Source organism: Neovison vison, chromosome 1, assembly GCF_020171115.1.
Source record: "Neovison vison isolate M4711 chromosome 1, ASM_NN_V1, whole genome shotgun sequence".
NCBI lineage: Eukaryota > Metazoa > Chordata > Mammalia > Carnivora > Mustelidae > Neogale > Neogale vison.
The window spans coordinates 216,430,695-216,502,783 of record NC_058091.1 but is presented as its reverse complement, the minus strand read 5'-3'; positions in this window follow the sequence as shown (position 1 = coordinate 216,502,783).

Below are 72,089 nucleotides of genomic sequence, written 5' to 3'. Positions count from 1 at the left end.
CCGTTCTTCAGTTGATGTACATTGGGCTTTCCGTTTGGGGGCTACTGTGAGTAGTTATATGCCTTAAGTTTTAAGAAAGTATCTTATCAGGTCTCGCCCTAAGTGCTAAGTAATTAGGATTTCAGAATGATCACCTCTGATCTCAGTTCTTCTCACAAAGCAGAGCTGGCTGCTGGGCTTAGACCTGCCCCTCTTGCTGCATGAGCGCTCAGCCTCACGTTGGTCAGTGAAGCTTTCCTGCAGAGACTGTGGGTTCACCTGATCCATGCCTCTGTACCCTGGGAAATTCCTTTGATTTAGAACTTCCAGGTGGGGCACCTGGGTGGCTCAGTCAGTTAAGCGTCTGCCTTCAGCTCAGGTCATGATTTCTAGGAGTCCTGGGATGAGCCCCACTTTAGACTCCCTGCTCAGCAGGGAGTCTACTTCTCTCCTTGTCTTTCCCCAGCTCATGCTTGCTCTCTTGCTCAAATGAATAATTAAAATCTTTATAAATAAATAACAAAACTTCCTGGCATACCTGGGTTAGCAGGTGAAGTCAGTGAGTACTGGGAAGCCTATAGGGCTACTTTATTTCAGAGAGCTACTGCATTAAGAGTCCTGGATGGGAAGGAATATGGGCCAGCTTATGCCCTGACATGCAACCAAAAATATTGGGGGAACCCAGTGTCTTCTGGTGGCCAAGAGTCCTGCTGGTCTCTGCCCCATTGGGCAGACTGTGTTACAACCAAAAGTCTTTGAGACAATTGGGAACATTATAATTAATGGTCTGGATCACTCAAATTTCATGACACAGTTGGAAGATGGGGATCTTGGGATCCATAGATTACATTTTGAGGTAAGATTCTGTGACCACAGAGGGGCCTGGTTGGCTCAGTGGGTTAAAGCCTCTGCCTTCGGCTTAGGTCATGATCCCAGGGGATGATCCCTGGGATCGAGCTCCACATCGGGCTCTCTGCTCCGCAGGGAGCCTGCTTCCTCCCCTCTCTCTCTGCCTTTCTCTCTGCCTACTTGTGATTTCTCTCTCTGTGTCAAATAAATAAAATCTTAAAAAAAATTTTTTTTCTAAAAAAAAAAAGATTCTGTGACCACAAATTCAGTGTTCTTTGCAGTGAACATTTCAGGGAAGGCTTGGCTGTAGGCAACCTTGAATGCCCAGCATTTTAAAGTACATATTTTATGGTGTGACATAGCTTGTAAGTAAGAACTACAGAAATAAAGTGTGTTCTAAATGTCATTTGTCTTTGGGAAATATCCAGTTACATAACCTGGCTGTGTTTGGAAAAGCAGAGCAAAAAAGGAAAAAAGGCAAAAAAGAACAACAGAGCTAGAGAACCTAATAATAGCAGATTATGGGGAAATAAGGCTCTAGGATGCCTGATAACAGTCTCAATAATGGACACAACTACCTGAAACAGAAATACATATTTTAAATTACTGAGGTTTCATAAATTAACTTTTCTTCCCTGATCTCCAGGTGTTTTCACAAAAGTGATAAAGGGATACAAGATTTCTAATGGCATTTAAAAAATGTCTAATGGTTTTAAATATTTTTTTTCTCACTCTTAACATATGATCATTTTAGCAAAATTGGGTGTATAAAGAATAAAATAAAAAAGCACCCATTATCCTGTGATTCAGTTAGCTTCTGTTAACATTTTGGTATGCTTACCACCATAGTCTTGGTTCTCCTCTATAACTGAGTTCATCCTGGCTGATAGTAGTTTAATCCCTCTTTAAAAATTTGCTTTTATATGTGAATATGTTCACATACTATTTAATTAGACTTGAAAAGCAGCATCTATGTCTATCATGTGGATGTGTCAAATTTATTTAACTTCTTCCCAACCCCATATTTTGGGTGACAATATTACTTACCTTTCTGCACTCTGTGTTCTACTTTATAATTTAAACATAAGAAAATTACTCCCATTAGTTAGTATAGAATGTAGCTGTATGCCTTCTTTCCTGTGTTCTCTGAAGGAGTCAGAATTGTGATCCGTGGCTTTTTCTTTAGCAAACATGTCTGCTCTCAAACGTGTTGAGAAGCCATCTACTAGAGTTCTCAGTTAAAAAGCCCATGAACTTGCTACTCAGAATCAAGATGTCAGCCATGAGGGGGTCAGAGTTTGGTATTCTGAGGGACCGGATGCAATACCTCGGTGATCCTGCCCCTCTCAAGCCTGCACATCTCTCCCAGGAGACACCAAATGCTGCCTCATCCTGTTGACGGCGTGGCATAGAATGAATGGGGTAATGCATTACCGACAATGACACTATCATATTCTCATTTAAGCTTCTCTCACCCAACACCCAAAAGATCCACTTCCTTCCTACCACCCATGGACCCAACATTTGAAACTGACACCCAGATTTGAAGTGGTTCCAGGGAGTCACAGGCAGGTCAGTGACCCTGCACCTGCCCCTGACAGAGAAAAGAAACTCACTTCCCAGGAAGGTGGAATGGGTCTCTGTCTAAGATGGGAAGGGGGCACAACTCCATTCAGGCAGCCTCAAATCATGCTAATTTGCTGCCCACAACACATCGTTCAGAGGATGTAGGCAAGTCTCAGTGCATCTATCCAGTGGTTTACGCGCTGTAGTCTCCTCAGGGGAGGAGACGAGTTGGAAGTCTCTCATTCTTCACATATGCCTCCACACACCCTAGGGTTTAGCCTCTACCTGGCCATGATATGTACCCTTGACATGTGGACAGAGAGCAGTAAGAGTTAAACTACTTTTCCAGCAGAAGCCGGTGGTATCTCAGGCGTCTGCATCCTTTTTTTTGCTGTAGAGAGCTGGATCACTTCAGCCCCCCAGCTACTAGTTCCCTATCGCTTCCTTTCAGGTTTCTCTACTCAGCCATCAGCACTGGCCTCTTCTCAGCCTCCCCACAGGATTGCTAATGTTTGTGCAGGAACATTCCTTCCACCTGGAGTCATCTCTCTGCATCTTTCCTCTTTGTTTCATTTCTGTTCATAGCAGGGCGCCATAATTTTCTCCCTTTCTGTTAATAAAAATTAAGCAATCAATTTCCTTCCCCTCCATTACACTTAATTCCCTCTGTAACTCAATTATTATTGCAACTCTGGCAACTGCATTCGGAGGCAGATGGCAGGAAAGACACGTTGCCAAAATAAAGGGCATTGTTTGCAGAGGAACACTATTTACATGAAGGTGATGACACTCCCTTTCCAAGGATAGATTATTTTTTCTAAAATCAAATTTATGTAACCCTATTAATGTAATAAGTTTATGCAAGTGCTGCCAAGGTTAATATAAGCAAATGTAACAAACTAGCAACCATTAAAAATACTTGATATATATTATTTCCTGATTCAGGCGTTGTAGGACCTTAGAATAAACATCTTACATGACTTTTTATTGCAAGAACAAGAAATACAATGAATGCATTGCCTTTATTGAGTGTTAAAGTATCTGATTTGTAATGGTGTTCCCAACTCTATGTATTGTAGTTGTCACAGTGGAGAGCAAGAGTTGATAGTACGGTCCTTTGTAATGATACTCGAGAAGATTTGTTGTGGCCAGGAATGGCATAAGGGTCCCAGCTCAAATGCAAACTTCAAATGACTGATTGATTGTTCGGTTGCTGATGCTTGCCTACACTGGGATGAGAGGGAGATGAGAGAAGATGACAGGCACTCTTTTTTTTTTTTTTTCCAATTTATTTATTTTCAGAAAAACAGTATTCATTATTTTTTCACCACACCCAGTGCTCCATGCAAGCTGTGCCCTCTATAATACCCACCACCTGGTACCCCAACCTCCCACCCCTCCGCCACTTCAAACCCCTCAGATTGTTTTTCAGAGTCCATAGTCTCTCATGGTTCATCTCCCCTTCCAATTTACCCAAAAGCACATACCCTCCCCAATGTCCATAAGCCTACCCCCCTTCTCCCAACCCCCCTCCCCCCAGCAACCCACAGTTTGTTTCGTGAGATTAAGAGTCACTTATGGTTTGTCTCCCTCCCTATCCCATCTTGTTTCATGGATTCTTCTCCTACCCACTTAAGCCCCCATGTTGCATCACCACTCCCTCATATCAGGGAGATCATATGATAGTTGTCTTTCTCTGCTTGACTTATTTCGCTAAGCATGATACGCTCTAGTTCCATCCATGTTGTCACAAATGGCAAGATTTCGTTTCTTTTGATGGCTGCATAGTATTCCATTGTGTATATATACCACATCTTCTTGATCCATTCATCTGTTGATGGACATCTAGGTTCTTTCCATAGTTTGGCTATTGTGGACATTGCTGCTATAAACATTCGGGTGCACGTGCCCCTTTGGATCACTACGTTTGTATCTTTAGGGTAAATACCCAGTAGTGCAATTGCTGGGTCATAGGGCAGTTCTATTTTCAACATTTTGAGGAACCTCCATGCTGTTTTCCAGAGTGGTTGCACCAGCTTGCATTCCCACCAACAGTGTAGGAGGGTTCCCCTTTCTCCACATCCTCGCCAGCATCTGTCATTTCCTGACTTGTTGATTTTAGCCATTCTGACTGGTGTGAGGTGATATCTCATTGTGGTTTTGATTTGTATTTCCCTGATGCCGAGTTATATGGAGCACTTTTTCATGTGTCTGTTGGCCATCTGGATGTCTTCTTTGCAGAAACGTCTGTTCATGTCCTCTGCCCATTTCTTGATTGGATTATTTGTTCTTTGGGTGTTGAGTTTGTTAAGTTCTTTATAGATTTTGGACACTAGTCCTTTATCTGATATGTCGTTTGCAAATATCTTCTCCCATTCTGTCAGTTGTCTTTTGGTTTTGTTAACTGTTTCCTTTGCTGTGCAAAAGCTTTTGATGTTGATGAAATCCCAAAAGTTCATTTTTGCCTTTGCTTCCCTTGCCTTTGGCGATGTTCCTAGGAAGATGTTGCTGCGGCTGAGGTCGAAGAGGTTGCTGCCTGTGTTCTCCTCAAGGATTTTGATGGATTCCTTTCTCACATTGAGGTCCTTAATCCATTTTGAATCTATTTTTGTGTGTGGTGTAAGGAAATGGTCCAATTTCATTTTTCTGCACGTGGCTGTCCAATTTTCCCAACACCATTTATTGAAGAGGCTGTCTTTTTTCCATTGGACATTCTTTCCTGCTTTGTCGAAGATTAGTTGACCATAGAGTTGAGGGTCTATTTCTGGGCTCTCTATTCTATTCCATTGGTCTATGTGGATGACAGGCACTCTTTGTCATACTTCTGATTCCTGGGGATGCCCAGAAAGAGGGGAAGCAAGATTGTCCTCAGGTCGTCCTTTCCTAAGGTGAGGCCCTGGTGGGTTTCAGTGGGCTCTTTCTGCATTGTCTTGGGTTTGACTATAGAATAGAGATGCTGTTTTCTATAAGCCAGCAATAAAACCAATCTTCTTATTTCATAACCACACTACATTTATAACACTTTCTGCCCTGCAAAAATACTTCCATCTTTCCTTGCCTCTGCCTTTCTGGGTCACTGCTTCTAGCAACTTAGTTCTTCCAGAACACAGGGGAGCCCCTGAACAACAGATCTCAGAACCAGGACTTAGCAGTGTAGAAGACTGTATTCGGGAGAACCTGGACATCTGTGTCCCATTAATTCCCAGAGTGGATGTCCTGAGCTTATCAGGACACATGAGGCTGGAATGTCTGGCCAGGATTTTCCTTCTCTTAAAATAACTTGGATAAGAATTACCTAAGTGATTAATGGACAGCAATGTAAAAAGAGTACATTTTCTTTGTTTTAGTACAGTAGGAAAACATATTTATTGTTGAAACACCAGAAAACATAAGTAAGCATAATAAAAACCATAAAATCACCCATAATTTTACTTCATGAACAGTCATCAATGTTGTATTGTATCCCAATAATTTTGTAATGTATAGATGCTCTTAAAAATGAAAGCAGCCATATATATTCCATTGCAACTTATTTTTTTTCCTTTAGTAGTATATTATTGTTATTGTTTACATTTTACCAAATATCCTTCAGCCTCATTTGGAATAGCTACAAAGTACTCTATTACATGGATATACCATAATGTATGTTAACCAGTTTCCTATGGTTATACATTGAGAGTAAGTGATTAAGCCCACTATAGCTGGCTTTCTTATTGCTATGACTTCAGATATACCTGCAGTTGTTACTTTAGGATAGATTATTAGAGGTGGAACAACTGAGTCTAAAGTTACTCAAAATTGTAAGGATTTGGTATCTACTGTCAAACTGACTTCCTTTAAGGCTATATGATACTTCGTAAATTATAATTTTTCAAGGCTGCGTAATCTAATTTTTATTTTCAGTATCTGAGAAGACACTACCTGTACATGTGTTTTGCATATGTTCCATTCAGCTCTGTGGCTAGACATCATAGGCACTGGTGTTCCTTAAGAGCAGTCACAATTAGGACTCCCTTTAGTGCACCAGTTTTTCAAGCTCACCGGTTATTTTTGCAAAGTATTCCTCACTTATACAACTATTAATATACTTAGCATTACAAATCAGTGCCCCTAGGCTTGCAATGGGATTCAGATGTCTCTCCACTTAGATTCATTTTCCTAATTTATTTGAAGAATTTTACTCAATATTCATAAAGCCAAATGTTCCAATAGTTTATTTGCCAGTCTATTATGGCCCTGTCATTGTATGTGAGGCCCTTGTGTCTGAAGCAGGACTGGTGGCCACACCCCAGCTCTGAGAGGCACAATACAGGTAACGTTCCTTTGGCTCCACTCCCAAAACCACAGCACACAGATGGCAGAGAACAAAAGGTCTGCATGGCCCACCACGTTTCAGCTGTCCCTCTAGCCTTCTCCCCAAGCCTCCTGGGTCTGTGCCTTCCCTGCTCTCTACTCCCCTCCAGAGAGTGCATTTACCACTCTCATGGACAAAGGGCCATGCTGAAAACACCCCAAGTGTTGGTCCAATATGGTCAAGCTGAAAGGGGAGAGATTTATTGTCCTTCAGTCCTCTCATTAGACTTTGTCCTTGCCCTCCTCTTTGAATGTCAGAGAAATAAAGTCCATCTAGGTGCCAACAAATCCTTCTGATAGAACGGTTGCTATAGCAACTTTATAGAGACAATTAAACAGCAAACCATTCAGTCAGAAGGTGTTGGCTCGGAAACTGCTCTGCGTGGCGCACCACCTTCCTTTGAAACTAGATTGTTCTCTGTGACCCAGCGTCTATTTTGTGTTACTGTGTTTCAGGCACAATCCTTTGTTTAGGCATTTGATTTACGATAGAATTAGGACTCCCACAGTGGGGAAGAAGGGGTGTGGTGGAGAAGAGCTGAGAGACTGGAAAAATATGACAAATATAGGAGGATGATTTTTTTAAAAGGGGGTGAAACTTAAATAGAAGCAATTCATTCAAAACCAGGTGCAGAAGAATAATGTCAATTCTGTGCTCTGTGAGATGGTAAAACAAAATCAGCTCTATCTAATGTATGGGGTTGGCTTAAAACAAACCTCACATTATTATCCTCACAATATAATCCCTGCTTTGTAAGCCATGACATTTAACCGGGTAATTAAATAATAATTGATTAAGCCTGCAAGGCATAAAACCAGGCAGAAAGGCACACTCCCCTGAGGTGATTTTTATCAAATATTGACTTACTCTTCAGTATTAATGAGGGGAATTTAATGTTATATTTTATATTTACATACTAACCTTGTTTGAAAGGCTCTTTGTAATTTATAGGTTCTCAAGTTACACATATGACTTGAATTAAAGCACAAAGGAAAGAACCAGGGGATAGAGTGTGTGCAAATATGGGGTAAGGGTGGGGGGACCAGTCTTTACCGCAATTAATCCTGCATTGGCAGGGGTCTCTCACCTATCATGGTCTTCATAAATGTGTTCAAAAGACTCTGAGTCTTCCACAGAGACATATACTACATGCTGGGCAGAAATGGAGCTCCCTTGTCTTTCGTTCGTTCTTTCTTTTTTTAAAGATTTTATTTATTTATTTGTCAGAGAGAGAGAGATCACAAGCAGGCAGAGGGAGGCAGAGAGAGAAAGAGGGAAGCAGGCTTCCCGCTAAGCAGAGAGCCCGATGCAGGGCTTGATCCCAGGACCCTGGAATCATGACCTGAGCCGAAAGCAGAGGCTTTAACCCACTGAGCCACCCAGGCACCCCTGGAGCTCCCTTTTCAAGCAACCTCCTTTGCTTTTGTTGGCTTTCTGGGAGGGCATGGTGTCCCAGCCCCACTGGCGTGCTGGTAAATGGTTAGCAATTGGCTCTCTGGAAAAAAATGTATGTGTGTGTAGAAACATAGGTAAATTTATTCTAAATTTGACTGATATGAAAGATATGTAGAATATCATTTAAGAAGAAGAATAAATGTATAATATCCTGGTTTTCTAAATTCCATTGAGCCAATTGATTCTCACAGAATGCTTTTTGGTTTGTATTTATTTTATTTTTTTAATCTTACTTTTTTTTTTAGAGACAGCGAGGACGAGAGAGAGTCAGAGAGGGTACAAGTGTGGGAGGGAGGGTCAGAGAGAGAGGGGAAGAGAGAGAATCTTAAGCAGGCTCCATGCTTGGTGCAGAGCCAGAAGTAGGGCTTGATTTCACCATCCACAGACTGTGACCTGAGCCAAAGTCTAGAGTCAGATTCTTAATTGACTGAGCCACCCTGAGCCACCCGGGGCACCCACACAAAAAAGGTGCTTTTTGTTTTTTGCTAAAGTTTCATATCTGTGAACCTCTAGCTGTAACCAATTTTCAATTGCTTGCAATTAACATATAATAGTTTCCACAGAATTTTTGACAGTTATCTTCATTCCTGTGGACTCTGATGAAAGTGAAACCAGAAAGACACATTGAACTTCACTCTGCTCGGTGATGTGAGAGCCTTCTTTGCTGAGTCATGGCTTTCCAGCATAGGGGGGTATATCCCTTCAGTGTTAATGTGTATTCACAATGTAATAGCTACAGATATAGTGCACTTTTAAATTTAATTTACATGATTAACACTTTTCATGTTAATTGTTTAAGCAATTAACAAAGAAGCAAGTTAAGGTTTGATCTGTAGCCTTTGCAGTTTCTGCTCTTGTCCTGGCAGACTGGAAGCTAGCAACATGGATGCCCCTTAACACAAGGGTTCAAAGATGTTCAGTGGCACACCATGGTTCGTATTTCCACCACGCAAATACAAAAGCATGGAGTAACCTCAAGAACATAGCTATCGTAGAAGATAGCAAGGCAATTAGGAAATGAGTTTTGAGAATATATTTTTTACCTTTGCTTTTAATAAACTCATTAAGTAATCCTTTAATTGTAATAACTGCTACATTGAATGGTTGTCTCACAATTTCTGGAAATGTTGCAGTTAGCCTCTGGGAGCTGGTAAGAACTGGTTGGCTCAGTCATTGAGCCTCTGCCTTCAGCTCAGGTCATGATCTCAGGGTCTTGGGATTGAGCCCCTCATTGGGCTCTCTGCTCAGCGGAGAGTCTGCTTCTCCCTCTCCCTCTGTGCGCTCTCTCTCTCTCTGTCTCTGTTAATAAATAAACAAAATCTTAAAAGAAAAAAAAAAAGAACTTATTTCAGTATAGCAGTGTTCTCTGACCCTTCACCTCAGCACTCACTCCTACTTGCAGCTTGTGTGCAGCCCCTGCCCGTACTGAGCACACCATCAGTGTTCTCCACCACTGCTGGTCCTTGGGTGGCCTCCACCTATAAGCACAGAAACAACTTGCAGAGACTAAACTCTGTACCTTGTGGGTGGGGTCCTCTCAGTTGCTCCATGGTGTAGGTGCCTGACTCTTCCCTGAATCTCCCCAGCCTACAAATGTGCATCTGTACGGCAAACACACCAATCTCCCCACTGCCAGGCCCGCCTTGTCCCACCTCTGCTGCCTAACTCAAAAAGCTCACCTTCTCTTGCATCATAGGTCTGTCCTCTCAACAATTACGGAATTGGAAATAATGGTCTTTTTCTCCTTTGGTTCTTAAGTGTTACTTTGTAAGGAGAAACATGATGGAAGCTTTCGTTCTCTGGGTTTTCTTTCAAGGCATCCTTTACCTTGTTTGGGATACTCATTGTCATGGTGTTGCCCCCCATCCCCCCAACCCCATTTTTTCAATTTCGGTACACTGCTTAGCCACTCCCAAATGACATGAAAGACCTTTAACTCTCTTTAACGTTAACAAGCTCAGCTTTTTAGCAGATATATAATTCAGTGATATACACAAACTCCCTGTGTGTGTATTATAGGGAAAGAAAAAGGCCAAAAAAAAAAAAAAAGGCAAAAGACATTTATTTTTTCTTATATGAGACAAAACTCTGTGATTACAAACCATAACTGACTTAAGCAAGAAAACAAAGGGAATGCATTGGTTCCTATTTAAGATGTCTAGAAATGAAGCTGGCTTCAGATCAAGCTGGATCCAAGGGTTCACATGAAAATGATGTTAGTGATTTCTCTCTGTTTCTCATTTTCTATCTCTTCCTTCAGTCTGTTGGCCTCATTGTTTCCTCCTGTAGATGAGCTTTCCTATTGTGCCAAGAAAGGTGCCTAAATGGCAACTCAAGCCAATTTAGTCTCACTGTGCAACTCCAGTGGAAAGGGAGCATCTGTCTTTCCATGCACAGAAATGAGAGAAGGACTTGCCTCGGCACTGCACCCTAGGCAGACAAATCCCGTGTGCTCTGAGGGACTTGACTTACAGCAAGGGAAGAGGGAGGATAGAATGGCAGCTGTCAGTAACCCATCCTTATTGCCTTTGCCACACATCCAAGCATCAGTCCCTCTTTCTCTTGGCCTGAAGGCTTTGCCTGGCTTTTATGCAAGGTCATCAAGAAGTGCATGGGATCTGCTCTCAGGTGTATAAAGACCCCAGTACTCTTGCCCTTCACATGGGCTAACTTTGAGGCTCATGCTCCATGCTGCTCCCCCAGAGTTCCCCAACAAGAGTAAGCTCCAGTCCTGCTCCAGTCCAGGCCACTAGCTTGAAGACACGGCCTTTATTGGATTCCTTTCTTCTCCTGCCTCAGATTCTGACTCTCTTACCACTGTCTGCTGGTATTGCCTTGCAAAATAAGCTGCTTAAACTCAAATTCTTGTCTCAGGGTCTTCTTCTAGGTAGCTCTAACTAAGACAGAAAAAACCCATGAAGAGCCCCTCCTGGACCATGTGGAATGTGACAGACACTCTTAGCCAGGAACGAAGGTGCTGGCAGACGAAAACAAGAGACCTACAATACATCCGACCCTTCTTGTGGTTCTCCTGGTACCAAACACCTGCTTCTTCCCTCCCAGCTTTCAGAGTCAGGTGACAGGATCTCACTTCTAAGGCCCCTAGAATCACTTTTGTCCTTCTGTTTTAGCCTTCCAGGTTCCTACATAGATGATTCCCACTCACTCTCTGCCTCTCTATCATGTCAGTACCAAAGCCCACAGGGCCCTCTTATTCTTCAAGTTCCATTTCAGACAATTCGGTAAGCACTTGATTCCTAAGATTTTTTTCAAAGGATATTTTTAGATTAGAAATAAATGTCCATAAGGTAAATTCATATAAAGTTGCTGGTTAGGAAATTAGTGTTTTATATTGCTTTTCAACTTCACTCTGTCCCATGACCCTTTCTAAGAGACACCAAACTCTTGGAAAGTCAGAAGAGAAACCTGTTGGTAAGCCAAGAACAATGTACTCATTAGGGTATTTGCCCCTCCCTGTGCTAGAGGGATCCTGGTTTTTTTTTTTGGTTTGTTTGTTTGTTTGTTTGTTTTTAGGATTTCTGCTTACTCTTTCCAGAGATTGAAAATCATCCCTAGATTTTTCTTTAACATTCTTTTTTTTTTTCTTGAAATTCCTTTCAACTATCTCTGCATTTCACAGAGAAAGCAAAGCCCAGAGTAATCATAAAACCAGCCAAACCTGTGTCTTAACTTTGGGTAGATTCCCCCATTTTTAGGGCTCTGGCCTTTGAAACCACATGATTTCTCACACTGGTTTAAAAAATATTTAGAAAGTTGCTCTCTATATGCAAAGCTCAGAGAAACTTTCAGTCCTACATGTTATAGTGGGTCCCAGTGGTGCTAGCTTCTCTTAGAGAAGTCAGCCAAATTATGTTGAGCTTTACAACTACAGAATGTCAGGGGTGTGTGAATGCAAGAGGATGGGATCCTTTTCATTATTTGCAAGCAGGATGACAACAGAGTGACAGAGACTCTGTGTGCTTCTGGTAATACAGTAACTTCTCTATCAGTTTTGTTTCTATATTGTCATAGTGGTAATGTATTCTACAGTCTACATTTGTGAGTATAGGAGTTTAAAATTTAGAAAATTTCAAATTTTAGAAATTTCAAATTAATATTAATTAATATTAATATTAATATAATTTCAAATTATATACAAGCATATTTTTGGAAAATATTTTTTCAGATATTTTGTGTTTTTCTGTGCCTTGAAAAGGGGATAATGAAGACATTTTCATTTCTATTTATTTTGACATCTTGATGATTTAGGGTTATAATAAATATCCATGATACCGCCATCATCATCACCATCATCTTCATCATCTAGGCTATAAGATGATGATGTTCTCAAGAACTTTCAAAGTATGCAGAAATTTTTGAGAGTGTTTAAACTGCCCCCGACTAGTAGCTTTATGAGGTCTCCCTGTCTTCTCTCCCATCATCATCATTATCATCTTCTTCTTCCTCTTTCCATTCTTCCTCCTCCCCTCTCCTCCTCCACCACCTCCTCCCCTTCTTCTCCTTCATCCCCACTTCCTCCTCTTCTTCTCCCCCTCCCCTACTTGTCCTCTCCCTCCTCCTCCTCCTCCTCTTCCTCTCCTTCTCTTTCTTCTTCTTCTTATTCCTATTCCCTAGCAGACTGTCCTAAAAACCAGTGCTTTCCACTGCTCCCATGAACTAACTTGGCAAGTATTTATAAGCACCTACTCTACACCTACAACAATTCTAGGTCCTGGGACTTCAACAATGAATAAAAGAGTCCACCTCTCTCCCTTCTGGAGCTTGTCTTTGGGCAGATAATGCCTGCTTGTCTTCTCTAGTTTTCTCTCATCTCCTTGTCCTCTTCTCATCTTCCAAGCCAACAAAACTTATAACTAAATAGACGTATGTTTACAGCATCAGTAAGCAAGCCCTGAACAAAGATGTGAAGGTCTAGTCCATGACTCACCTTATGCAGTTCAGTGCATGGACTGTGCAATATGAACTTTTAGGTAGTGAAATCTTTCACTTCTTGTTTCTCACCAGTGGGCCAGATGGTTTGACTTATGAGACAATAGTCTCTGGATAAATGCCATTTTATTTGATTCAGATAAATAGACTTTCTGAGAGAACCATTTCCCTCTCTTGCCTGGTGGAAAAGGACAGTGATACATTATATAAAGGGTCCTATGAAGTTTTGCTCAAGATTCAAAAGAGCTTGTAGGACGTACTGCAACTGGTTCTGCTGGTGTGTTCTGAGTGGGTTTGGTACTGAGCATTCATTCTCAAATGGAATCGTAATGTACACACATTAACAAACCAAAAGCCACCTTCCAGCCCTACCCCAGCGATGCCTGCACTGCAGCTGAGACAAGAAAAATCACAGTCTAAGACAAAACCTTACTCTTTAGCTCGTCCCAGTTTAAGAAACAGCCCAGCAGCTGCCACCTGGTCAGTGCCTCCAGATTTGGCACCCGGCACAGGGCCGCCTGCCAACCTGCCACCTGAAGGCTGTTTTTCTTTGCTGACTTGGTCACTGTTCCCCCGGCCCCCCAGATTTGTTTGGTTTTTCCATGTGTTCAAGTTTGGCCAAATGGAAAAAAAAAATAGTCTTCAATTAATCCAAGTGATCATGCTATGTGAACGGGAGAGAGAAAACCTGAATCTTTCTCTGGCTGCTTTACTGACTGCCATAAATTGTCCTCCAACACATGTAGAGAGAGTGGAGCCAGAATTTCCATAGAAGGATTCCAACCAGGAAACTCTGGATGTGCTTTATTTTTGAGAGAACTGCTCTCTGGTTTTTGGGCCCCCTGGGCAATCCCACACCCGTGGAAGAAACTTGACTGATGGTTGTTGTTTTCAAGGAGATACTGTTGATTTCAGACAGGAGCTAAAAAGCAATCTAAGGACTCAGAAGAGAGCAAACATCTAAAAAGTCAAAAGTAGTGAAGCTCACACGCTCTCAGGGACAGAGGCAAAAACCAAAACTCCTTGAAAATATTTTTGAAACCAGATATGACATTCTATTTCTCTTAACCATTTACCTGTGAATAATTAAAAACAATCACTTCAGTTGCCCAGAAAATAGGCAGTTTAATCCTACAATCTGAGAATTTGAGGTTTTAATTATGGTAAGGGGAGGGGAGTGGAAGGGATTGGGGAAACTATTTTTTCCCCTCAGCAACTAAGTTGCTGAGAGGCATTCACTGCTTTGGTCAGGAGGGATGCAGAAAACCCCTGGGTAGCTTTTGAATTCATAAGCCGTCTTGTTAGTACAAGATATGCGACTTTTTACAGGGGCTTTGGAAGAGAAAGGATCTACTACTTTTCTGCAAAACAACTAAGCTGTCAATGACAAATACGCATAATGTAGTAGGGCAGTGACTTTTATCTGGGCCTACCCTACATGGAAGGGCAGGAAAGGGGCCTCCCACCCACTGTGTCTGAGCTTTTGAGAATGAGGAGGCTGATGGCTCAGCTACTTTACAGCAGCACACTGAGCTGGGTGAGATGGGACAAGCTTTGCTTCCACATTTGAACCCTGGAACCATCAGTAAACGTGAAGCTTCAATTGAAAGGGTCAGTTGAAATACTTTCCCATTCTTCACCTCGTACCTCCCACATTTGTGCCCTTTGAGTACATAAGTACATATAACAGGGAAATACTGCTGAAGGGTGATAAGGGATTTTCACTGAAGAGAGGAAATGCTGCAAGGCAGTGATAACACTTGAATGAAAAGACAGCTCAGTTTTCAGAGCTTTTTCCTTGTGTCCAATTAGACAGAGGGCAGAGGTATTTGTGAAGGAGAAAGGGGTGACCTGGGGACTACCTGTACCTGCGGCTGGAAAAAGAAGGCACCAAAACTGCTCTGCTTGACTGGGGCAGGGGTAACGTGAGCAGTCAAAGAAAGAGATTTGGTGAGCATTTGACATGCAGATCCAGACCCCTGGGACAACCAGCAAAGAGGAACGCGGGAGAAAGGCCCTGGTTGAAGATCACAATTCCACATATTCTACTCAGTGCTGCAAGTTTGAGCTCCATGTTCCCAGGACATGTCTGCTGAGGGCTTTCCATCATTGCAAACATAGGCTCCCCATACACTTGCTTTGGCAACTTTGTAAAAATCGTATATACACATGGAGACTTAATTCTAAATTTTTTATTCTGTTCTATTAATCTGTTAATAGATTAACAGATTAATCTATTAATCTGTTCTATTAATCTGTTGTTACCCTGAGGCCAGCACCAGACTATCTTGGTTATTGTAGACTTAGTGCAAGTCTAGAAATCATGCAGTGCAGGTCTTTCAATCTGGTTTTTCTACTTTAAGATTTCTTTGGCTATTCTAGGTCTTTTGTACTTACATATAGATTTTAAAAAGACGTTTCCATTTATATAAAAAGTCTTGTGGGATTTTGATTTGAATTGCATTGAATCTACAGAATAATATGAGGACAGTTGTTCTCAAATCACTGAGTCCTTCAATCCATGAAAATATTAAACCTCTCTACTTCTTTAGGCCTTCTTTAATTTCTGTAGCAACATTTCATAGTTTTCAGCGTAAAGATATTGCGTGTCTTTTGCTAAATTTTATGTGAGTATTTAATTTTTTGATGCGATTGAAATGAAATTTTATTTTGTTTCTTACTGTGATGTAGAAATACCATTGATTCTTGCATTTCGATCTTCTGCAATCTGCTAAATTCACTAATTAGTTTCTAGTGGGTGTTTCATAGATAACCTGGGATTTTCTATATACACAATGATGTGATCTGCAAAGAAAGGGAGTTTTACATTTTCCTTTCTGACCCATGTGTCTTATATATATATATATTTTTTGTGTGTGTTGACTGGGATCTGAAGTACGATTTTGAATAGAATTCATGAAGATGAACATCTTTACTTTGGTCTGGATCTTCAAGGGAAGCATTCAATGTCATTCTTAAATATAATGTTAACTCTAGATTTTTTTTTTTTTTTTGGTAATGCTTTTTTGGATTGAAGCAGTTTCTCCTATTCTTAGTTTGCTAAGAGATTTGATTATCAACGTTACATTTTGTTAAATGCTTAGTAAATAGAAGCTCAAAGCATGCTGAATTTATCTTTTCTGAGGGAAGGCAGCACTACCCATTAACTTAGCTTTGGTCCCGTTTCACAGAATCTCCCCAAAAGCAAATTCTCCTTGTGCTTAGATGGCACAGATGGAGCCAATCTTTCTTCTTGCCTCCTCTCCTTCCTTCTCCCCCATGCTTTTCCGATGAAGGGTGTGGAAAGCAAGCAGCACAAGTAACAAGCTTCCTGCCTCCATCAACAGATCTCCAGAGAGGGTCTCAACATCTTCCTTAATCTGCATGTGGAGCTCGAATTTTATATGCTGCACCTGGATATCACCAAGTCGAAAAATGGAACATTCAGTTCAGTTCAGTTCAGTGCAGTTCAGTGCAACCTCTACACTTGAGAAAACAGTGATGAGATAAAGATTTAGTAATCATGAGACTGAGCAAAGTCTTTTTGGTGTCTTCCTGTTCGTATCTGCAGCATCATTTGGCATTGCTGGCCAAAGTAAGTTTGAACTACTGTAGAATGTCTAGAATGTCTAACAGACACATGCTTTGGTAACCATGTTGGCACTAAGTGTCAATCAGACTTTTGCTGGAAACAAAGTGAGCCCAGGTGAGGTGCTAGCCATGTATCATCAAAGCCCCCAGACTCTGAAGGCCGGGTTCCTTGAAGGAGTCAGGCTTTCCCTGGCCCTGAGTTCTCATGCTCTCACATGCATCACTTAAGCAGTAGCACCCATTGTGAAAGCCAGTTCTTCCTTTCTGTGCATACAGATTCACACAGATTGTGATGAGTCTGCTGGGTATGTTTGCATAAGCTTCTTGAACATTTGGCCTAGGATATAAAGTGAAGGCTATCACTCAGACAGAGGGGTGGTCTTCCACACTGAGAAATTAGACTGCCATAAAAGGAACTGTTAGAGAAGAAAATGTGTGAAACACCAAGCATCTCCCTTTGAAAATGCATAGGAAAGTATCAAATGAGAGGGAAGCCTGTTGTTTTCCTACCCAGTAATTCATTTAAAAATAATTTTTTGGCCTGCAAGCTCCCTCTTTTTAGAGAGTTAACATTTCCATAGCTAAATTCAACTACAATGCTCCCTTATGACTAAGGGAGGCCAAAAAAATCTGGTCTGCAAATCGGTGAGAGTAAAATGGAGAACAAGTCATTCTGCAGTGTTGATGCAGAGTGGCTGGGTCTGAGGACCAGAGTGGGTCCCACGGGACCAGCCAAGAGGGTTCTTGGCTCCATGCAGGTTAGAAATCAAACACAAGTTGAGAGGAAGTCAGAGCAGAGTTGAGTGAAGACCTAAAGAGAGTGCAGATCCAGACAGAGCATCTGAAAAACTCAGAAAGGAAAGAAGAGTGAGCCTTATCCTTGTTTGGGGTCTGGTGTTTTTAATGAGGATTGTGGTTCAATCTGTGTGTCTTCTCAGGCAGCCAGGAACAAAGAGTGTTTAGGTCTTCTCCATAGATGACTTACGCCCAGGAACCAGGGGTCTTGATGAGACAGTAGTCCTGGAAAATGTTCATCATGACTCCGCCCATCATCATTCCTTAGATGTTGTCAATTGCATTGGGAGATTCCAAAGAAATCATTAACTCCTTGACCTTCATTAGGTGGGCAGACAATATCTGTTCTATAAGGTGTGGGTAAGGTGAGGGTGCAGGTCCTCAGAAGAAACGATGCAGGAAAAGGAGCAAAAGCGATTTTTCATGAGGTCCCTTTAGTTTCCCTGTCTTAGTATCATGAGCTAAAAAGTATCATAACTGTAACTGAGTATGGCCAGTTATGGGCCAGGTACTGCTTTATGTCCTTTATATAACTTCACAACCTTACAACCAGATGAGGAAACTAGCTTAGAGTCACTCAACCAAGGTAACGGGAGAGTGTCATGAGCTCAGCTCCGAGGGCACACACAGGAGTTGTGTCTTTCTACAACGTCAGCTTTATTCAATCATACAGCCAAGTTAAATCACAATTATAAAGCGGTCCAGGATTCTGAACTCATGACATTTCGCCTTGTGATTAAATTTGGCTTCTTACACTACACACAGAGCAGGACAGAAGACAAATCACACAACACACAAGATAACAGAAAGGCTCAGTAAGGGAAGGAACCAAACGCGAAGTCAGTATGTGGGTGCACAGTTGAGACAAGTCCTGGGTCTGGTCTGGTCACCTCTCAGCACTTACTGCTTCTGACGTTCAAGCAGGGAAGGCTTTGGTTCTGTTTGGAGATCCATCGGGCAGAACCTTCAGCGGCAGTTGCCTTTTTTAAATGGCCCAAACCCTTGATGTCGGGCCATTTAAAAAAGGATTTGACAAGTTTGACAGTTTGCTGCCCAAATCCTTCCCTTTTAAAGGGATTTCATCAGTTTTCAGCCTCAGCAGACCTCCTTTGGTTCGGCTCACAATCAGTTCTGGGGGGGTCAGCTTGGTCCCGGTGAGATCTCCTAGTGGCAGTACCTTAACTGCTTGGATCATTGCTTAACATAGGACCTTGCTTGGCATGAGAAAGTCCATTTTGCTCTCTACAGAGAGCAAAGATATGAACCCTCCAGTCTGTCTTTAGAGCACACTTTCTTAACTACTAGGCCCAAGTTTAAATTCTATGATAGTAAAGAGGTTTCACTTAAAGACTAACCTAAAGTATTTCTAAGCACAACCACTATGACATAGGAACTAGGCTTTGCTTCTCCTTTCACAACAGAATTTGTTATTTATACCCAATACATTATTCATTTAACAGTCATTTGTTATATATTTAAGAAAACAACAACAACAAAAAATAAAACCAAAACCCATTATATGCAAATGAAGCTTCAAAAGCTTAAGCCAGGCCACAGAAATGTTTCCTGCAGTGGTGGCACCAGAAAGCGTCTCCCCTCACCTCAGAAGCACCACTGGATGCTTTACTGGAGACAAAGTGTTCGGGGCCAGCCAGATCATTCTAATTGCTTTATTAAGAACAGATTGTAGGGGCGCCTCAGTGGCTCAGTTTGTTAAGCATCTGACTCTTCATCTCAGCTCAGGTCATGATCTCAGGGTCCTCAGATTGAGCCCCATGTCAGGCTCCAAGCTGAGCTTGGAGCCTGCTTAACATGCTCTCTCCCTCTCTCTGCCCCTCCAGCACCGCCCCCCACCCCCACCCCGGCCACTTGCATGGGTGTACTCTCTCTCCCTCAAGGAAAAAAAAAAAAAGATTGTAAAGAATGTGGTAGGGGGAAAGACCACTTAAGAAATTATTATAATAATCAGCTTCATGTGGTGGTTTTCAGATTAAATGAATAATGTTTGTAAGAAAAAAAGGAAATTATTATAATAACCCAATAAAGAAATCATGCTTGCTTGGGCCAAGGTGGCAGCATTAGAGACGGTAAGAACTGATGGAACTCCAGATATGTTTATGTAAAGTCAATATGGTTATTTGAACGGGACGCCTGGGTGGCGCAGTTGGTTGGACGACTGCCTTCGGCTCAGGGCGTGATCCTGGAGTCCCGGGATCGAGTCCCACATCAGGCTCCCAGCTCCATGGGGAGTCTGCTTCGCTCTCTGACCTTCTCCTCGCTCATGCTCTCTCTCACTGTCTCTCTCAAATAAATAAATAAAATCTTTAAAAAAAAAAATATGGTTATTTGAACGATTGAGGTGGAGTATAAAAGTAAAGAGAAATCCTGAATGATTCCCGGGTCTTTTATTTCAGCAATGAGAAGGCTAAAGTACCACTGACTAAGGAGAGAACCGTGGAAGGGGCTGGGTCTGGGAGGGACTCAGAAGAGCTTAAGTTGAATGCATTCACGCTGAGTTGCTTATTAGCCATCCCATTCAGGAGGTAAATTAGGCAGCTGGATATGTGACTCTGGTGTCAGGGCAGAGGACCTGCCTGGAGATATAAACTTAGTAGTTTTTAACATGTAAAAATATTGAAACTGAAAGTGCATAATATCATCACTGAAGTGAATAATAATTGAAAAATTCAGGCACTGCCCCTCAAAATGTGACCCACAGATCAACATCAACATCACCTAAGAACTTAATAGATCTACAGATTCTTGGGTCAGCCCATACCCACTGAATCAGAAACTTGGGGCCGGGGTCGGGGGAGTCCTTCATAGTGAGGTTTTTTGTTTTTTTGCTTTTTAAATTTTATTTATTTACGATGGAGAGAGGGATAGAGAAAGAGGGAACACAACCGTGGGAGAGTGGGAGAGGGACAAGCAGGCTTCCCACTGAGCTGGGAGCCCGATAATGGGGCTCAATCCCGGATGCTGGGATCATGACCTGAGCTGAAGGCAGATGCTTAAAGACTGAGCCACCCAGGGGCCCCTGTTTTCTGTTTTTTTAACAAGCCTCCCAGGTGATTCTTTTGCCTGCTAAATGTTGAAAAACAGTGGTTTAGCAGTTACAGAGATAGGAGAAGTCTGATCACAACCAACCAGAAAGGAGGAGGAACACCAGAGCCTGCGACATATTGGAAACCAGGCTAATAATGTGTTGTGTGCAAAAGAGAGTAACCTGTGGTGTCCGTGCTCCTGAACGCTGTCCAGTAGACTGAACCACATGAGGTCATTTGTCTTGTCTGCGGGTGAAGTAGTTTTGATGGAACTGTGGGTAGAAACAAGCCTGACTGGGTGACTGTACGGTGTTAAGGGGGGTGAGGGTGGAACGATGGCAAAATTAGATCTCAGGAGGAGTTTCCCTTCAAAGGAAAAAAGGGAACACTATCTAGGGGGGAGAGGGAGGTTAATGGCTTTTTTTTTTTTTTCTTTTTAAGCCAGGAAGATGTAATACTATATTTTTATGGTGTTGGAACCAATCCGGCACAGAGGCAGGAGATAGAGTTTGGAGGAGCAGTGTCTCTTGAGGAGGTTGGGAAAATGAGATAAAGTGCTCAGTAAAGGGTCAGCTTACCCAGAGCATGCAGGTGTCCTCCAGAGTGACCAGTGGGAGGGAGGGTTATGTGAGCCGGAAGGACAGAAGGAGGTGGATGGATGTGGTGGTTAAGAGTCACCGGAGTTCTGTTCTGCTTGTTTCCCTGTGCTTGGTCACTTTGGAAGCAAGCTCATCAACCGAGGGGAAGGATGGTGGAGTTGTGTGCCATCTCAGAGAGCAGGAGAGTGAAAGGATCAAGGGGAAATAATACAAAGGGCCTGCTGAGGCCGATCAGTTTTGATAGACTTAGCCAGGATCAACGTGGTTTTTTATTTTTTGGTTTTTTTCCAAAGAAATCTTTCAGAAAAATTTGAAACCAGTGCACTCAACCACACACACATACACAGAGTTATACACAGAAGAGGGAAGAAACATCAGAATGCCACTGTGGCAAAATTCTGATCATTGGAAGCAAAAATGGGCTCTGAATTGCCCCAGGGTGGGAAGAAAGGAAGGTCACTGGCCCAATAATGGCTTGAAAGGGGCTTTTGAACATGTTCCCTAGATAGACAGCGGTAGGAGAATGTTGTGCCTGACAGTCATATCCTCTACAGGGGAGGGATAGGATAGACTTGGGCAAAGGGGAGATCTTAGGTATCTGTGTTGTGCGGCATGAGGGTGGGTGTGAAGAGGGAGGTTCAGGATGCTGGAAGGAGTGACCCAGGTAAAGGAGGTCAGAAGTAGGTGAATTTCAATTGGATTTTAATAGGAAATAGCAAATCCTAGGCTTTAATTGGTGAATAGCTTTGGAATCCTAAGCTTACCACATCAGGCTCCAGTAAGTCACTTGACAGCATATTTCTACTGTTTTCTACTTCCAAAGCCCTTTCATGCCATTTTGCAGTTCATGATGAAAACACACTTTGTGTAGGACAAGGCCATTCCATATTCACATTAGCCAGGTTCTGTGAGTCCCTTTCTGATGGGGAGAAGGTTTAGAAGAGTTATTTACTTCATCCAGAGTTGTTCAGCAAATTCGTCAAATCCTCCAAAGTCTGAAGGGCACAGTCCTGGCTCCTTTTCTAACAACTGAATGGGCCGCTTAGGGTTCTGCCCCTTAGGGGCCCTTGAGGACCTCAGGCCCTCAGTACTTTGGCTTTAATTACTTGTCAACCATCACCTGTGGGCTTTCGGAAACTTTCTAAAGCTGTCATTTTGCACAGAAAGGTAGGCAGGGGAGAAAGTTGTTCAACCTTTTTGAACCTACCTACCTTAGCTTCATTTCTATTTTGAGCCCTCATTACAGTGAGTGACAAAACCCAAATTTCAGTCGGTTCAGGTTTCCTGTTCCCCTTCCCAGGGTTGTGTCCAAATCCCAGGTGGTCACAGTTCTATGGCGCTGAGGGAAGGAGAAGTGAGTCTGTCATCTTTTCAGGTTGACATTCTCTGTGATATGTGCTGTCCCGTGCAAATCCCTGAGACCCATTCCAAACAGTTTGCTTCTTAACCCTTTCCAGCCCCTGGACATATTTGACTGTTCTCCCACAATATTTGGAGACCTAAGAAGATGGTGGGGCTACTTAAGGCCCTTCATTATTTGCTTTGTGTTCCCTGGGCCTCACCATGCCCATGTTCACTAAGATTCTCAAACTCAGTTGGGATTTGACCAGTGGTGGGGAAGGGACACTTGCAGTGGTCCAGATACACTGGATCTTTCTTGCTTCAGTCTGGACAACTTTTCCTAGCATGGGGGTAAGGAGTGGTGCCAGAAGGAATGGGAAGTAACTTGAATTCCATATTGACCAAATCCTCTGTTTATGCCCTGGGCATCAGTTTCTGAAAGGGAGAAGCCAAGAGTTTGGCACCTTTGTTGTCCCTGCTTGGGCAGCAGTGTCCCTTCCCAGAGGCAAAAGACACAAAATGTGTGGGTGCTTATATGGTTGCAGAGGTGGGTATAAGATTTTATTTAGATAGAGTGAGAGAAAGCACAAGCAAGGAAGAGAAGCAGAGGGAGAGGGAGAAGCAGATTTCCTGCAGAGCAGGGAACCTGATGTGGGACTCGAACCCAGGACCCTGGGATCATGACCCAAGCCCAGGGCAAACACTGAAATCAACTGAGCCAACCAGGTACCCCTCTCAAAATCAATCCTAAAATTATTTTACTCTGAATAATGAAAAACCAGTGCAATGCCCAGTATGCTACAGTATTTGCATTTGAGTAATTTGCAGATTGATGGTAAGGAGCCCAAATGTCCTGCAGGGAAGCAGGATGGTCTTGATGGCAAGAGACCCAAGCAAGGAGTACAACATATTCTTGTAGGAGCCATAGAGTATTATTCAAAGCACATTCTCTAGTCCCGGGGAAATGTGATGGAGTCTACCTGGGAGGCCCTATCTCACTTGGCACCTTACTTCCAAAGAGGCCCTACTTGAAAATCTCATTTTTCTTACAGCAGATGCTGGGTTTCAGTCCAGATGCCTTAGAAGTGTTTGCAGTGTATGCACAGTGCTTTGCCAGGAATGGAAGGAGAGCCAAAAAGTGCTGGGAGAGTGTGCAAAAGCCCCCCCCCCCAATTCCATGCCCAGCAATTGGGCAAAATGTTTGTTTTCCTCTAGGAACTTGGCTGGCATCTGCAAGGTTACCAAAGTGGAGCATGTAAGGGACTAAGACCTACATCTAGATCCCCCTGCCTAGGTTTCCAGGGGAAAATACTCCTGAGGATCTTGGTGGGGCTCTTGCATCTCTAGGGTGGCTTTATTTAAAATAGTGATTTCAAACTGGCATCATATAACAGTCATCTGGGGAGCCTGGGTGGCTCAGTTGGTTAAGCAGCTGCCTTCGGCTCGGATTATGATCCCAGCGTGCTGGGATCGAGTCCCACATCGGGCTCCTTGCTCAGCGGGGAGCCTGCTTCTCCCTCTGCCTCTGCCTGCCATTCTGTCTGCCTGTGCTCACTCTCTATCCCTCTCTCTCTCTCTGACAAATAAATAAATAAAATTAAAAAAATATATAGTGTAGCTTCCCAAGCCTCACTCTGAGATCTGGGTTGTGGTCAAAGATTCAGCATTTTTAGGAAGTGGCCCCACTATATGATCCTAATAAATGTATTCCCAGACCGCATGTTGAGAAGCACAGTGGTGGGCCTCTTTGGTGGCCCTTTATGAGGCCAGTGGTAAGGACCCCCTGGGTTTCTGTCCAGGCATCAGGCTGTGGCACTCCTAGAGTTGATTCCCAAGCTCCAGAACCCTCCTATTGTCATTACTAAATAGCCACCTGAATACAGGTGCCTCCTATGTACTCCTTTCCTGTTAACAGGGAATAGTTCCTGTGCTCTTTTGAACAGTAGGTGTCCACAAGCCCTCTCGAAACAGGCATCTGGAAGCGGATGCAAGTAAACAACCACTAAGATAACTGTAGCAGGCTTGAGAGTCACTGACTGGTCCGTCTCACACAAGTTTAGAATTGCTTATAGGCCATTTTGCTTGATGTTTTTTCTCATAGTTAGGCCTCCCAAAGAAACTGCAACATTTGGGGAAGAGGTCATAATATTATTTTTTCCTTCTACTTACCCCACAGTATCTACTATATAAATGGTGCTCAATAGAGAAAGATAGTTTCCAACTTACAGTCAGGTTCCTTCCAAAGGTTCATTCTTAAGGCAGTTATTTGGATCTTGTTTCTCATTAGGACAATGTTATAAAAGGTAATTATGTTCCCAGAGCAGCTCCTAAACATCCATTTAACCAGCAGTGTAGCAGAACTTTAGTTCTAATAGTACCACAGAACCTAAAATCACCTGTAATATTGCTTTTTATGGGAAAATCTGTTCCAGATTCCAACTGGAGATGCCAGGAACTCATTTTTCTGGCCACAGTTCTAGAATAAGACTTGATCCATTTGCAGTTAAGGCTCCCCTGATACACGCATGCACACCACACACTGCATGAGCTCTTCTGATGAGGTTCCAAAGATGAAGTGGCATGAATTCCTGCTGGGAGACCAGATGAGGAGGAAGGGAAGGGATGCTCCTGTCAGAAATGCTTCCAGTTGGCCTGAGTCAGGAGGAGGGACCTGGAAGAGGGAGGATTTCAGGGCTATGGAGTTAGGGGGTCATCCTGATGGGAGGTTGGAGGAGTCTAGAGGACACTGACTCCCTTGGCTGGGGTAGCCGAGGCCACCGAGGGCTATTTCGGCAGCCATGACAGTTGGGCACAAGCTGGGGTAGCCATATTGGCCAGGGTTCCAGCTCAAGTCCGTAGAGTGTTTGGGAAAGTGATGATGTTTGCTCACTTCTATGGACAAACAGCCCCAAAATGTAGTGGCTTAAAACAATAATTATTTCATTCCTCATAATTTTTTGATATGGGTTTGCTAGTGGTCATGATGCAGTTGCAGTCAGCTGGCAGGGAGGCCAAAGTCTGGACTTAGCTGGAAGCTGGGACTTCTGGACTCACTGTCCCTCTTTGTGTAGCACAGGTCTTTTCCTTCTCTGTGTGGCTTCTATCTTGAATCTCCCCACATGGTTCATCCAGCAGTGTAGCCAGACAGCTTACTTGGCAGTTGCGGATATTCAAGAAGCAAAAATAGAAACTTTCAGGCCTTTTAAAATTAGGGCACTGGCACAGTTTCACTTCTGGTTAAAGTGGTCATAGGACAGCCCAGAATCAAGGGAGGGGATGACTCAAAGGCATCAATTCCAGGAGGTATGGTCTGCTGTGGGTTCCTGAAGTAACTGATGGCCATCGCTGGTGCCATTCCATACCTGGGAGAGCCTCCAAAACCAAGTGTATTTAGCTAGGAATTCTCCATTACAACCACCACAACCATAGTGCTGACATTCCTAGAAGAAGCCTCTAAATTATTTTTTTACTTATCATTTCTTCTTCTTCTTCTTTTTTTTTTTTAATAAAAGATACATATCTGGCCATAAAATGGAGCCTGTCAGTTTTTTCTCACATACCAGTCTTTTCAAAGACACAGCCACCTACTTTATATTAAGCAGTGTTCTCAGTCTTAATGTCACAATACCTTGGTAAGTTCAGTGAGTTTTGAGGTACATCCACAAAATAGTACAAAGCCCTCAACTTTGCATCTGGTTTATTTTTAAACTGTCAGCTAAAGCAGAGTCAAGTTTAGCCCTGTAATAATGTCCCTCTCAGATTTGTCTACTTATCTGAGGGGAAGAGAAAAGAAAAAAAAAAAGAGTTGGCATTGGTACTCTGGTATTTTTATATGCATATATATATATATATATATATATATATATATATATATATACACACACACACATACATACCTGGGAGATACTATGGGCTTGGTTCTAGACCACTGCAATAAAGCAAATATTACAATAAAGTGAGTCAAGTGAATTTGTTGGTTTCTCAGTTCATATGAAAGTTATGTTTGTACTTAATGTCATCTGTGAAGGGTACAATGGCATTATGGCTAAAACACCCCAATGTGTATATTTAAAGAAATATGTTATGAGGCCCTGTAGCTCAGGGGTTAGAGCACTGGTCTTGTAAAGAAATATGTTATTGCTAAAAATTACTAATCATCACCTGAACTTTCAGCAACTTGTACTTTTTTTTAAAAAAAGATTTTTATTTATTTATTTGACACACAGAGATCACAAGTAGAGAGGCAGGCAGAGAGAGGAAGTGAAGCAGGCTCCCCGCTGAGCAGAGAGCCCAATGAGAAAGGGGGGAGGTGGGCCTTGATCCCAGAATCCTGGGATTATGACCTGAGCGGAAAGCAGAGGCTTTAACCCACTGAGCCACCTAGGTGCCCCTGCAACTTGTATTCTTTTTGCTGGTGGGGGGTCTGGCCTCCATGTTGATGGCTGCTGACTAATTAGAGTGGTGGTTGCTAAAGGCTGGAGTGACTGTGGCAATTTCTTAAATAAGACAAATAAGTTTGCTATATCAACAGACTCTTCCTTGCATGAATGGTTTCTCTATAGTATATGATGCTGTTTGATAGTATTATACCCAAAGTAGAAATTCTTTAAAAAATGTAGTCAGTCCTCTCAAAGCCTCCTGCCCTTGCTTTATCAACTAAGTTTATGTAATATTCTAAATCCCTTGTTGTCATTTCAACATCTTCACAGCATTGTCAACAAAAGTAGTTTTCATCTCAAGAAACCATTTCTTTGCTCATCCAAAAGAACCACCTCCTTTTCCATTCATATTTGACCATGAAATTGCTATTCAGTCCCATCTTCAGGCTCCACTTAAAATTCTAGTTCTCTTCTCATTTCAACCACATCTGCAGTTATTTCCTCCACTGAAGTCTTGAACCTTTGAAAGTCCTCCATGAGGGCTGGAATCAACTTCTTCCAAATTCCTGTGCATGTTGCTATTTTGACCTCTTCCCATTAATTGCAAATGTTCTGAATGGCATCTAGAACGGTGAATCCGTTCCAGAAGATTGTCAATTGACTGCCCAGATCCATTAGAGGAATCACTTTCTATGGCAGCTGTAGCCTTATGAGATGTCGTTCTTAAAAAATAAGACTGGAAAGTTTAAATTTGATCTGTGGGCTACAGAATGGATGTGGTGTTAGTAGTCGTGAAAACAACATGCATTTTGATGTACATCTCCATGAAAACTCTCGGGTGACCAGGTGCATTGTGAACAAGCAGGCATATTTTGAAAGGAATCTTTTTGCTTGAACAGTAGGTCTCAGGAGTGGGCTTAAAATATTCAGTAAACCATATTATAAACAGATATGCTATCATCTAGGCTTGTTGTCTCATTTGTAAAGCATAGGTGGAGTAAATTTAACATAATTCTTAAGGGCCCCAGGATTTTCATTGACATCAACTTAAAGTCACTACCTGCATTAGCCCCTAACAGAAGTCCTTTGAATCACTAAAGCTAGGCTTTGACTTCTCCTCTCTAAGCTTTGAAAGTCCTAGATGACATTTTCTAATAGAAAGCTGTTGAAAATGGAAAATTTGAAAATCTGTTGTCTAATGTAGCCACTGTGATGAATGATCTGAGCTCGATTTTCTGGAGAACTTGCTGTAGCTTCTACATCAGCATTTGCTCCTTCACCTTGTTCTTGTATGTTATGGAGTTGGTATCTTTCCTTAAACCTCATGAACCACCTTCTGCTAGCTTCAGTCTTCTCTTCTGCAGTTTCCTCACCTTTCTCAGCCTTTACAGAATTGAAGAGAGTGAGGCCCTTGCTCTGGATTAAGCTTTGGATTAAGGGAATGGATTTTCTATCCAAACCATTAAAACTTTCTCCTAATCAGCAATAAGACTGTTATACTTTAAGATTTCTGTGTTCATTGGAGGAACAATTTTCATTTCCTTCAAGAGCTCTTCCTTCACAGCTTGACTGTTTGATGCCAGAGGCCTGGCTTTCAGCTTGTCTTGGCTTTTGACATGCTTTCCTCATTAAGTCTAATCATCTCTAGCTTTTGATTTAATGTGAGAGATGTGTGACTGTTCCTTTCACTTGAACACTTAGGGGCCATTGTAGGGTTATCAACTGGCCCAATTTCAATATTGTTGTATCTTAGGGAATAGGGAGGTCCAAGAAGAGGGAAAGAGATGGGGAAATGGCCAGTTGGTAGAGCACTCAGAATACACACAACACTTATTAAGTTCACCATCTTTTATTGATGGGACTCATGCTACCTCATTACAATTACAATAGTAAAATCACAGATCACCATAACAAGTATCATAGTAATAGTAATAAAAAAAAGTTTGAAATATTGAGGGAATTACCAAAATGGGATACTGAGACATGAAGTGAGCAGATGCTAGTGTAAAAATGGTACCGATAGACTTGCTCAAGGCAGGGTTGCCACAAACCTTCAATTTATAAAAATACAATATCTACAAAGTACAGTTAAGCAAAATGCATTAAAAGCAGGTATGCCAATATAAGCCTCACTGAAACAGACCTAGCTGCCCTCCTCCAATCTCCTCTCTCCTTCAGGCAAAACTTCTGTTTTATTTGGGGTAGCAATATGCCCAGCCTTTTTTCCAGCTAAGTATGGCCTTGTGGCTAACTTCTGGCTAATGAAATAGAAGGGAAATAGTGTCTAGGACTTCTAGAAAATTTACTTAAAGGGAGCTGACTTAAATGGGAAGGAACCCTTGTGTCTTACTTTGGATTCCTTCTTCCTGTTGTCTACACTATGGATGCAGTGGTTGGTTCTCTACCTTATCATGAGCTGACCTTAGAGCAGAAAACACACTTCAGAATGGGAGAGGGTAACGAGAGATTGACTCTGGGTTAGTGATGGCCATGGTACTTTATTCTAGCCCTGATCTTTAGAATTAGATGTAGAGCTCTAGGTCATGATGGAGGGATATTCTTCCTCAGAAGCCATTGTTACTCTGGGGTTCCTTACTTATAGTGGAAATTTATGCCCTGGCTCATAGCCCATTATGAATGCAAACTTCTATGTGTATTGCATCAAAAATAATTAAGAATCATTTATGAAGGCCACAAAACCATTTATAGCAGTGTCATTCATAATTGCTAAAACTTAAAAGCAATCAAGATGTCCTTTAGTAAGTAAATGGACAAACGAACTGCTGTACATACAATCAAACAACAGATTATTAGTGCTAAAAGGAGATGAACTATCAATCTATAAAAAGAAATGCATATTAAATGCATATTACTAAGTGAGAGAAGGCCTTCTGAAAAGTCTACATAGAGTATCATTCCAACTTTAGGTCATTGTGGAAAAGGCAAAACTATGGAGACAGTAAAGAGATCAGTAGTTGTCAGGGATCATTATGGCCCAAACAGAGACAACAGTTTCTCCACCCTTTGAGGATGGCTTAGACAAGAGAATTGGTAAATGTGGAGAGAGGTTGGGGCCTCAGGATTTGAATTTCCACCAAGTTCCAAGGTGATTCTGATGCTATGGGTCCAGCAGCCACACTTTGAGAGCCACTGACCTAGAGCTTGGGCAGGAGGAATCTATCAGTGGTCAAAGGAAGCAGACTGGGAGGAGTCAGAGCCAAGACATAGATAGACCAAGAGAGTGAAGGGACACAAACTGACGGGAGAAGTCAGGTTTATAGGTAGTGAGGTGGGACAGGAAGTCTGCTTAGAAGGCAGAGAAGCACTGAGGTCTCTGTGTGCCAGGGCAGCTCAGTCTAGTGATGAGGAAATCCAAAAGCAAGACATCCTCCACAGGCCAGATGGGGGCTTAGCATGGAGACAGGAGATGTCAGGGCACAGGCCTCTCAGATGGGGATCAGGGAAGGGATCCAGGAGGAGAAGATCACTAATAAGAGCAGTGCAGGTTACTTATCCTCAGGGACTTGGAGAAACCAAGCAGATGACCAGAGAAGAACTCGATGTAGGGATATGATAACTTGCTATAATGGATAAACCCCCAACTAATAGTGACTACTCATGAGAATTTCTCTCTTGATCAGATAAATTTTAAACCAAGTATTCTTCATTGGTGGACAGTTCTCTTCCAAAGAGGGACTCAGGGACACAGGCAACTTTCAATTTGTATCTTTGCAATCTTCAAATGCAACTAGTTTATGATAACTAGTTTAAAGCATAATTTACAACTGTGTAAAAATATTGCTTGAGAACATCATTGTAAAATCATAGTGTTCTTTGGAAGCTATGCTATGTAAACCCCAGACAAATCCTTAGCGGCAAGTAAGTCAGACCTCAGTCATTCTGGATCAGCAATCTTGTGTCATGTTTGGAAGTGAATAGTGTAACGGAGAATGTCAGCCTTCAGATTTCCCTCTCAGGAGGGAAATCCCAGCTCATGTGCGCCCAGATTATTCACATGAAGGAGCGTATACATGTCTCAGGAAAGGGAGGGCCTAATGTGTGACCAGGATGTTGGCTCTTAACCCCAGTTGCATTGTGAAATAACCTACCGGGGCTTTTTAGAACTGCCAATGCCTCTGAACCAATTAAATCTGAATCTCTGGGATGGCATTTTCTTAAAGCTCTGAGAGCCACTAGCCTGGGAAATTGTCTCACTTGCCTTGCTTTGCTCACTTCATCTATAGATAAGAGTGGAAGGGGGAAAATGCTCCAAACAGGACAAGGAGGGAACCCTTGGGAGTCTTGCTGGGAAGAGAAGAGTGGAAAAGTGCCACTGGCTTCTTCCAGTCCTCCAATGGACAGCCTTTCTCTAACCTGAGCTGTGCACAGATTTCACTCACTGATGTGGTCCTCTCATCTTCTATCTCTCTCTCTTTAAAATCATGAGGATCTCAAAGTTCTCAACTGCAGGGAATTCAGAGTCCATTTTCATTTTGTCACTCCCTGTCTGCTGTAGTCATGGGGTCCCAGCCTACCTCCCGTCAGCTTGGTTATTAAGCTGGGGTCACTTGCTCCAGCCCCAGAGTTTCTGTTGCGTTGATGCTCATTGGCATTCATCCATTTATTTATATACTCCCCAAATCTTCACTGGCCGATGCTAGGCATTGGCAACTTATTTAGTACTTAGCCTGGGCCCTGGTAGAGAGGGAACCAACTTCAAGATTCTGCAGTGGCATGCTGACATGACAGGGCCACCTCTCTTCTGAACCTTGGTGATAGTTACCATTGTTGGAGGATGTCTTCTAGGGTGCAGCCTGCTGGTGGACTGTCGTCAACTTAGCCAACACATCCATGCACAAGAAGGGGAGTCTGCACAGGGTTGCCAATGACCAATACCCTGTATCAGGCTCACTACCCAGGGATCAGAATCTTTAAGACCTAACCATAACTACAAAGCTCTCCTTAAAGCTTACCCTTTCTTCTGGGCCATGATTTCAAAGGAAAGACATTATTTTGTATAATTTCCCATCAATGAACCATGCAGACTGGTTTTTCTCTACCATTTCTGGAGCCCATGAGGTCTCCATGCAAAAGACACATAAATAAATGATAGTACACTATAGTCTGTCAGAGGAAGAACATAGGAAGGTTATTTTATGATTGGAAAAGATACCTGCCTTTAAAAGTTTACAAGCCAAATTTGTCCCAACCTTATTTTATGTGAGAAATTTCAAGCTTCAGTGGGATCCTTAGTCAAATAATTGTTTGACCAAGTAAGTTGGGCCCAGACTATATAAGTAGGTGGGAATCTTAGCCTAAAACCAGGGAAAGTCAGGCTAGTCCCACCTTGAAGTTGAAGAAATGATTATCTCCTGATCAGACTTCAGCACTGACACCTGCGCATCAGAGCATATGGCTGGCTTTACTTTCTAACATGTGGACCAGTCTCCAGGTTCTGCCTAAGGATCAACAAAAAACAATGAGTTCTTGAGAGCGAGTGTCTTTGAATCATACTAACCATCCATTCCTCCAGGCCATCTGAGCTCTCTCTGTATGTCAAGATAAATCTCTAGAAAGTTATGAGTCTGGAGCACATTAGCTAAACTCCCCAAAGAAATATCTTCACTGAGTTATGATTTAATAAACAGGCTGCCCTCAGTGTTTATTGCAGGTCAGTGTTAGAAGTGGCTATAAGAAAATCATTTCTACATCTTCTGTAAGCCACTTTTAGTCTATATTGTCATTCATGTAAAAATCAATTCAACAGAAAGCTCTAAGAATTTACTGTCCGGAGAAAACCAGTCCCTACCAAAGAACTCCTGAGCTTCCTTGATCAGATACTGAAAACTATAAAACTCAGCATCTCTCCTTTTCATCTGACTGTTTTGAGGCATAGAGCTTCACTTGGTGCTCACATTTGGCAACTCCCTTTAGCTGAGGTCTCTGATGTGTGTGGACTGTGTGGGTTCTGACTTTAGACCTGAATCCAGGTTTGTGTAGAGACACAAGACCCTTATGTTGAAAGAAAACAGGATTATTAATGGAGACCAAGGTATCAGGGGTGTCTGAGTAGTTCAGTCAGTGAAGAACCAAGATGCCCTTCAACGGATGAATGGATAAGGAAGATGTGGTCCATATACACTATGGAGTATTATGCCTCCATCAGAAAGGATGAATACCCAACTTTTGTAGCAACATGGACGGAACTGGAAGAGATTATGCTGAGTGAAATAAGTCAAGCAGAGAGAGTCAATTATCATATGGTTTCACTTATTTGTGGAGCATAACAAATAGCATGGAGGACAAGGGGCGTTAGAGAGGAGTAGGGAATTTGGGTAAATTGGAAGGGGAGGTGAACCATGAGAGACTATGGACTCTGAAAAACAGTCTGAGGGGTTTGAAGTGGCGGGGGGGTGGGAGGTTGGGGTACCAGGTGGTGGGTATTATAGAGGGCACGGCTTGCATGGAGCACTGGGTGTGGTGAAAAAATAATGAATACTGTTTTTCTGAAAATAAATAAATTGGGGAAAAAAAAAAAAGAGTCTGGACAACTCTTGATTTTGGCTCAGGTCATGAGATCAAGCCCTGTGTCAGGCTCTTCACAGGGCATGGAGTCTGCTTAAGATCCTCTCTCTCTCAACCCCTGGGGATAAAAATACATTATATGTTTATTTAAAAAAAATAAATAAATTTAATTTAAAAAAACAAGATTCTTTCTCTCCCTCTCTCTCTCGCCCCCCCCACTTGCTCTCTCTTTCTCTCTCTCTCTCAAAAAAAGTATTTTAGAACATCAAATAGTTCTTACAAAATGGCATTTGGATTAGTTAAATATAAGTGGATCAGAAACACATGGATAAAATTTATCTTGAAGCACATAGACATTTTTAAAGAATTAAGAATTGAAAGTGATGAATATGCATTTGCATATCTATTGAATGAATGAGATAGTAAATAGAACTTGAGATGTTCTGTTCAACCCAAACCACTAATGGGATATTGTATGTCTATTTGCTCATTTTCATGGTAAGATTTTTATCCCTCCTATGTCTATGTTTTGTTAATTTTTCTTCACCAAATGATTCTAACATCAGCCTGTACAGTTTCTAAAAATCTCTTCATAGGTGTCTTCTGAAAATATTATTTTTTCTTTTTAAAAATTTATCTATCTATCTATCTATCTATCATCTCTACAACCAATGTGGGGCTTGAACTCATAACCCTGAGATCAAGAGCTGGATGCTCTACCAACTTAGCCAGCCAGGCACCCCTGAAAAAAATTATTTCTTAATCTGAGATCAGGTCGGGGTATTGTCTTAATCTGCACCCAGTTTAATACCTAGCAGAATCTGTAGCTTTCCTTTTTATCTCCTGGAAATGGTACCAACAATGAAGTGTACTTGTCCCATCCTTCTGTGATATATTAATTATGTGAATGGGTTTTAGTCATGCCTCTGATGGGAGATGGCCAGGACCCAAGGGCCCTAAGTCTCAGCCAGTTTCTTACTGTTGTCTCTCTAGGGAGGGATGCTAAGACACAAACTTTGTTTGCCTAAGAGCTTTGTCCCCAAATGTGAAATCCTGGTTATTTGGGCAGAACCATAGACATATGAACACTAAGCCTGTCTTCTATACACCAAGGCTGAAGAGCAAACAACCCTCTTTACCTTAGATTCCTAGACCAGCGCCATCCAAAGGAATATAATATGAGTTACAAATGTAAGCCTCATTACATATGAGGCATTAAGTTTCCTAGTAACAGGTGAAATTCATTTTAATATATTTTATTTTACCCAGTATATCTAAAATATTACCATTTCAACATTTATCAATAATAAACACTTATTAATAAGATACTTAACTTTTTAGAATTTGTAATAAGTCCTTAAAATCCTCTGTGTATTTTCCACTTAGAGCCCCAGATTTTAATTGCTTACTGGCCACTTGTAGTGGGTGGCTGTTAGAACACTTCTGGACCTGTATTTTAATACTGGCCTTGAAGTTGTGTCAGTGACAGTCAGAGAAAGAATAAGAAGTTGAATTAAAGGATGTGAAGAAGCTAAGGAAAATGGGATCTCATTCCTGAAAGCAATGTTTCTCAGTGTTTTTATGAACTTCCTGTGTCAAAAGCATGTGGGATATGTATCATCAATAAAATTGTGGGATCTGAGGTTTGGACCTAAATCTACCTAATCAGAACCTCTCATGCTGAGACCGAGGAATCTACATTGTTAAAGCTTCTGGGATCATCTTTGCACACTTAGCGCTCTGGTGTCCACAAGAGAAGTCACATATTAGAGCCACTTGTCCTCACAGAGCAGCTGTATTATCTCTGTCCATAATATGTTTTTGCACATTTTGAGCCATTATTTTAAAACCAGGATAACAGGGCACCTGGGTGGCTCAGTTGTTAAGTGTCTGCCTTCAGCTCAGGTCATGATCCTGGGGTCCCGGGATCAAGTCCCATATGGAGCTCTCTGCTCAGTGGAGAGCCTGCCTCTCTCTCTCCCACTACCCTTGCCTGTGTTCCCTCTCTCACATTCTCTCTCTGTGTCAAATAAATAAAATACAAATCTTAACAACAACCAAAAAAAGCAACAACAAGATACACACATAAGTAGTTTCTCATTCTCTTGAAAACTCAGAAAATCTGTAAATGGAAGCTTGCGTTTCCACATGGCAATAACTGGCCATCAGTGAGAAGTGGGTATTCTGTAGACAGGGCAAGGGCTACCATTTGGCAGTTGCCCTAGCCTGGCTCATTTAATTCCTCTATGTTACATGCAAGCCCCATAAACTTCTTTAACAAATTGATTTTTTTAATTTTACAGTAATTTGGGATTTATAGAGAAATTGCCATGATCACTCAGAGATTTTCCATAAACTCTTCACTCAGCTCCCCTGGTGTAACATCTTCCAACACTGTGGTGCATTCGTCAAAATCAAGATGTTGACATCGGTGTATGACTGCTGATTGGACTGAGGGATTTATTCAGATTTCACTATTTCATCCACTAATGTCCTTTTATTGTTCCAGGATCCAATCTGGGATTCCACATTTTAGCTCTTTAGCCTTTGGAGCTTACCATCCCTTGTCTAGCACAGCAGACCTCAGCCATCCTCTGCATGCATCCTTTCTTTGGCGCTTCCTAAAGTTCTTTCAGACCCTCTGGGGCCAGGGGACTCCTTCCAAGTACAGCAACCCCAGACACATTTTAATTGTACCTGCAGCCCTGCCTGGACAGTGACTGGCTGCGTCTGTGAATTGAACAAGCTCCACCCATCCCCTGTAGAAAGAACTCTTTGTTACAGAGGTCTTTTAGGCACACCTGTGCTTACTGATGGCAGTGCCAGTGGCCCCTTCTTGTAAGGAGGACAGCACTGTTATTCATCTATGAAGTTATTATACGACTTAGTGTTCGATGGGACATTAGATTTTGGGTTCATGGCCACACAACTTTGAATGCATGTATTTTTTCCAAAATGCTCCCTAACCCAATGCCTTTCTCATGTATGGGAAGGCTTAACAATATCACATCTGAATCTTCCATCCTAAGTAGTGAAACTTAGACATACAGAACTTTGACTTTGCTTTCTGGCTCTGCTTAACATGTACATTTTCTTTGAGTCCAGTAGGAGTAAACCTCTTGAGAAAGTGCTTTTATTTCTTGGCCAACCTTTCCTTGAGCAGAATTCCAATTGTGCAGGGCCTGAAACCACTAACTAGCATATATGCCGATTTGCCTTAACTGCAAGAACAAATCCAATTAACAAATCCATAAGGAATCCGGCTGGAACTGAGCCATTCTTCCAGGTGGAAACATCTTTCTGTTAGACATGCGTTTGTACTATTCACCCACAGTCCTCCAGTTGTCCAGATAATCCATGGCCTGACTGGGGGAGTTTGGAGTCCAATAAATTCATCTTCACAAACTCTGGGGATCGATGGCCAGCACTTTGAGTGACTTTTCTTTCTAATCTTTATCATTTCCAGTGCTGCCTCTCTCTAATTCTGACACGAGACATAATTCAATAAACACTTGAAAGCAAAACCTTTTTTGCTTTCAATTGCTACAGTGAAGTCCTGGAAAGGAAGCCAGTTAAGATCACATGAAATCCAAGGTCCAAACAAACCAAAATAACTCAGGGCTATCAGTGGTTTGGTTCAGGCTTCTGTGATTGTACCATATAGTGTTTTCTACCTTAAGCACCTCTCTTCTGCAAACACAGAGCCCTGCAGCTTCCTTGATTACTATCAGGAAGTTTAACTACTGTGTCTTGTATCTCAAAGGAGATAAGAATGCCTACACTGTTTATAGGAAATACACTTCCTTTTAAAATCATCACTTGCCTTCCCTTCTAATTAACTGGTTGGGACTTGATCTTTCTGAAAAAGTCAGATCTGCTTCTTCTTGACTAATTTGGTTTCTGGGAAGACTTCATTCAGGTCCTCAATGGTCATCTGATCAAATGGAATTATGTTCCTCATCTTCTCCAACTCTTTTTCACAATCTTCAACCCTGGCCTTAAAGAGAGACAAAACTCAGCACAACTGTTCACATCTTCTTTTTCTTCAGCATCCACCTGAACAGTATATTTATCCTCTGCCACAGGAAACTTCAGGGCATTAAACTTCTTCTCAAAGTCATCTACCAAGCCAGCCTTTGCCACAATGGCCTTGTATGAAGCCCCATTCGATAGCAGGTGGTTTCTCAGAGGGAGTAGCCGACCTGGAGGTAAATGTCTTATTCCAGGATTTCAGGGAGTTGCAAGGACATTACCTTGGAAAATAATAGCTCATATTTTTAAAAGTTGCAGCTTTTCAGAATACTTTCAAATCTATCATTTCATTCTATGAAGACTATCCAGGTCTTGAGAGGAGGGTAAGACATATGGTAAGTCACAGGAGATCAGTTATAGGAGAAACTTCATTCCTACAGGGCATTAAATAAATTTCTTAAGCATACACCTTCCTAAGCAACAGTCTGAAAAGTAAAAACAAAAACAAAACAAAACAAAAAACTAGGTTTATCTCAAGACTTCTGAGATTCTTCTGTCTTACTGCCTGCTGTATGGCCTCCCTCAGGCCCTTGTGATTTCTCACTTCTTTCTGGCAAAATGCTCCACTTTGGGGGACATTTAAAGGTATTACCCCTTCTAGGGCTAGTTGAATCTTACTGGAATTCAAAGCATCATACAGAAGTTCCAAGAGTGGAATCTGTAAGCCTGACTCTTCTCTGTGTGTTGAGAGTTTGGGGACAGTAGATCCCGTTCTTCAGTCCAGTGAGTCAGGATAATTCTAGCCTGGTGTGGACATGCTTATTGGGAATCTTACAGAAGCAGATTGTGGAGGGCTCTTTTTCTAAAGTCAGGGTCAGTGATGAGTCCTCGTCAGTGGGCTTCTTAAGTTTCTGAAATCAATTAGATATAAGATAATTATCTGAAGACTTTATTGATTTCAAGTTAGTATTTACCTTTGTTTTATTTTTACTAGCTGGACAGAATCATCATTGCTAAATGGATAAATAAATTTTTAAAAAATCATTGTTTTAGTTCTCTGCTAGAATGAAAAGTTAACACTTCTACCCTGAGTCCAAAATAATACTTCCTAAACCAAACAGTAAGACCCTGTTGAAATCAGAAGAGAGGAAAATGCCAAAACATCAATATATTTTGCTCTCACATGAACTCATTGTTATCATGGAATTTCTTTGTGTCTGCCTAGCACCTTTGCCCAAAGGATTTCCCATGGGTCCTCATTTTCCTAAGACCTCCTAGCACCTGAGGTCCCATTTATCTCTCTTCCTCCCAGCAGTGTCTGGGGACCTTGGGGGAAAGGGTAGTGTTCTGCATTTAGTCTCCAGAAGCTAGTTGCCCTCATGTGGTTTGCATGTGTGCATAATGACATGCTCGAAGTATGACAGCCAGTACCATCTGGGGTGCCTGGAGCAGTGTCTGGGAGCCTGTGACAACTCAATCTCGGGCCAGAGGATGGGGTAATGTATTGGATGATTATAGATACCTTTTAGGCAGAGCGCCTCTTGGCATTAGGATGTCCACATCTGCTAAAGCCATTATAGTCTCTGTTCCTCATGAGTATTACAAAAAGAATAACCACCTATCTGGCTAAATCAGAGTTCCTTCCTGGCCACCATTCTCTGGTCTGATCCAGTCTGTGCCAAACAAACGTTTTGGGTGTGTCAGTCTCTCATTGAGGGTCCTGGGCAGCCTTATACCTGCTTATGTTGGTAAAGTGAACCAGGCCACTCAGTACTGAATTGACATCCCTGAAAATTCGGAAGCCTGATATAGATCTAGTGGCTAATTGCTGGGGGAAAGACATGTGTCCTGAATTCAACACAGCTGGCCCCTAGCGACTAATGTCAGTGCTTCTGAATCTTTAGAATATGTACAAATTATCTGAGGAGTTAGAGCACATTCTCGAGCCCCAACCCTATGAATTCAGATTCATTAGGTCTGGGGATGTGCCTGGGACTTTGGTGACCACACTGAATAACAGTGTTTTCTCTGCTTACGACAGAAAGTGTGGCCTTCATACCACCAGCACTGTCATCACCTGGGAGCCTGTTAGAAGTACAAGTTCTAGGGCTCCCACCAGGCCCACTGAATCTGACTTTATATTTAGCAAGGGCATTCTTTTCACCTTAAAGTCAGATATGAGCTGATGTTTACCATTTATTTAGTGCTGAATACGGAGTGGCAGATCATGGACTGGGAAAGATCCTCAGGAATTCTGATGCTCTTGGTCCTTGCCTCCAGAAGCATAAGTTATTCATTTTATGTTGCTTTGCCTGATCACATTTCTATGGGTATCTGTATCTTTCACCAAGATTTTAATAACTTCAAAAGGCAGGGGCCAGGTCTTAAAATCTTTGTACAGAATATTTGGTATATAGTAGGCACACATCAAGGATTTGCTGGTCAGTTGGTTGATGGTGAGAATGGTGTGAAGGCACTTCCTAAAATGAAGGTAAGATCTCTGTTTCATTCCTAAAGAGAGCTGTGTCATGGGTTGTGATCTGTGTTTAGTTGTTCACTCCAATTTACAAACCAGGGAGCTGAAAAACCATCGCACATTTGCAGTGTCTGAACTCTCGCTGGCATATTCTCAGTGTGTTGCTGCTTGCATTTATGGGGAAGATATCTTCCATAAATAAAGAGTTAGTTGGGAAGCCCTTGTACCTCTCAATTCCATCCAGTGCTGTATTTGAGAAGTTTTACTTCAGGGAATGATGTGAACTCCCAATCAGAACAATTTTAAAAACAAATAAAACTGCACTTGAAACCAGTAACTGATTTTGTAATCAGTCCTTGCAGATAAACTATATTATCATTGTTTGGCATCGTGATAAAGGATGAAGGCTCCTCAAACCTCAATGTTTGAATCAGCAATACTTCCCCATACTAGTTGACTTGCTCTTACGTAAAGCTAGAGACTTGGCTATTTCATACCCCTGAGGGCTGGGAAGAGTAAAAAACATACTCACCAAAAAAATATTTATTGGCTGCCTAGTAGGATTCAGTATGGTCCACAGACCAGCAGCATGGGCCTCACCTGGGAACTTGTTGGAGTTGGAGGATTTCAGGCCCTAGCCCAGCCCTGCTGCATCAGAATCTGCTTCCCAGTGACTGGCATGTGCACTATAGAGTAGTAAGAGGTACTGGCTTAGAAGTCCTCTCTGTAAGGATAAGATCTGGCATTAAGATTAAGCCCTCAGTGATAACAAGAAAGAGCCAGACATTTGGCTGGTTAGGGGAAGGACAAATCACAGGAAATATAGTGTGGGCCTAGGACATACGTGGGGAAGAATAGGGAGGTCTCAATGGTTGGAACTTGACAGGAGAGGACCACAGGGTGAGATAAGCAGTGGAAGCTATTACCTGGAGACTAATCCTGTAGCACATTGAAGCCACTACTGGGAGCTTGGATTTTTCTCCAGGAGCAAAGCAGGGCCCTGGGTAGATCTCAGGCAGGGAGGAATCATGATCTGATTCAGATTTGGGATCTGTGTTTGAGATTGAAATCCTCGGGCTTGGCCAATGAATTGGATTTGGGATAAGGCTAGAGAGAGTGAGGGATGAGGGAAGGAGAAAACTTGAGAAAAATTCCTTTGGGAAAGATTATAGCACCATTTGCCAAGACAGGAAAGGCTGGAGGAAGGTAATATAGGTTGAAGGCCATGGTGAGGGGTGGAATCAGAAGTTAAACTTCAGGGGCACCTGGATGGCTCAGTTGGTTAAGTCGGACTCTCGATTTCGTCTCTGGTCATGATCTCTGGGTTGTGGGATGGAGCCCTGTGTTGGGCTCCACGCTCAGGGAAGTCTGCTTGGGATTCTCTCGCTCTCTCTGTGCCTCCACCCACTCATGAGCTCTCTCAAATAAATAAATAAATCTAAAAAAAAAAATTTCCAATGCCACAAGATATTCACCTGGAGAGGGGGACTTGGCAGTTAGATGCACAGATATGGAAGTGAAGGGAAATGAGGCCTAAAAGATGTGAATTTGGAATCTCTAGACCCTCAGATGCCATGTTGTTCTCAATTTTAAGTTGTAGGTACAGGGCCATTTAGCAGAATATAAGAAACCCAGATTGGATGATATCAAGCCATTTTCTGTAGTATGCTCTGTATTCCATGATAATACAGAGGCTGCACATTTTCAGAGCGCTGTGAAGCCAACAGTCTCATTGCTGGGGAATTATTCATAAGTAAACAGAAATGGAGTCTGATCATGCAAGCTTCTGAAATCCTATTTATCCTTATTTATGTATAACTCTCAAGTGTGAGTATTCACTCTCCTAGATCAAAGAAAATTAGAATTTACTTGTTTGATTGTGACCTTGGTTATTGTTCACCTCTCCCATTAGGCCTGCTGTGCACAGGCAGGCCCTCACCTCTGGTCCTAATTGTGCTGTACTCTCTGGTGCATTGGGAAAACCCAAAGTCAGTCCTTGAATGAAAGGATGGGGTATGTGGGGGGTGGGGTGGAAGTATTCTAGAGAACAATACAGCAAGAAAATAACAAGTAGAAGTCTGACATCCAGGGAAGAATTAGAAAAATTGCCAGAGTTCAATAAATCTAAGACCCTGAGACATTTACCTAGGAAATTTTCTACCACAGCTCATAACTCAAAAGCCCTGACGTTGTTGCTTTTCTGAAGCATGGTAAAATTATCCACACTCCTGGCGATGACTCTGAGTCATCAAGGAGAGGTTGAAATGCATTCAGTCACCAGATTTAAAGTAGCAAGTAATATGAAATACATCTATGAAATTATTTTACAAAAATATAGTCAAGAGGAGCATTTTGGACTTGAATATTTTGTTCTCGGGACAACCTAACATCACATCTAAATCGGAAACTTTATCACTCATTGATGTCATCTGTTCTTTCTTTCTTTCTCTGCTTCATTCTTGATAAACGATTATCTTTGGCAAACTGTAGTCATTTCAGTTGAGCAATGAGTATGTGGTCCTAGCTACATGTAACTTTGAAGATTAACAGAAGTCTTTTCTGGAAAAATTGCAGGCCCTTGCTCTTTGCTTGTGACAACGACATTTTCCTTCTGAGCACAGTTACCCCTCAGTTACCAAAGAGAAGAATGCTGGAAGTCTCTGCCAAGGAGTAAACAAATGTACACCTCCACCTGATGGGGAGTGAGGCAAAGGAATAGAAACCATGTGTGCAGTTACTACCTGGAAAGCCTGTCAGGAATGGACTGAGGGTCCCTTTTGGGAGTGAAAGTTGTACTCATGTCCATGCTCCCAGGGTGGCAGCAAACACGCGTGTCCTTAGTATATCATAGGTCCTCAATAAATAGAGGCAAGACTAGAGAAAGGTGAATTTCTTTCCCAGTTCATTTGGAAGGGTGCGGGTTAGAGTTGGAGTCTCAGGCAGACCAGTTCTGTGAGCTTTTTCATATTAGATGGACCAAGAGTAGCCATTTCTGAAGAAACTACCTAAAACTTTGCATGGCCTCATGGAAATACTAGTCGGTGAGTTTGGGATGAAGGTCTAATGGCAGGTTAGCACAACTGAAATGAAGGTCCCCTTGAAAGAGGACCACAAGAATTCATTCACCAAGTCCTTTTCCTCAGCCCTGCACGCATGTGTGCACACTCACACTCCTGGGGACTGAGATCATGCCTCCTACAGGACATCTGAGCTGCGTTTGGGGACTGAGGTGACATGCAGGTTTGAGGAGCAGTTGTGCACACTCACACTCCTGGGGACTGAGATCATGCCTCCTACAGGACATCTGAGCTGCGTTTGGGGACTGAGGTGACATGCAGGTTTGAGGAGCAGTTGTTTATTTCCATGGATCTGACCTTCTGACAGTATTTGTAAGACATTTTGGGGATAAAGGTGTTTTAGAGTCAGTACCAACAAAAGCTGTGTTTATGGATAACAGGGCAATTGTACATTACACAGGGAAGAGTTCACACAGCATCCTGCCAGCCAGCGTTAGGTACAAGCTCCACCTCCAAACATCCATAACATGGCAATTCACAATGCCTACTTCCCTAGACAAAGTGACTCAGTTTCATCAAAAGTAGGGTCTAGAAAAGCAGTGCATCTAGGGGGAAGAGATCTGTTAACTCTCAATACAAGGGGCCTCCTGGAGCGTGAGCCATAGTCCTCACAACAGGTAATGCTAATCCCTGGGAAAACTTGAAGAAGAAGTTCCATGCTAGCACCGCACTCAAGGGCCTAAATGGACCATCTCATCTAATCTTCGCAGCCCCTTGCATGAGGCACTGCTAGGTCTCCATCCCCAGATGCAGGAACAGAGAGCCCCACAACTAATAAAAAGATAAAGTAAGCTAAAGAAAGTGAGATAGGAAAGATAAACAATTAACAGGGCAAAGAAAGCCTTTTCCGTTCTTCTTGGAACAGCTGGGCCAAAATGTCCATTTTGATACATGTCAGAAGATGGTGTTTTTGAGTATTAAAATACCACCAGATACCCAGAGATGCCTTTAGTGCTACTCAAAGAATAGAAGGGTGATAAGAAAAAGCCACCACACCCAGGAGGAGAAAACACTCTGAAACTCTAAACTTTTGTGAAACTGGATCAGGGCCAAATGTCAGCGTTTTTCACCTCTTTCCCAGATGGCAGGAGGCATTTCACACCGCTTTTCATAATTTCAATAAATCTGGTAAGTGATATGCGTCCTCTGCATGCCAAGAGACATATAATATGTGTATCAAAATAGATGTCTAGGTTGGTTTGTGACAAGAACCAGATTTCAGCAACTGAAGAGAACAAATCTTGCCTGGCTTTGGTTCAGTGAATGGGTGAATGAGAACCAGGATCACTTTCTGCTTACTTTTTTATTCCCCTTAATTTTTAAATGTTTCTCCTACATTTGCTTATTCTCTAAAAACCCCTGACTATCTTGATAATTTCTTTTTGTTAGCAAACGCTTCATCACTCACAGCCTTATCTGGCATTGTTGCCAGCTGATGGTACAAAGCATTAGGATTCAGTAATTCGTTCAGCCATCCTGTGAATATTTAGTGAGCTCCAGCTCTGTATCAGGAATTGTTTTAGGCACTGGGGATATTGTAGTGAGCAAAAGAAATTCCCTGCTTACCCAAAAAGACTGAAAATAAACAATGAACAACTTTATATGCAATCTGTCAAGTGATGATAAATAATAATATAAAGGAAACTAAAGTGGGGGAGCATGGATAAGGAGTGATGGGGGGGTATCAAGGGCCTCAATGACCAAATAGTATTTTATCAGAGACTGTAAGGAATTAAGGAAGCAAGTTGTGAGAAGAGAGCATTCTGATGAGCGAGCATGGCCAATGCAAAGGTCCTGGGGTACTAATTTATTTATATTTAAGGACTAGTAAGGAAGCCAGAACAGAAAAAAGAATGGGAGAGTAGTAAGTGATAAGGTCAGAGAGTTCACTAGGCCTTGTGGGCCCAGCTAAGAACTTTGGCTTTTATTCTGGGTGAGATGGAAGGATAATGGCAGGTTTTGAACAGAAGAAGTAAATGGTTTGATTTCTACTTTCAAAGTTTACTCTGGCTCCTACTGGGTAATCTGAAGGCAGTGGCAGGGGAGCTGGGACAATGGTAGAGGCAAGAAGGCTTTTGCAGGAGTCAGAGTAATGATGATACTGACTGGGGCTGTTCTGAAGGCAAAGACTAGAGTCTGCTGATGGATAAATGGTTGAGTGTGAGGGAATTTGAGATGATTTCATGTTCTGGGGAACTCTGGTTATGCTTACAAACTTAGCAAATAAAATGTATTGCCTACAACACAAAGCTTGTCACACCCAGGCTGACAGCCCATTTTATGTGCTATTTTGCACACATTTTGTACATCAGCAGGGAAACTGGAGCCCAGAGTGTGATGCTACAGGGTACTGCTGCTGTCAGTCTGTCATCACAGATTGTTCTGGAGCTTTCCTAGGTGTGTCCCTTTTAAGTTTCCATCAAGTAATTATAAAAAAGCACAAGAGGGGGTTTCTTTTTTGAGCCATTTCAAAGAGTGACTCTACATTGAACAGTCCTGTTGTAACACTATTCTTTTTTTTTTTTTTAAAGAGTTTATTTATTTATTTATTTGACAGACAGAGATCACAAGCAGGCAGAGAGGCAGGCAGAGAGAGAGGAGGAAGCAGGCCCCCCGCTGAGCAGCAGAGAGCCCAGCGCGAGGCTCGATCCCAGGACCCCGGGATCATGACCCAAGCCGAAGGCAGAGACCCAACCCACTGAGCCACCCAGGCGACCTGTAACACTATTCTTAATAAAAAATTAAGAAAGAGAAAGCAATTTTTCAAGTAAATTTACAAAATTGCCAACCTGGGTGTCAACCAGGCAAGCTAAACACTATGGATAAGCTACTCTTGTTTTTCCAGAGAATGGCACTATTTTTTGATGTTAAAAATAACAAATACAGAAGGAAGACGAGGTGAAGACCTCTGCCAGTTCTTGTCTATGTCTTAAATGAGTCTGTAGCTTATAGTCTTGTTGTCCATTCTAACTCCAGCAAGTAGCCTGGAGCTCCTTGGAGGTAGATCCTGTATAATAATCATTCAGACTAGACTTGTTGGTTGTTCCAGCTGGCCTTCATTTTCCCTCTGGGTCGTTGCAGGGCCCCTTCTCTCTGGGTGATTACCATATTTTCTGGGAGCAGATCTAGGCCGTGGGAGTGTAGAGTGAAGCAGATAGCTCCTGGGGACCACCTAGCTTCTCCTCACCACGGCTGACCTTTGCTGCTGCAGACCATAGGACAGGGAGCAGATGGCCCATCACCTTGGCAGTTTCTAACCATCCTTACCCCCCAAGGAGAACCATGAATACAACCTGAGGGACATCCAGAGGTCCCCTAGACCCATCTCAGGTGCTGGATATTTCTCCCATCCCCAAGTGAAGAGGTCAGGATAACACAGGTAGAGTTGCAGAAGTGAAATCTCCCTAAGGGAGCTTATTTTTTTGGCTTCATACACCTTTCCCTTGATCCATTTCATGCTTTGTCTTAGGAAGTACAGTCATGGAGTAGGAAATGGTTAGAGGTTCAAAATGCTATGAACGATTTGGGAGTTGGACTGAGGTATAGAAATGGTAATTCCGTTGGCTGCAACATGTCCTGCTGACATTGACTTAGGGTTGGCTCCATTTTGTGTATTATGGAATCCTGTTTAGCCACAGTGGCTTAAGGAAAAGATGACGGTGGTTGAATTGCTGTGGGAAAAGTGAGGAGAAGGTGGCTGGTGGTAGCTCATCATGGTTTCTGACATCATAAGTGTCCCTGAGGATCTGACATATATGATCTTTACATGTATGCCAGAGGCCTCATCCTTACCCAAAAAAATCTCACTTAGGAGATTTAAGGAAATTCCATACCCTTTGCATGACATCTGAGGAGAAAAGCCCTAAGGATGCCTAATCACCAGGTTATATGCTAATAGTTCATATCTGCCTTCTGAATAACGTCCCAGTTCAAATACAATGGCTTGATCTTTGTTCATGTAATATAGTATGGGCAGCCCAAATCCATCCACCCCACACTTCCTTCCTTCTTTTCTCTAGTATTCTTTCTAGAAGGGGGCTGCTATCCTATTAAGTCCTCAATAGTTCATACCATGGCCTGCTGTCTCCTGTTCCCAGATACCATTCTTAGTTCCTATGTCTGCTCTCCTAGCTTGCTACCACTTCTCCCAACTCTGGGCCCTGCTACTCTTCTTTATCCCTCAAGACACCACTCAGTAAAGTATCCTAGAGAGTTCTAAATGTGAAGAAGAGAATTACAATGCAGAAAAAAGTCCAAGAGAAAGAAGAGTCAAACAGTTACCAAAACCTCAAGTGAATCATCCTAATTTTAAGCTTATCTTCCGTATATAAATCTTCTCTCTCCTGAGAACTTTCTTCTCTACTTTACATTGTCACCTGTCTTGGACTGTCTGGAAAAGCCAAAGTTCTGTTAGTTTAGTAAGAAAAATAAGTAAATTCTCTTGTTCCACTTGAGTCTAGGCTCTAGCCCAGGAAGGCTAAGAGTGTTCATTGCCCGTGACCACGAAAGCTCATTAAGCTATGGTGGATGTGGAATAAAGTGTAGGCCTTGCCAGACTCACAGTGTGAGCTCTGAACCACTGCCCCATACTGCTTTCTTACTTTCCCTCCATTCTCCAGGCTCAGCAGAGTGAGGGCGAGACAACAAAGGAAGGCTGGGGAGAAAACTCTTTTCCTCCATCTCTCTCCACAAGGCAGAAGTCACCAGTGAGAACCAAACATTTCATCCAAGGAAACACACCCCACGTCTATACACACTTGTTTGGTCTCTGTCCAAACATTTATTTGCCATGACTCCAGCCATGGTCCAACTGGGGTGTGGACCAGTTCTGGCTCTGGTGTCTCTTGTGTGAACAAGCCACTGAGAGCCCAGACAACTCCATCTGAGCTATTAAAGTCACAGCAGTGACTGGGGCTGCTAAGAGCATCCTGTTGCTTCCTCTCCTGGACTTTCTCTGCTCAGTTCCCCATGCTCAACTCTGAGACCTTGTAAATGTGTATCATACAGAGACTAAGCAAATGTTTACAGTGAACCTTTACACAGAGTCCAGAAAAGTTCCCTAATCCATAAAAGTTTCCTAGCAAAAACAAGCTCACCCAGTTCAAGGTATGCCCACTCTGCTGCCTGTGTGCTGAATGTCTCTTTTCAAAAGCTGGAAGGCTCGCCTGCAGCCAAGTGTCCATGTTTATGGTCTCTGTGAGGTTTTCACAGTGACGACCTTCATTCAGATGGAGTATAGTCATCTTTCATGATCGCCATAAATCAGAGAACTGCCTATGTCAAGGAGGGTTAGATTGCTTTGGGGGGTTCTCTTTCGGAGTTTAAAAACAGAGGGGGAAGAAAGGTACTTTACATGTAGTGAAAAAAGCAGGGGGGAAGAATGTTATGAATTTTGTTCTGAAAAATTCAGCTCAACAGTTTGAATAGGGCCAATATTTAGGCTACAGTATTTGGCTGGATCTATTATGCTATTTATCTTCCTGCAAGCAGATACAAATGATCTGACCCAGAGCCAATTTATTTTTGTGGAGTTAAATTAGTCACTATTTATAAGCTGAAGAGTTTTCAAAAAGGCTGTTTAAGGAGGGTGCCATTACTTTTTCTAGTATGTTTGCCTTTCTATCATTCTGGATTGTTTTTGTTTGATTGTGGTTTCTGGGTAAAATAGTGGGTGCTATTTGTAAACATGGGCAAGATAATTTCAACTTTCTGAGGACTTGGATCATTGATCTTTAAAATGGGGGTGACACATTCCAAAAGTAGGCTGGGCAAGGATATGTGGGTTCGAGGTCTGAGTCAGCTGTGCAAGTAGAGCCAAATGTTACCTGGATGTAGGTTTTTTTTTTTTTTTTTAAAGATTTTATTTATTTATTTGAGAGAGAGAGCATGAGCGAGGAGAAGGTCAGAGAGCGAAGCAGACTCCCCATGGAGCTGGGAGCCTGATGTGGGACTCGATCCCGGGACTCCAGGATCATGCCCTGAGCCGAAGGCAGTCGTCCAGCCAACTGCGCCACCCAGGCGTCCCTGGATGTAGGTTTTAATAAGAGGCAAGAAAGGAAGAGGACTTCATTTCCCAGCATGGCTTGGATCCCCTTCCTGAGTTCTTTCCCGAATAGAACTAGAGCTAAAGAAAGAGATGTCAAAGAAATGACCTAATCAAACATCTGCTGTGACAGAGAGGCTGAAGTTATATGAAGTCACAGTCCTTGGCCTCCCACCCCAGCTTTTGCAAAATTAACCACCCTTTCTGATTCCTTTTCCTCCAACTTCATTTCAGCAAACTAATTCTGGTGACCCTAGGGAAGAATGCCATAGTATCTTAGAGTGTTCAGCTGAAAGATCTTAGCAACCTTTTGTTGGGCAACTTTCTTTTGCAAAATGGAAAGCAAGAGGGGAAGAGAGCCTGCAGAGTTAGAGAATATCAAAGTTAGGTCTAGAACTCAACTCTTCAGACTCTGTGGCCTCCCTTAGGACTATTCAAAACAACTGTAGGTGAGTTACTGGTTTCAGAGGGTAGGAGTTGGATGTGGCAGGCTGAAGCCAATTTCCCCCCACTGCTTCCCCACTTCCTCCCTCCCCAACTTCAAACCTCCTGCTGCTGAAGTCCTACCTAGTCCCCTTACCTACCCACTGCAGTTAAAGATCAGATTGCATAACTTCTTTCCCACACCTGGGCTGCTCCAAGAATAGGAGTTTCTGCAACATTTCTCCCTGCTCATCTCTCCTGCTGGCTCCTGCCTGAATGGTATGAAGCACTCAGTGCCCAGTAACCAGAAATCACTTATGCCTCTCCCAAAATGCCTGATTTGTATCCAGATTTTATCCCATCATCTAGTAGGATTCATCCAAATATTTGTAAATTATAGCATTCAGGAAAGAAGTAAGTGGCAACTTTTTTGACCACAGGAAAAATAGCAGGTTGTTCCTGTCATCCTCCTCCTTCCAGGCACTTTCTTTAACTGCCACAATTGTGCTCTACAAGTACTGGCTGTGCTCCAGGATCCTCTTTCTTGCTCTCTGTTCAGGATGCCCACAACCTTCTGCCTCCACCAGACAGGGAAAGCCACCCTATCTGTCCCCTCAGAGTTACGCAACAAATAAACAAAGTGCAAAATAAAGAGCCATGTTGTTTAGAATACACTGTGGGGCACATAGTTGCCTTTCCACGAGTATCTATGGAATGGATGAATGTTGCTCTCTCTAGAATTGGAAAGAACCATCAGCCTTCTTCCCAAATGTTTTCAACTCAGCATACTGATGGATTTTTTCCATGGCAACAGAGCTCTTATTATCATAAAAGTCAACTGGAAAATATCATCTGCTCTACCAACATTTGCTCTATTTCCAAGCCTGCTAGACAGCATCTATTCCATAAATCAAGAAATAGATCTCTTTGCGAAATTTTTGTAGAATAATCACAAAGACTATTTCGAGCCACATAAAATTCCCTTATTCGGCAACAATTCTTAAAAAAATTTTTTTTTGTCATTATACAAATGGCCTGCATTCCCAGGTGATTTGGTAAATAATGCACTTTTTGGAGCCAGTGTAAAAATAACTACCTCCTTGAAGAAAGTCCAACAGCTTGCAATATCATGGTTAAGTATCCCAGCTTTCACAAAGTTCCTTGCAGGATAGGTCCTACATTTCTATAGTGAGTGCTTTTCATTAAGGAAATGAGTTAGTCTCCTGGATTCCCCAAGCTAGCACAGAGAGGGTTCTATAGGGTTTTTCATCAGAACAAGCATCTGCCCTAAGGGGTCACAGTCAGAGATGCAGGCACAGAGTGGGTGATAGACCAGCTGGGGAGAGGTCTGCTGACTCCATGACACAAACTGCCAGGACCAGAATGTGTTGGGAAATAACTGCCAGTTAATGTCTCCACTTGGAAATAGGAGGACACCCTGTGTCCTTAAGCAAAAGCCAAGAAATGTTTTAAAAGATGCATTTTATTAGAGAGCATAGAGTATTTTCTAATCCTAGAGTCGAAAGTACCATGAGTTGTCCTGCTCTTGTCCCTGAGTCCTGTTCCTACCTCTTCCTTGGCCATCTGAAGTCAGAACAGACTCAAGGGGTGAGAAGTGCTTCAAACTCAGCCCTGTGGGGTGAGGCAAGTCCAGTGCAAAGGATTCTCTTCCCAGGAGTTAATTCTCCCCTGGTTTATTATAAATCTCCATTCCAGGGAGTAGTTTCAAAGGCAGTGTAAACCTTCCTAAGGGATTTATGTAAACCAGCTAGTGACCCAAAGTTTCTTGGCAAAGCCTCCATCCCCAGGAGGCAAGATGGCTCAGCTGGGCTCACAGAACTTTCCAATCTCATCTGCTTAGCAACAGTAAAGTCAAGAAGCCTGCTAAAGGGTTATATCAACCAAGGAGGGTTGTTGGCCTCTTGCTGCTCTTTCTGAGCCTTGCCAAGAATGACATCATCTCGCTGGATTATTAGCAGGCCCTATCAGCAAACACTATCCCATCAGTCACATCAAAGCTGCCCCACATATGTTCATGCTGCTTGGGGGAGCCAGTTTCCATCAGCTTTGTGCCCTGCTTTAAACATTTCTGAGATGGTCTTGTGAACTGAACCTTATTTTTAAACATGAGGGAAGATCAGAAGGACACCATGATAACAGAGCATGTTATTTTAGAGATTCAGATACACCTCTGGTCAAACCATTTCTACTGAAATTTTTGAAAAATAATAAAAATATGATTTCTGGTAAGTAGTTGGATTAATACAACTGACCCAAAAAGTGAAAGCTGCAGAACTTGTAAAGAAGTGGATATTCCTTTTCTTCTCTTGGTCAAACCTACCATGGGTGATGGGAATACTCCCAAGAGAGAGAAGGATCACCATGTGGCTTTTCCACAGTAGATAGAACATAGCAGAAATGGAATACTGCTAAAAGACATTCTCTATCCTGTCCTGATACCCCATGAATTTATATGGGCTGATGAGTATCCATGCCATCCTCTTGGACATTTCAGAGAATATTAGCACAGAGAAGGACCTCAGAGATCAATCATCCCAACCCCTCATTTTGGAATTCAGCTGAACTATGAAAGGGCAGTCTGAGGCCTAAAGAAGTTAGTTGCCTCTGGATAGTTAACTAGCAAGAGCTGAGCTTTGGACCAAAGGGCCTGTCTAAGTATGAAAGCATCACCACCAGGGTGAAGGTTCAAGTGGTAAAAGAAAAGAGGAAAGGGGTGTAATTAGTGGTTTGTTTTAACAATATAAAACCACCTAGCCTAAAAGTTACCCGAGACCAGTGTTCTTGCCTCTAAGACATGACTGATCTCTTTCTGAATCTGAGAACCTCTCCCATCTCTCCAAATGCAGAACCAGACACACTGAGATAGCACTCTCAGTCTTTATGAAGGGGCATGTGTCCAGGTTAATACTCTTAACTAGGACCTCATCATCAACCTGGTCTTGCTTTTCCTCTTTCCTTCTACCCTCACAAGAAACTGCCTCTCTTCTCCAGACAAGCTTATTTTAGAGAATATCACAGGAAAAGATGGTCTTCCAGCCCTTTAATCATCATTGGTGAGGGCTGGTTATACGCTGGGCTTTGGCAACTCAGCAGAGTTGAGCAAGAACAAAATGAAACAGCCTTAAAGCTGGCATAAACTACCTCAATTTCCTGGACACTAAAAAAAAAGTCCCTCACCCATACCTCCTGAAAACGCAATTATTTGGTGTTGCAGTTTTTAAAACATTAATGAACTAAATGAGTTTGAATTGAAATGAAATTACATGGTTCTTGAAACTTTTGTATGAAATAGAATATTCGTTTAGGACCTCCAAGATGTAGACATTGGGATGTGATTAAACATGCGAGGATTTATTAGAAGAAATGCAAGAAAACGAGGAAACTAGAGAAGGCTGGAGCACCTGCCATCAGACTGTGATACAGGTCTGACCCTGAGGGCAGGAGAGCGGGCTGGACAGGCAGGGCAAGAAGGGAGGGTGGAAGCATCTTAGACTGCCCTGCAAGGCAAGGAAGGCTGGGCACAACTGTCAGGAGTCCACAAGCCAAACACTGGCTACCAGAGGAGCCCCAGGACTCCTAGGAACCACCTGCCTTTTCTCAGGCATTGGCCAGAGTCGCCTGTGGGAAGGAAGTGTGCCCATAATGCAGACAAGGTGATACATTTCAGACTGTAGCAGCTGGGCCTGTCCTCACTTAATTTCCCCATAGCTGAAGGTCTGTTAGGCCCATTCCCCTGACTGCCACAAACATTGACTATCGCAGGCTGTGTAGAATAGTAGTGGACAGAATCCACTCTGGATTCAGGCTGCCTGCTTTTGAGTTCGGGCTCTGCTTTTACCCACAGTGTGACCTCAGGCAAGTGATTTAACCTCGCCATGACCCAATTTCTTCATTTCTAAAATTTGGATAATAACGATATTGTCTTCATAGCGTTGTATTAAATTAATCCATGTAAAGCACTCAGAGTAATGCCAAATTCAGAGCGGAAATGCTAAAAGAGGGCTGACTTTTATTATTAAGTGTCATTTTGGTTGTCAGCTATTATGGGTTGTATTGTGCTCCCCCCACAAAAAGATAGGTTGTAGCATTAATCCCAGCACCTCAGCATGTGATGGAATCTGATGGAATCTTTACAGAGGTCATCAAGTCCAAAAGACGTTACAAGGGTGATACCTAATCCAATACGACTGGTTCCTTAGAAAAGGGGGAGACAGACACCCATAGAGGAGGGACAAAGTGAAGAGACAGAGGGAGAAGTCAGCCATCTATAAGCCAAGGAGAGAGGCCTGGAGCAGATCCTTCACTCATGGCCCTCGGAAAGAAACAATCTTGCTGGCAGTCTTGGACTTCTGGTCTCCCGAGCTCAAGAAACATTACATGTCTGTTATGAAGGCCACCCAGTCTGTGATCTTTTGTTCTGGCAGCCCTTATAGACTAACACACTGTCCCTTCTTAAATTCGTGAAATCGTCCTTTCAGAAAAATGTTTGAGTGAGAGCACTTGCCACAAGTGGGTGTATTGGCCCATGGCTCTTGTGACATTTTCACTGGTGGGCATTTCCAGAGTCAGACCCCATCAGGCCGTACCTCCTTCTTGGCAGCTGCTGATGCCTCCGCATGTGGGTCCCCCAGCCCGAGGGACAGAGCCGACGCCTCACTGTTATTTTAGACCATGTACAATTTAACCACCAGTGGCAGACTTGGAAACTGACATTTGCCCATAATTGCTGTGACCTGGCACCAGCATCACTGGGGAGGAAAATGGTGAGCTTTATTGGAAGCGGATGCCCCACAGAATGAGCAGATCACAGAATTCAAAATGAAGTTTGCTGTGTTGTCACTTGAACTCATCCTGAAACCACAAGGCCAGATTAACGGGGACCATTCAAGAGATCTGGAGGGACTTTTAAAATGCAACCAGCATCTAATTTCTCCATCCCAAAAAGAATATGATCTTATGTGAACAATAGTCTCAGGGATAGGGGAGGATGGGCAAGAAGGAAAAAAAAATAAGCAACATTTCTTTGATGTTCTTTGTGGTTTTCTAAGAATCAGAGCAAGTTAAATGAGCTTTGATCTGAGTTTCAACCAATTTGATTCTTTCCATTATCTAAATGGAACCAGTTTCTCACTGTGCCTCTTATGCTATTTAAAACAAGGATTCAGGAGTGCCTGGATGGCTCCGTGGGTTAATGCCTCTGCCTTCGGCTCAGGTCATGATCCCAGGGTCCTGTGATCGAGCCCAGCATCGGGCTCTCTGCTCCGCAGGGGGCCTGTTCTTCCCTCTCTCTCTTCCTGCCTCTCTGCCTACTTGTGATCTCTGTCTGTCAAATAAATAGATAAAATCTTAAAAAAATAAAATAAAACAAGGATTCGTTGCTACCTTATGTTAGGTAGGTTGGAGACACTTGGGAGATGTCACAGACCTCTGGGGGCTATGGCTGATCCCTCCCTTTGGCTGGACTGGATGTCTCCTGGGAGAGCCTGTTTGGTCCAAGCAAGCAGTCTGTGACCAAAGGGATACATGTGACTGGTGTTGGAGGAGCCTGTTGACATCTTACAGAACAGCCCAGCCCCTTAAATTCATAAACACCTGCCTGTCTAGATGGACCATGGGCTAAGAAGATTGTCAAAAAAAAAAAAAAAAAAAAAAAAAAAGCCAGTCTAAGTGGGATGACTTTTTTTTAAAAGAAGCTTTATTTATTTATTTATTTATTTGCCCCAAAGGTTTTGCAGGGAGAACCAAGGTTGGAAGGCATCCTAGCAATGCTGGATATTCCAGGATAAAAGAAAATGCTTACAGGAGCAATATCTCTTAGATAAGTAGGTCTGCCCAGGGGAGGGTGAAGCTGTTGGAGCATAATTCTGTCGCCCCTCCCACCTTTCTGTCTCTCCTGGCTGGGATTCACCTTGGTAAATTTATTACTTATTTTATCATCTGAAGCCAGAGAGCGGATGAGTAAGATTGACCCCTGTGTCCTAACAGATTTAGGGCAGAGGGTGTGGACTAGGGGAGGGTAAATCATTGGTTCTCAACACTGGCTGCACATTAGAATCACCTGGAGAGCATTTAAAAAAAAAAAAATGACTTTCCCCTTACAGCTCCAGATACTCTGATTTAAAAGGACTGGGCTGAGCTGGGCTGGGGCTCGGGCCATAGTAGCTCTTAAACACTCCCCACGTAACTCTAATGCTCGGTCGGGGTTGAAAACCAGTAACGCGCTTCTTCACCCAAGGCAATGAAGTAGAAACCCAGAAAGATTGTGTCTCTGCCCTTGAGTGCAGCCCCCTTCCTCCCAACCACCCGCCAGCTGCCCTCACAGGGGAGAAGCTTCCAGCCATAAAGGGACCTGGCCCTGCTGAGGGACACTGAGGCTGCCCAGACAGGGTCCTTTAGTCTGTTGTGGAACCACAACACTCAAAAAATCTGCACAGGCTGCCTTCAGTTGAAGGGCAGGGACTGGGGTGAAAGGGGAGTGTGGAACTTATTAAGCAAGAAGAGAGAGGCCCAAGAGTTTCTGCTAAAAAGGAGGAAAGGAGAAGTGGACGTTGGAGAACTTGAGTCTAAAGTCAGTCATACGTTTAGAGGCAAGAGTTTGTGTCATCCTCTCTGGGAGTCTGAGAGGAGAGGAGCTTTGTGGAGCTCCACATACTTTCCATTGTGTCCCAGCGCCCCACTGACTGAGGGGACAGGTTGCAGAGCTCACAGGTACTGTAATAGAAGTCTCCTCTCTTCTCTTGAGAATACATAGAAGGACGTAATGTCACCTTTGACGTTGATGGGTTGAAGTATGTTTCTTTTATGACATCAGTTGCAAATGGTTTTTCTCTTCCGGAAGTTGAGGAGTTCAGGCCTATCTGTCACATCCTTTACACCTTCTGGGGCTGCCCCAGCCAACTGGGCTTCTGTTCCCCACACTTCAGTGTCTGCAGGATCTGATTCTCCTTGAAAGGTAGTCCTTCTAGCTTAGCAAGAGATGGTCTGAAGCTGGCTTGGCTCTTAGGTGTGTGATCTGAGCCTTACCTCCGAGATGCCCTTCCTCCTGATGTGGGATCTCAGTGCACACAAAATCAGTTCATGTCTCAAATGTGAAAGGAGCCATGTATGGAAGTCTGTGGATTGCAGCCTTCACTTCTGAATTGCATTTAAGCCCCATCATTGGGAGATTGGCTGTTGAGTGCTCAAAGGATTCCTTAGGAAGCGCCTAATCCCACTGCCTTTATGAATCAGGTCTCTTTAATCCGGGGCCTCTCCAGCCTTGTGAATGAAGAGAGAGCGTGTCCTTCCATCCTTGCTTTACATGTGGGAATGTTGGCACCTGGAGTGTGGTAGTAATCCCCCCAAGGTTGATTGGGGAAAGGAGTTGTATTTCTCACATACCTTTTGTTTCTGGGGGGTACTTCCTTCTAACTTATCTGGACAGAAAATTTGAGTGAGAAGTGTTTTTTCCATCTGCCATGTCAAGGCTGTCTACCTCGCATGGAGTCATCACAAAGAATTGCATGAGGCCCTCCTCGCAACTCTCCGCATCACAGGGAGAGAGGCTGACCCACCAGGCCCCACACCAGGGCCCTGCAATTCTCCCAGGGAGTGCTACTGACCTCCATCATGTCTGAAGTGGGGCTAAAGGCTAGAATGAGCTCTCAAGAGAAAACTGGGGCCTGGCTGCTGCTTTTGCAAAAGCAAAAGGCTTTCTCTCCAGGAATCATAACTTGAAAGTCAATGCATTTCTTAAAGCTGGTTGGAAGAGACATTTGGGAGTAATCAGAAGCTATAGAAGAGTGGGGGTGCAGTTTTGAAACTGCCAGGAGCTAATTTTCTGGAGGAGATAGAATTGGCTTTGCTAAATTGTTGGGCTCCTGTTGGCAGCTCTTCCCTACACTCAGGCCACAACTTCAGAGAGGAGAAAAAAAAACAAACAAACAAAAAAAACCCCACATGTAAATGACAACTCTGGAAAGGGTGTGGGCCTAGGGGGTGCCACCCGAAGCAGAAAGCCACTCTGTACTCCTGCTTCCTGTTAGTCAGATTCATGCCTCACTCAGTCCAGCCACACAGCCCTGAAAGGCTTTGGAGTCTGGCCTAGACAGATTGCCTATTCCCTTTGTCTTTCACTTCTCCTCCCTCATACCTCAGCTCAAGCCTGAAGCTCTCAAGAAACCTTCTCCTGGGGGTGCCTGGGTGGTGCAGTCTTGGGTTAAATGTTGGACTTTCAATTTCATTTCAGGTCATGATCTCAGGGTCCTGAGACTGGGCTCCAGGTTCAGTGCTTGTCTCTCTCCCTCCCCCGACTTGCTCTTACTCTCTCACACATACTCTCTCTTTCTCTCTTTCAAATAAATAAATAAAATCTTAAAAAACAAAACAAAAAAAACAAACAAAACCTGGCCTGGCCAGGCTCAGCTCCCCATAATTGTCATTGCAAGAGGGGCCTCTCTTTCAAGAGCCCAAGCAACAGTTACAGCTTTCTTTTACTCTGTCTTTCTTTCAGTAGACTGGTTCACCCAAGGAATCCTGGACCTGTGTCTCTCTCTGCTGACAATTTCGTCCCCTCCATTTTACCCCATGTCTAATGTGCAGCAGGTACTTAATATTTAATCAACTTACTGCTTACGATAACATTGGTGTGCATGCCTACACTTTATGAACTCTTTCTCCCTTAAAAATAATGCAGTTTTTACAACTAAGATGCATATCAACACTACCCGCATCACACACACACAAAAACATGCACATGCTCATCTACACACACTCATATAGTCTTGCCAGCACTGATCTCTCCTCTGTGGGTGAGGATGGGCCATTAATGGGGCCATAGCGACTGCCTTGGGACATTTTACCAGACCAGCCCCCATCAATGTGGTCTTCCACTACTATTCTAAGCCTTAGAGTCAACCAATAACCCTTGTGGGTCAGAATAAGAGTGGGAAACGAAATGGGCTCTGGGGAAGTAGAAAGGGATGTCAAACCACAAGCCTGTGCTTTGGGAATGAAAAGTATTAAAATAAATCCTTAAGGATCTAATCTCATCCTTGAAAACATTATTCGAAAACCATATAGGTCTCCGACAAGTGTGGAATCCATCTCTACTTATTAAAGTCATCTGCTGGTCATTTAGGGAGGAACAACTCCAGTCTGTGTATTCTGGGTCATTAGGTTAAAGGCATAAGCAAACAAAATCACTTGGAGTTGGGCCACAAACCATCTCCAGACAGTGAGACCTCATAGAATTGGCTATATCCACAGCCTCCTGGGAGGTAGGGAGCAGCAGAAATGCCATTAGTAGCTCCATGCAATTATCTCAGATGCCTGGGGAGGGTGGTGGGCTGAATGGGGCTTGTTGGAACTCAAATCATATAGACCAGATTGAGGCTAGCTCCACAGTGTACAAAGTGGACCTACTCAGGCAAATTACTTAATCTTACTACTCCCATTTTCTTGATGTGAAATAAGAGTGATAATATCTCTATCTGGTAGAGCTGGTGTGAGAATTAGTGAAGGAAGCCATGTAAAAAACTTGGCCTAGCACCAATGGAATGGAATGGTCTAGGAAATGCTCAATGGTTACTAGATATTAATACTATTTTCAGAAGGCACGGGTCAGAAAAGAAAATCTGTACATTTTAAAACACCCAAACTCACCTCTTTGCAAGTGATTACATAATGAAAGTCAGTACTCTTCTATTATATATCTCCTTTCATTAAAACATCTTTCCTAAAATATACTCAACATCCCAGTGCCCACTGCTTCCACCCATCCCTTGCTTTCTCTCAGGTTCCATGGTAAAAGAGGTCTGGTTACATGTTTTCAAAGCTTATTTTTGCCTTGAAATTATACATTTAAGAGGATTGTTAGTAAGGAACATTTTGGGTAGTTTGGATACCATGAGTCAGGAGAAATTTGAGTTTACAGGCTTACTCTCCTTGCAGAAAGGAAAGTAAAAGAAAATTCCAGCAGTTCATGAGAAAATCTGTTTAAAGGTATATTCAGGTCTGGAGAGACTAAAAGCATATTTTCTCTAAATGATATGTCTTTTAGGACATTCCTTAAATGATTAGCTTTGTTTGAGGCTCTTTTAAGAAACCACATGTAATTACATTCAAGTATTCAGAAGGTTAAGCCTCAAACTTACAAATGCCAAGAAATTCAAAGTTCTGATTGCCACCCCATCTCTAATTCAGTGAGCGGGCCTTTGTTCCTTCCCTAAAGCATGATGCCTTCAGAAAAGAATGTGAGCTTCAGTGTCCATGGCTCTTGGCTTCTCTCTGTAGCATTCCTTTCCATTATTCGGGAAGTCTTTTGATATTAATCAATTTAGTAGTATTCGTAAACAGTCCTGTCTAGGGGAAAAGGCGCATATATATTTTAAGACAGTCACTACATGCTAACAACAGAGTGTTTTGAGGTTTTTCAAAGTCTAAAGATGGATCAGGTCTAAAAAAGATTCTGAAACCTGGTTCTCAAGGGCTTATTATTACTTATTTTGACTAACTCCTAACATGCATACTCATGCCTCCTGCGTGCAGAAATACTGCTCTTGTTAATTATGAGCTAGATCTCCATTGAGTTCCATATTCTTCCAATTTTTTCAGAACACTGAGACCCCAGACATTATTCTTTCCTGTAGTTGCTTAAATTATCACCATACAAGGAAGAAGCTGAAGGAAGTAAGGACATGACTAAAGGAAATCAGACTTTACATAATTGTGATTTGCAATTAAACACAACATATGTAACTATGTTTCATGACCAGTCTCTGCTGGATTTTCTTGAGTTTTGGGTAACCAGGGACTACCATATGAAATGGAATGGAAAAGCCAAGTAAGCCCGATGAGAAAAGAGAATCATCCATGCAGTCAGCAAATAGTTAGCAATGTCTAGTCTGGACCAAGTACTATTCTAGGCACTGAGGATACATACAAAAATACTTGCCTTTGTTGAGCTCATTGTAGTGTTGGGAAACAGACAATAAATGTATGTGTATGGTGTTTTGTTGTAAAGTGTATGCTATGGCAAGTAGAAGAGATAGAGGAGAAAAATACAATGAAGAAGAGGGATAGAAAGTTCTGGGAGCAGAAGACAGGTGACTACAATTTATAACAAGATGGTCAAGGGAACCCCACTAGTATCTGAGCAAAGACCTGAAAGAATGCAATGAATGATCCATGTGGATATCTAAAGGGAAAAAGCATCCATAGCTGCCATAGAAACCCCAAAGAAGAGGCCAGCACATCCAGAGGAATGGAGAAGTCAGAGTCACAGCATTTAAGGTCAGGGAGGAGAGAGGGATGGTATAAATTGGGCATCATGGACCATTTATAAGGACTCAGGCTTTTATTCTGAGTGAGATAGAGTCATTGCCATATTGTAAGTAGAGATGACAGGATTTGACTTTGGACTTTAAATAAGATCCCAAGATGCTGTGTTGGGAATGGGCTGAATGGGGACAATGGCAGAAGCAAGGAGACCAAAGAAGGATGTTCAAAGTTTGGACCAAAGGTCTGAGAAGCAGCCAAATTCTGAATCATTGAAGGAAGAATTCATGAGACTTGCTAATGGATTAGATGTAGGAGTGTGAAAGAAAGACCGGAGTCAAGAATAACTCCAAGATTTTTTGGCTTGAGCACAAAAGGATGGAATTGTCATTTTTTAAGATAAGAGAGTGGGGGGTGGTGAGGATTTGAAGATTGATGTGTTAGGCTTGAGATGCTTATTAGACATCCAAATGGAAATGCTGAGTAGGTAGTTGGAAAGACAAATCTGGAATTCAAGGGAAAAGTCCAGATTTGACTCATAGTTTTAGGTTTTACTCAGCATTTGGATGATATTTAGACCCATGAGACTGACTGAGAACTCAGGTAGTGAATGTGGTGGAAAAGAGCTATTCAAGGGCTGCCCCCTGTGGCATTGGCAAGTATATAAAGATGCCACTCTGGACAGTTGTGCTATTCATAAATGTCTCAAGTCTGTATGGTTCAGAAAACCACATTTTTCAAATCAAGTAATCTAACGTTGTCTTTCTCCACATATTCTCATCTGAAGTGCTCCTCTAATGAAATAGTGCTTAACACTAAAATTGTATATAACTCTGAGGTCTTCCATCTCCTTTGTGCTGAAGGAGTCTTTAGTCACTGACTTTCAGAAGCAATTTCCAAAAGCTTCTTTGGCAGTGACTAGGCTAATGCCACATAGCCAAGCAAAGACACACATCCAAACATATTTTCTGTTGTGTATATGAAAGCAAGGGACACTGCCCAAAGCCAGGATTGCAAATGCCAATTTTGTGTTTCAGTAGGAGATAGTGTATTAATTGTCTATTGCTGCATAACAAATTGTCCCCAGAACTTAGTTGCTTAAAACAACTGTTCGTTTCCTCATAGTTCTTATAGGTCAGAAATCTAAGCATGGTTCAGCTAGATTCTCTGACTCAGGGTCTCCCACAAACTATAATCAAGGTATTGGTTAGAGCAGTGGTCTGAAGGAGAATAATGTAAAATTGGTTAAAAGCCACCTCAGCTCCTTGACTCATGGGCCTCTCCAGCTTAACTGATTAGAGAAAACTTGTGAGAAATCCAAAAAAAGAGCGTTAGCAAGATAGTGTAAGCAAGATGCTAGTCACAGTCTTTTGTAAACTAGTAACAAAAATGGCATCCCATCATTTTTATTGTATTTTATTCATTAGTAGCGAGTCAACAGGCCTTGTCTGTATTTAAGAAGAAGGACGTAGTCAAGGGTGTGAAAACCAAGAGGCAGGAATCATAAGGGGGCGTTCCAAGAAGTCTGTCTGCTACAAATCCCATGGGTAATTTTAAACACAACAAACGTAGATTGACACCATGACTTTCAGTAGGTAGGAACATTTTCTAATTCAAAAGTACTACTTGTTTTTTGAACTCAGTAGCAACAACCCCATATTTATTAAACTGTGGATTGTAACTCCTTAGTAAGTCATGAAATGAATTTAGTGGTCATGACCAACATTTTCTTTTAATAAAACAAAGTAGAAATGATCAGAAGAACATGGCACATAAAAAAGTTTAGAAAATGTGCTAGGTTGTGACATAAATATTATTCTTTTTGAGGATCATGGTCAAAATTCGTGATTTCCATAATATCATTAAAAGTGAGTGGCCCACCAAACATATTTTGGGAGAACAGTTACCTCCACACAAAGCAAAAGAAAGAATGTCAAGAGCAAAGAAACCCCAGTGCACTCAGGTGAGCTAAATAAGCATGCACTTGCCAGTTCATGCTTCTAGATCCTGGTTCTCTCCTGGGGTCTGTAAAGAGTAATTAATAAGAGACTGTAAAACCCTGAACAGACATGACAGATATGACATCTTGCCTCTGCAGAGGCAAAGCAGACGCACCATGAACTAATGAAAATACCCTGAGCAATCCTACCCGTCTTGAAAGGTCAAAAGAGAGATTTTTTCCCCCTACAAAAAACCAGCTGTGAGTGCCTCAAAACAGTAGGCTTGCTCCAGACAGATGAGGCCATTTTTCAACTGGAGCACCCCTTTCCCTGTCTAAGGAGACAGCCCCCAGAGACAGGCACGTTTCTCTGTCACAGATAGAATGCAGCCAGTCCTTCCCCCAAGGCCATGACCATTCAGAGCCTGGGATCAGGTCACTCAGCCCTTTCGCCTCCTCCCCATATGTAGCTCCAGGTCTGTCCAAATGTCCAGGAAGCTCCAGTATTCGCAGTGATGACCAGTACGTAGAAAACAAAAGACTGACCAGTTTAATTGCTACTTTCCTCTTAAATGCCCCTTTTAAGATCAGCACTCAGATTCAGCTGGGGAGATAGCAAAGCAGAGTCTTCATCTCTCATCCACCCTTATCAGCCGACGGCAAACAAGCCAAGTTTCGGTTACAGAGTCCAGATTTGAAAAAGACATCGTATGCCTGATGTTTCACATTTTCCACAGTGCTGCACTGCAGATCTTCCTGGTTTCATGTGAGAGTGCTTCAGAACTCATGAAACCAAAGCCAGGAACTGGTGAGACACGCTGAAAGTCAGGACGTCTTGGCAGTGTTGACTTTGGGGAGGATGGAGGTTCAGTTAGCAGCATGTGAAACCTATTAACATTGGGTTTGGAGGAAAAAGGCAAGGAGAAAGGAGGAGAGACAGAGTAGAAGGCTCAATTCGTGGTTTTAGTCAAAGCTTTAGGCTCCTCTAATTCCTAGAGATGAAAAGAGCTAAGCATTTCAGAGGTTTTGCTTAAAGTGAATTTGGATGTACTTCTGCATTTTCATTTAGCATTTAATATCCGTAGTCTAAACAATTTCATTTGAAGTTGGATGATGAGCCAAAAGCCTATTGTTCTGCCCATCTCATTTGTTATAGATATATAATCACAATGTAGCCTGAATTTTAAACAGTATTTGCTGATATAGTATGTTATTAATTAGTTAATTCAGAAATAGCTTTGACATTAACTTGAGGATAATGTATATGTCTCAGACCAACTAGAAGTTTGGAAAAAAGGATATTTCTACTTCTCTGAAAAATGAGTCACGTTCTTGAGAGCTTTTTACGTGATAAAATCTGAGAAGCACTACATGAGGTTTATTTTTTTTGCCATGAAGTATGATGGAAGACCAAGTTACTCTTAGATTTATAAATATCTGAATTAGCATCCTCATAAATGGCTATTTGTGGTCTCATCAGATAAACAAACATATACAAACAGGAAAGACTGTTTCTCCTTAAGTTTTTGGGCCCCCTTCTTAAAGTGTTCATATTTAGATGAAGGTTAGATTCCTATTTAGATTGAAAATTTATTTAGAGTCTAATTAGATTTAGATTAAGGAGATAATTAGATTTAGATTAAGAAGCAGGTTAAAAATAGCTTATTTAGTTCTATCAGGTAGGAATGCTTTGGGCTGCAACAAAAAGCAAGCCCAGATATTGCAGGCTTTAACAAGCAAGAGTCTACTTTACCCACATAATAGGGATTTCTAACATGGGCCATGTCCAGAGCTGGTCGCTATGTTAATGAGAACACGGGCTCTTTTTACCATCTGCTCTGCCATTCCTGGAGCATCAGATGATTGCTTCACTATTGTAAGATGGCTCCACGTCTCCAACCCATCACATCCACACTCCAGGCCTGAAAAATAGGAGATGATGACATTAGCACCATCTGTCTCTTCTATCAGGAGTGCCAACAACTGAACAGAAGGTCTTCTGCTTGTATCCCATTCTCTCCAGCTCGGCCTCATGGCAAAGCCTAGCTTTGAGGGCAGCTGAAAAAGCAAGTATTTAGCTTTTCCCTTTGTTAGAATGAGGCAGCTGTTGGGGAAGGGCCTAGGAGTGGATGTTAGGCCAGCAGAAATCCATTAGCAGAAACACCACTGACCTGGGAAAGAGCAGCCATTAAATCAGCTCCAGACACCAAGGCCTAGAGCTTTACCCAGGACCTTTTTATCCCCCACATAGAGGACAGAGGTTTGCATCCACATAGGTAGAAATACAAGTAGCAATCTGGGTTTTCAAAGGCCAGTGGGGAAGTTTGGTCTTGATTCTGTATTGTATGGGACACTAACTGCTGTTTAGTCTAAAGATGAAGACACAGTGCTACAAGTTAATAGTTATATAAGTTATAAACCAAATGTGCTTTAAAAAAAAAAAACAAGTGATGTTTATTTTAATGATTATGTGAAGCAAAGAAGATTGACATGTTTTCAGGGAGACCGCATTTAAACCATGATGTTTCTTATAACTGTATGCACTCATTCATTCAAATATCAACTCATTCATTTAATCAGCCAACTCAGTCACTCAAATATTTTTTGCTGGTTTTTTCGGGTACTGGTATAGGCACTGGGTATACAGTGATGAACAGCAGCAGGCCTATAGTCCCTGCCCTCATGTTAAATTACAAACACAATTAGTATTCTAAAATCAAGCCTGCGGAGAGGAGCAGGGGTGAATCAAAATCCGATATATCAGATATATGCTGAATCCTGGGAGATCATCAGGACCTGATCAGGCAAAGGGGGAAGGGAAGAGCAATCTCCAGAGAGGAATACACTCTTTCGGAACCTAGAACCAACCAGTACCTCAGCATAATTCAGACTTTGAAAGAGATTCACTGAAGAATATTTATTCCAACTTATTTGGGGGATGTTTATTTTTACTATACCTAATGATAAAAATGAGACTGTTATGTTAAAAATAAATAAATAAAAATATAATTTTTTTTTTACCCTGACAAAAAATTTTAGGCCCAGCTGGTTAAGTGTCTGCCTTTGGCTTAGGTCATGATCCCAGGGTCCTGGGATTAAGCCCCACCTGGGCTCCCTGCTCAGGGGTGAGTCTGCTTCCCCTGCTCCCTTTATGCCTCCCCCTGCTCGTGCTCATTCTCTCCCTCTCTCAAATAAAAAAAAAAAAAAATCATTTAGAAAATTTTATGAAAAGATCACATTTTTTTTTACTTTTATTTTTTTTCTTCCAATTTATTTATTTTCAGAAAAACAGTATTCATTATTTTTTCACCACACCCAGTACTCCATGCAAGCCGTGCCCTCTATAATACCCACCACCTGGTACCCCAACCTCCCACCCCCCCGCCACTTCAAACCCCTCAGACTGTTTTTCAAAGATCACATTTTTAACTCAGATGGATGTCTAACTCACTGAAGATGAAAACTATTTCATTTTAAAGGTGCTACCTATAAAGATGTGGTTCTCTAAGACCTTATTTATACTTTAAGCATGAAATGAAAATAAGTCAGTATCAGGAGGTTTGTTTTGAACCTAGTGTTAAGGCCTTCAAAGTCAGTATTGGTCTTAAAACCCAACAAGTTAGGAATTCTTACTTGGGCTACTATGGGCATCTCAATAATTATATAGTTACTTTTGCCTGCTTGTGTTCATGCTTTTAATAGCATGTTTGTTTAATAGCAAAATAGAAACTTTACACTCTTAATAAATGAATAATAACTTATTGATCATTATGTGGTAAGTATACTAAAACCTAAAGAACACATGAGTCTGAAAGTGTGGGTGGAAGGGGAGAAGTTTGGAGAATTGGAAAAGTATTGGCTTAAGTATTAGAAGAATGGAATTGCAGCAACCTGAAAATACAGAAGTTATATTTTAGAAAATGGAAGTGAAGGAGACCAGTGGGAAATGAGAACAGAGTTTGACAAGATTGTGAAGGGAATAAATAAGGAAAGGGGAGGGGACAGAGAAGGGAGAGGGGACCTGGAAGGAGGCAGTAATGAAGAAGGAAGACACCAAATTGCTTTGGCCAGTGACTGTCTCTGGGCAGACACTGAGAAAGAGGGGGCGTTTTCATTTGGGAGCTTGGGGTCAGTGGCACCTGAGGGACCAAAGTATAGGGTTAGGAGGACTCAAACGACCATCCTAAACAGTAGTCTTGGTGGAGCTGTGCTCTTGTTTTGGTGCTGCGTAAAGTCAATATTTCTGAGTCTACTCAGCCTGATGGCTTCACATAGAGCAGAGCTGACTTTTCCAAGGACAGGCTGTAAATCTGGGCAGAAATCTGTTGCCACCAGCTGGTTCATGCTGTAGGCCTGGACAGCAAACTTAAGGAGTGAAGCCACCCCCATCTCTAACCCATGACACCCCCAACTCCCTGACACAGACCAAGGGAGAAGATTGCCCTTTTCTAAGAGTTTGAGGCTTTCAAAGGCTCATTTCAAAGTTTCAGTGAGGTCTTGTATTATTAAACTGCACATGGTCAGCAACAGATCAATTTCTATTCCCTTCAGGTTTGAAGAACATAACTTGGAAAAAAGAATAAGGAGAGAATAGGGAATGAAATCTAATTCCTACTTGCAGAGAGAAGGTCATGCAAATTCTAGGCAGTTAGGAAAATACTTCCTCTTTTAGCCTCTTTTAACCTCTACTGCATTTAAGAATGAATGTGCGGTCTTGAAAGGCCTGTTTGTGTGTGTTAAAACCATTAGTAGCTATATAGGAAATCAGAAAGCTATGGATCTTGCTTACATTGGTGGGAATACCTCCATGTAGCCCAGATGAGTGATTTCTGAATGAGTCTATGAGGCTTAAAACACAAAGCTTCCCTCTGGAAAGATGTAAGGAATCCAGAGTGCCCAAGCCCATCAGACACTATGCAGCTTGAATACCCCTCAAGCCTCCGTATGGATTGAACAACACAAAGTTAAGGAAATACACACTTCAAGAAAGATTTTCCAAAAAGTGAATGAAGGTTAACAAGCAGATTTTATCAAGGAGGTTCTCTAAGAGATGGGCCCAGGGTAGACCTAAGTTATCTATTCCTTGTTAACTCCTTGGAGACTCTTCATTTGGAATCTGGACAGAATCATGCCCATAATGTAGTCTTAAATGCATTTCTTCACATATTTTTATTTCCTCCTGTTCCCAGTCTTTCATAGAATTTGGTGAATCCACACAAATGTGGATCATGCTTTTGTTAAGGGAGTAAAAAGTGGAGCCTAGTCTGTATTCCCCACTCTCTCCATGGAGACCCTGTGGAATTACAGAATTACAACATTGAAACACCAATCCACTATCCAAACCCAAGATCTTTAACAAGGGGAGTAATGACCCTCAGTGAAGCTAGAAAAGACACACTTATTAAGATGAAGGTAGCTGTTGGGGGACAATTTGAGTTGATCTAACCTCCCTTTCCCAAGTATACCAGAGGAAAGCTATCTTTAAGGGAAAGAGAAAATTGATCTTTGGTGTGACCTTTTTAAGACAAGGCCACCAATGTCTTGATGTTCCTCCTATTGAGAAATGGGGTTTATGTCTCCTTCCCATGAATCACAGTGTGCTTGAGTTGCTTTGACCAATGGAGTGTGGTGAAAGTGATCTATGACTTTGAAGATTAGGTCATGCAAGATCATGGGAGCTCTGCCTTGCTTACTGGCTTACTCTTGGAATTCTGAGCCATGCAGAGAGGCCATGTGTAGGTGCTCTGGTTAACATTTCCAGCTGGGCTCACCCTAACAGTCACCCCAGCCCGAGGAATCAGTCATTTTTGCATGAAGAAATCTCCACGTGATGCCAGCTGTTGTAGTCAGTCCCAGATGAAATCCCAGATACTGTAGAGTAGACACGAGCCATGCCCATTGTGTTGTATCCAACTTCCTGCCCCACAGAATCTGTGCATATCATAAGATGGTTGTTGCTTAATGCCCCTCACTTTTGGGATGATTTGTTAGGTAATAATAGTGAGCTGGAACACTTGAGTTACAAATGGGATTTAACTACCTACCTTCTGCTAGTTTGCCATGATTCACATCCTCGGTTCTATTGTTTATTCATGCCCTAGGAAACTGTGCCTGTATTAGCCATTGTGTCCTATAACAGTACTTGCTAGGGGTGATTTGATTGTATCAATTTACAGTGAAGTGTGTACTTTGCAAAAATTATGTAAATAGGTCTTCAAGTCAGGCTTTGGAAGAGAAGAATTAGTATATGGGTGACACCAAACCTTCAGAAAGCCTGGCATGTCCATAAAACCCTTCCAAAGGGTTACTTCAGTAAAACCAGTCCAAGTGAACCCTACTGTTTTGACTAGTAGTTGTTAAATCTGGAACAAGTGCCTGATCTGAGAACAGCTAACAGCAAACCTTAAATTGGCTAACAGTCTATAAACTTGGGATGGCCAAGAGGAATAATGATGGTTAACTGTTCCAATACAGTTCTCTCTCTGGGAGCATCTGGACTCAAGAGACAGAGACAGACAGGGTTGGGGGTGTTGGTAGTAGAAGGTAAATAACTATTTGAAGAAACATGGAGAAAGCAAAAACATAAGTCCCAAGGTAATAAGAACCATCTGAAAGAGACACCAGAGTAAACCAAAGTCATGAGTCACCAGAATCCATAAAATAAAGAAAATGGGGGGGGCAGGTCAGTTAATGGTGTCCAGTGCAGCAGAGAAAGTAGGAAAATGGCACTAAGAGTCAATGAGTGCCAGTTTCAAAAAGGCTTGAAAGACAAGTCATGAGAGTTGTGTTTCATCCAAGTTTTTATCTAGGGACATAACTCTCAATATAAAACTGTTCCTATGGAGAAATTAATTTCTATTTGATCATCTGATAATAGGGTGTTTTATGATACTACTTCTAGGTATAAAGCACACACTGTATTTGTTTCCTACCCATTTTCCTGCTCAGTAAAATGACATGTCCAAAGGCTTTAGTGTGGGCTTGACAAGATGCTACAGGCACCCTCGAGCCCTGTCTCATTGACATCACTACCAGAGCTGAAATTCCACAGAGTAAGTTCCCAGGAAACAGTGGCTACGGCCACAGAGTCCTGGCCGCACATCTTTACACAGCAACTTCCTTTATTTGCCCCTGTTTGGTTTCTGTAAACCGAGAGTAGGACTATCACAAAGTGGCCAAGGAAGGACCACACAAGGCCCTGGACAAATTCCTCAAACCTATCCCACAATGATAGTCAGCAGTCAGCAGAAAAGAGGTGGAAAAATTTCACATAGCCAGTCAATTCCATATCGATGTCAAGACCCAATATCACCAGAAGAGTCTGCTACGGACACACTTGGAGAAGGAGGCCACGCAGTTCTGAGCTTGTATTTGCTCTGAATTGAGCTCACTCTGATGTCTCAGAATACATACCAGTGCATCTCTAAGTATTTCCCCCAAGTAATCCATAAAATAGCATTGGCTTTTGACCAGCAGCTAGAGGATGGTGCTCATGGAGGCCAGTCTGGAGCAAAGAAGTCCATTTTCTACCCTGAGCTCCACATTCCAATATGTGTTGGAGAGAGCCTGGGCCTTCCCCAGAGGATGCCCCAACAAGAAACCCCATCCATGGGCGGCCTCCTCCCCATTGTGTGGAATCACGGAGACCCTGATTCCACACAACAGTACTGGGCCAACTTCCTGCTCACTGTGGACCTGGGCATAAAGTAAACAATTGGGCCTCTTTTAATAGCATCCTGTTGTTTGGCAGTCATACACCCCTCCTAAAAGAAACCAGCCCCTCAGTGTGAGGACAACACAGGGTTTATCTATAAATGCTTAGTTAATGGATAGGAATTGTTTGCCTAGACATGCTCTTAACCAAACTGGCAACTTCACATGAGGAAGAAAAAGAAGATTCAGAGCAGAACCAATGCTGTTGGAGTAGGTGCCTGAAAGTTCAGGCAGCAGATTGTTCCCTGCTCCCCCGCATGTCACGTTTCCATAAAGAAAACACGATTTCCTAACAACAGATAGGTGCCTCCAGAAATAAAGCAGGGTGGGACCTGAAAATCCATCTGCAATACTGAGGATTAGTGGTGATTAGGAGGAACCCAGGAAGGGCCAATTCCTGTTTCGGGCAAACAAGGGGATTGACAGGTGCAGTCTGTTGATTGACAGGCTTCCCTCCTGCTTCAGGGTTAGTAACGTGAGATGTCCTTCTAGGCCTGACCGGCATTCGTCGTTCTGTCCTTTGGCAATGGTGCTCCCTTTATGAATGTCCTTGGAGGAAATACAAACCTTCTCCTGGTTTTGACTGCTCTCGTGAACCCTTTGCCCTGCGTCAGTCCTGGCAAGGTGGTGCATGTCGCAGGTGCTGTTTCACAGCTGTGACCTGAAACTTAACTGCCTCATCCTCATGAAGTTGAAGAAGAAGTCACGCTGTAGGTCTGTAACCTTTGTCTAGGGCTCGAGCCAGTGCAGAATGTGGGGGGCTGAGGCTCCCAGTGCTGTGTGCATGCTCTCGGCCACCACCTGCTTTGCCTCGGGAAGGAAGTTCTAAACCCATGCTCTGAGGAAAGGGCACCTGCCCTCTGTCATGAGGGATTATGTGGCACACCCTCCCTCAGAGGATAGCAGGGCACCTCTCTAGGCAAGGGGAATTTGAGGGCTCCCAGTATGGAGGTTACAACCCCTCAGCTCTCTCTGAAAGGAGAATTCCTGATGGGAAGAGCCCAATGTACCGGTCCATCCCAACTCCTGTTTACTTAAGGGATTTCCTGCCAGGAGGCTTCTGCTGCTAAAACACGGAGCTATGTTCTAGAAAGAGGACCATGACCTGGCCATGAGTGCTTGTTCGTGGCAACCGCCTTAGGGTCAGACGAGTCCCTATACTTTTTCTTCTTCCTGCTTCCTTGCCAGCAATGGCTGTTCTTAACCTTTGTATTCAAGGCAACATGCTGTGTGGTGCGATCTGCAAACTGTGCTACTAGAAGGAAGCCGAGACTGCTGCCTGCTCTCAGGCATGCTGCCTGGCCACCCTCATTCCTCATACCCACACAACCCTCTCCCACGACCTGAGCACCATCATGTCTGCCCAATGCCTGTGACTTGAGCAGGCCACCTCCAGCTCATTTTTAACTTAGTAACCATACCATCTGCATTGACAATTAACAGCGAAGGGGAATTCTTTGGCAGTTGAGGTAGAACCCTAAAGCAGGTGGTTAAGACCTCCGAGAATAGATGCTTTGGGCAGTTGACCTAAGAGAATTATGTTCTCTGTGTAAGAAGAATGAAATGAAGGAAATGAAGGAGTCAGAAAATGCCATGGCTGGGGACAGAAGCAGGAGGCCGAGTCTTATAGCATCAAATCCCTATCACTTTGGCGTGAGAAGAAGGAAACGAATCACTACCAGATAGTGCACATAACGTGAAAAATTCTGGTTGTTTCCTGCAGGTGATTTGATTCTCATTCT